We start from the raw sequence: 62,017 nt of genomic DNA on the forward strand, positions 1-62,017 counted from the left end.
CTTTGTATGCTTCAGATGCCACTCTCAAGGGCTGCCAGTTACGAAGCAGAGACTGAATATCTCATTGGATAGTTGATGCTATTCAGCAGGCCTATCGGAATGAGGTCCCACTCCACCAGAGGAACGGCCTCCTCCTGGGCTTGGTCCAGCGGAGTTTCAACTGATGATATCTGTGCGGCTTCAATCTGCAGTTGCTTATAGCACAGCACTATTGGATGCATTCCTCATAAGTGGACGCAACGGGAGAAACCGTTCGAAAGGGAACGCTCCGGTTACTTTTGTAACTTCAGTTCCCTGAGATAAGGGAATGAGCGAAGTATAAGCTGGCGTGCTATAAAGTTGCACGCGAGTCATTGACTGTCACTATCAGTCAAAAGATTCTGATGAATGACGCTCTGAGATGACTTATATAGCAGTCAGCTCCACTCCTTTTGGCAGGTTGAAGCGCCATTTTTTCATGCAGCTACATGAACGTGAACACATCAGGCTTCAGTATCAGAGTAAACAGGAGTTTACCCCATAAGCGTACAATGCAATGCTTGTTCCCTTATCTCAGGAGACTGAGATTACGAAAGTAACCAAAGCATTTTTCTCAATGATAAACAGAGCAAAAAAAACTGTTTTAAACTGTATGATAAATACACCCCATCAATAACGGATTAACAGTGTAATATGTCTTAGTGTATGTTTTTTTTTCAGAAAACAGAAAAGATGCCATGAATATTACAAAACTGCTTTATTGCATAAACTCTATGCATTTGTCCTGTACATATTTGAATATGTATAATAAAATCTTCTATTGGCAGCTTGCAACAAGCTAGTCTCAACTACATAGCTAAATATTCTGCATGCAAAGTGTACAGATCTATCATTAAGTGAATAACTGTAAATATGGTTATTTACATTTTTTTACAGCTCATTTTAATGTACTGTACCACCATATCACCCTTGTTTTCTAAACCCTAAAATCTTAATTTGAAATACAATCCTCTTTAAATGCAGAACCATTTTATACACTGTTCAGTTTGATTTCATGGGATATTTTGTTCACAACATTATTGTCCTAATTATTAAATAGGCCATTTTACAATATTGTATTTAAATAAACTGAAATAATTGGCTGTGTATGTATTATTAACATTGTTTGGTACAACATTCCTTAATTTCTAAAATCCCACTCAACCTACCAACCCCAAAATATATTGTTTAATTTTTCACATTCACCACATAATTGTGCAGATCAAAATAATCTAAACACACAGTATATATCATTTTATCAAGCCATCCAGACCCTTAGCTGAATGCTACAACTTAATGTTACATTCTGGATCAGAAAGGACAGTACGAGGACAAACACAGTGAATGAATTAATCACTTCAACCACCAGGTGTCGCCATTGTACCAGAATAAACTATCCACTCACTCCAACCGCACATGGATCAACATTTGAGTGAGAAAAAGGGGTTGGACTAGTAACATTATACCTTTATAATTTCAATGTATACACCTTTATTCTCTTCAGTACACCTGTGCAGTCAAATATGGCTTTAGTCAGGGGTCTCGGGGGAGAACGGAGAGCTCGCAGACATGTATTAATTTCAGCAGCCCCCTCATTAGCCCCGACACAATCTGTGCAGAATGTACCATTTTAAACTATCATGCACGAACAGAAACACACATGTAAAGCTCTATGTACAGAGTTCTGCTCATTCACATGCATAATAAAGTAGAAGCAGACCTCAGGAAACATGGTGGAGAACATATACCAGTGTGTTTTCTACAGGTGTCCAGAGGAGACATTCATGAAACACAGAGAACAACTGCATCAGGCACAGAGTTTTAGCCGTCGCACCTATGAGAGAGATACAATCATCTTCCAGTATCATTCTTTTTCTTCTTACAATCCCAGTATTGAAGATGTGAAGCATCTTCATTACAAACATCTATTGAAACATCAACAATGCAGTGCTACGGTGGCTTTAATGCAGACAGAGAAGTGAGATGCAATATGAACATGCACCATACAATAACCATAAACATGATTGTGGCTCATGGTAAAGTGAAGGACATCCTCAATGCAACTCAAAAAAGAAGACTGGCATAATAGAAAGTACATGATTTTTCTATTTTTCTAGATTTTTTTCTAGTGGGTTTGTGGGTTTGTGGTTATGGAGTTAAGAAGTGAAAAAAGATCATAGATTATCATATATCTTAGATTTGTGATTAATCTTTAAGATTTGTTGAATGTTTGTGTTGTGTGTGGTATAAGGTATCAATAACTGGCCATAAAGTACCATTAAGTCACATTAAGTGACTTAAGTACTGCAAAACCCAAGCAAAAACATCTTGTTCTCCACTCATTAGGCCTAGAGGGATCCTGCAGACATTTTCAGCTCTAACTTTGTCTCAGAAGATTTGGAATGGATTTAAATATGGTAAAATGTGTTAAACAGACCTCAGAGTATAACAGTATTAATGGTAGCTGAAAGCATAATCAAATTAGTTAAAATCTTATCAGTTTTTCATCTTATTTATCTTGGAGTTTATTAATATTATAAAATTATATAATTATATATTATTTATATAATGATATTATAAATTAATTAATTAATTCAGCTGCGATGTAACATCAAAACCCAGAAAACAAAAAACATTTCCTTTACCTTTACACACACACACACACACACACACACACACACACACACACACACACACACACACATATAGTTTTTATATTATTTATTATTATTATAATTTTCTAATTTTCAATTATTGAGTAAAATAAGGCATGTGGTAACAATAACTAGGACGATACTTGAATGTTTTGTTGTACAATATAAACTGCACACACCCAAAACTTTTTACAAACATGTATTTTTAAAAATAAGCATGCTTCAAAATTCACTTTTCAGAATGATTGTGTGTAATTTATGTTGTAGAGTAAAACGTCCCAAGTATCCTCAATTTAAAAAATGTAAAAACCCCATTATAAAGACCAGTGAATGATAATGTGTGTGTGTGTGTGTGTGTGTGTGTGTGTGTGTCGCCAGTTTGAACAAAACAACTGTTGGAACAAACATTGAAATAGAACTTATGAATGATGGTAGTTCCAATTCTGTGGAAATCTGCACAACTTTCTGCTGTGTTTTAATATTTTGCGTGGGCATGCTCATTACAAACCAATTCAGAAAAAGCAGACACAGGAAGAGGAAGATCACACAATTGAATCGCGGAACACATTTGAAATGATTAAAACTATGAATCAGGCTCATGGATTTTTGGAGCTGACGACTATGGATTTAAATATGGACTACAACGAGCGCTTCTTCCCTGGCCTCCCACCATCCCCCGAGCCAGAAAAGCACTCTGGCTAGAGCAGACATAAATAGTCTCCGGAGTAGATGCTGTAACTCTCCCTCCACCAAGGTGTAATGAGTTGCCAATTACTTGTGCCTTCCTACATCGACAGCAGGCCCGAACCCAGCAGAAGCTCATCAGCGAATCCCTGCTGAAATAGATGAAGCCACAGAGGAGACAGTGACAGCTTATGAGCTCCTGCGTGTTATTGCATTAGGGAACAGAGGTGGCACGAAAAGCAGAAAGTCAGCCCTTTAAAGTCCCTGCCTGAGAGATGAGGCCCCGTGTAACATGCTGGCTTGGCTCGCCGGTCCGCGTGGAAAAGTAACGGGAGAATACAAATAAAAAAGAATAAAAAGCTCCTCTTTTCAGTAGTGAGGTGTTTGGTTTTGGTTCTCGAGTTTGTTGGGTAATTTTTGACAACTTCATCGACAGACATGCACATGCAGGCTCCGCCGCGCTCACAGTGATGTCACTACTCCATTCCGTTGCGCAGCATCTGATTGGCCGCGATGAGCATGACGCTGATGATGAAGGCCATGGCGAACGCGCATATCAGGCTCTTGCGCACACACGTCTGCCGATTCTTCTTTTTGGGATGAACTGCAATGACACAAAAACAGTGATTTAGACTGAGGAAAATAAGTAAGCGAGTAGCATATATGCTAATCAGAACACATTTTCTACTTGTGTCTGATTGTGTAGGTGTCGATTTGCATTCTAGCCGACCGCCTTTCATCTGCCAATCTGACCTGTCTAAATAAAGCAGCGTTTCTTGTGCAGCTGTGAGGTGGAGGTGTTTCGCTAGGACTTGAGGTTCACCTGAGCACATGTGGCTGCTCGGCTCACGAGCGTCTGGGGTGACAGTGGGGTCTGAGCCGAGAATAGAGGCAGTTATTAGGAGCTTCTGGAACACACAGCGAGACAGATTGTGTGCCAGCCTCACCCCGTGATATCATTTTCCGCTCCAGTCCTCCTTCCGGCGCAGAGCGCTAGTCAGCAAGTCCCGCCCCCTGCAGCCAATCCCTGGCCTGGTTACAGCAGAGAGGAAGCGCGATAATGAGCAAACATAGCTTCTTCTGCCTGAGCGTTTGTTGCTGAGGAGAACTTTTAGTTTTGCCCCTCTCTCGCCTTTTCAAATTGCAGCAGATAAAAGTCAAGATAAAATGTCTTGCAGTGTTCTCAGCATGTTTTGAACTTCAAAAAGTCTCGACAGCACTGCTGAGCAAAAAATGTAGGCACTTTATGCTATTGAGATGTCTGGGAAAGAAACCTTATGTCAATTCTCTTTTGGTAGCATCACTAAATGAAATGCTAAATCTGTTAGCATTCCTATTCATCTCAATGGCAGTTGCTAGGCTAGTTTTAGTTAGCTTTTGTGTTAAAGAGACTCTATTCAGCTTGTGTCTCTAGATTCATTAACATAGTCTCAGTGTGTGGTCTGTTGACAACCTAAGCTCGGCCCAGGTGCCACCATTAATGATTCATATAGACACAGAGGACTCAACAGAAGGTGCTGATGAGTGTTGCTTTAAGCGCTGTGGACATCTGTTACTGCTGGTTGGACAGAGACTTACGCCGTTGGCATAAGGGATGTGCTTGACCCCTGCAATGCTAACACTGTGCTAGCGTGGTCCATACTGAACATTCATACTCTGAAATCATTCACTAAGTAGCTTCAAAGCTGTGGTACACAGTTCTTTCTAATGCTTATTGTTGCATAATATGTAGTATTTCAAAATTGTAATCGTGGCTGATATTAAAGATACTAAAGATAGAGATTATTAAATATATGGGAGAGACAATAGAATGCTAGTATTCTATTCTGAATTCAGCCATTGGCTTTTACTTATCATCTGGATACACAACTACTTGATAAGAACAGTGATTTTGCATATATTTGTTTGCTGTTTTGCTCATAAACAGTGCTTGATCTGTGCATATTTCTCTCCTGATTCAGACAAGACAACTTTATTACTGAAAAAAGCATGTTTTAGCCAGAGGCAATGGTTTGAATATAAAAACACCTTAATGACGGATTTGTTTTTCACTTCACAAGATGTTAATTGATGGACAGGCGTCGTGTAGATTACTTGTGTATGTTTTTATCAGCTGTTTGGACTCTCACTCTGACGGCACCCATTCACTGCAGAGGACACATTGGTGAGCAAGTGATGTAATGCTGAATTTCACCTGTTCAGTTCAAGAAACAAACATCTTGGATGGCCTAAGAGTTAGTAAATCTTCAGCATATTTTCAATTTGAAGGAACAAACATCTTGGATGGCCTAAGAGTTACTTTACTAACGGACAGTTCTAAGCGGCTGGGCATTATCAATGGCGGGAATTTTTTTTTCTTTTTGTTTTGGCCTCGTTATAACCAATAATTTTTTTTTCTCGTTAATGACTAGTCTCGACATAACGAAGGTCGTTTTCCCCCCTCGTTATAACGACTTTTTTTAGTCCTCGGCAATCAGATCTCGACATAACGAAAGTTCGTTTGCCTCGTAATAACGACTTAATTTTCTCGTTATGAGTTTGTTTCAGGAGATCGAACGAATGTAGTTCGTTATGCGACGTTATAACGACTTAATGACCCTCTAAGTAATTTACACTCAAACTGCGCCAGCAGGTGGCACTATAGAACAAACTAAATATAACTGATGGGGTGTTGTATACTATCCACTTTACTGTACGCGGACCTTCCTTCGTGATCGCTATAATTTGTGAAGTCTTGTTTATTACTGAGCATTAATTAATTCATAAATGAGGAATAATGCTTGAATCAATATTAATATTTTGTGTATTAAGTTCCTGAGGAGATGCATGAGTTTCACCACCCAATTCTGTTTCATCAAGAAACTGCTTATCAAAACCAAGGTTGACATCACTGTACCTTCTCATTACAAACCTGTTATATTTATTATATCTTTGTGCTTTCTTTTAGGTACTTGTTTGGTTTCATGATTCATTTAAATTTAATTTTAATTTAATGATTAGGTAGTTAATAAGCGGAGATGTTCTGTTTATCTACAGTACGGGATTTAACGATGTAGGCTGATGTGCTTCTTTTCCTTATTACTAATCTTTGTTGTTAACCATATTGATGAGAAATGTAGATTGTATATGTAAAATCCATAGGCTAATTTAATTCAGTTTTGTTTCTGTAATGTTGTAATGGTTTTTTTCTACACACACACACATACATTACACGTACACATGAACGCTCTTTTCAAACAGAAGCTTATAACACACATGATATCTGCCACATAATGACATACTACAAAATTACAAAATTCTATATATTTTTATTTCATATAAAGGGAAACTTAAAGTGAGTTTAATCCAAGCAGCTCTAATGGCGCGCGGTGTTGCCATTTAAACATGTTAATTACAACAAAAAAAAAACGTTCGTTGTACTGTCTCTGGAAAAAATCAACAGTGATTGATCAGCCTTTATTTATACAGTATTGTAGACGTTATTATTACCTAGGCGAAGCAAAATTTGCTGAAATATAGGCTACAGTAAAGAGCCCCTGCATGGCTGTCCATCAGATGCCTGTCAAAGTTGAGTTCGTTACTATAGCAACAGTAAAACTTTCATGTCGTTATAACGAGAAAACAAACTTTCGTTATGTCGAGATAACAAAAAATTAAGTCGTTATAACGAGAAAACGAACTTCGTTATGTCGAGATAACGAGAAAAATAAGTCGTTATAACGAGAAAACGAACTTCGTTATGTCGAGATAACGAGAAAATTAAGTCGTTATAACGAGAAAACAAAAAGGAAAAAAATTATAATGGATGGCCGCTTAGAACTTCCGTACTTTACTGTGCTCTTTCAGAAGATGTGTAACAGCGCCCCCTACTTTATAACATTGAAAATACAGAAAGCTGGGAAACTTCATCAGTGGCGGGACATATACTTTCATCAGTGGAGGGTAAGAGTTAACATGGTGGTCACCACTGAGCCAACCAATAGTTTTTAGTTTTTTTTTCTAGACAGTGTAATGACTAGTCTTTAAACACATCTGTTTAAAGTACTATTCAAATTTTTTTTAATGGTCTTAGGTTTTAAACTTTTTAATAGTCTGAGGCACTCAAAGAGTCAAATAGACTGAATATGGTATGTTTGCATCATAATTTCAAAACTCAGTCTTATGAGATGATTATGAGTTTGTTTCAGGAGATCTCATAATGTAGTGTAGCTTATGCTACAGTGAGCTCTGGTGACCCTGTAGATGGTGTGAGATGCCCACTCAAAAACCAAACTAGCATCTTTAATTCACTCCTCTGATTTTAATAACCAAATACCCACTAAAATAGCACCTGATTTCAATAGGCTGTGAATATCACATACTGTAAAAGAGCATTAATACTCCTGTGTATTACCATGAGGAATATTGTGTTATTCATCACAGGATGAGATGAGCCAATAGAGGTACAGTAACAGGAGTATTATTATGCATGAAACAACACCAGCCCAAATTAATTTGGCAGAAGAAACAGACTGAAGCAGAGAAAATGAACTAACACTACACCTACACGTCATTACAAACACTGTTACAATTATTTGCATGTTGTATCTTATGTGCCTTTCTATTTATTATACTTATTTTATTTTATTTTTAAATGCATTTTTTAAATGCATTTTTTATATTTTATTTTTTTTATTTTATTTTTAAATGCATTTTTTAAATGCATTTTTTATATTTTAAATGCAAAAATATAAAAATATAAAACTTGACTTAAAATCCCTTTTTTAAAAAATGTAACTATACAATTTATTTAATTTTTACTCTGTCATTTTGATTATTGTACCGACTAATGCAAAAATCGATTCTTAGAAAATATAAAAAAATAAAAATATTAAAAATCTAGTTGAATTTCAATTAGGGGGCGCAGCGGCGCCCGCGAGTTTCAAAAAACTCATGCAAAATTTCGAAGATTTTAGAAGCGCCGTTGTCCCTAAAGGCAGATGTTTGGAAACATTTTGGTTTTAAAGCAAAAGGAAGGAAACCAAGGGATCGATAAAACAAATGCAATCGGCAAAAGCATTGCCAGGCTTCTATACGCATACACCGGTAATACATCTAACCTGCGCGCCCACCTGCAAAAGACACCATGGCAGACAAGCTAGCTTCGCCGCGCAGCCCAAAAAAACACAGGGGACACCAAATAGGACAAACACAACAAAGCTTCCATTTAACTCCCGTAGATTACGGAGTCTTGTTCAAGAAACCTGCCCTTTTTGAGGAACCTTGTTTAGCCTTAAGATTTTAAAAATCCATCCTGTTATGAGGTAGATTAGATTTGTTTTGTTGTGCCAAATGGTTAAGCAAGATGTAGCATTTAAGTGATTATTTCATAGTGAAATATGTTATGGCAGTACATGGTGTAACAAAAAAGAATTATAAGAAGATTTTTAATAAGAAGAAGAATAATAATAAGAAGATTTTGTGCTTGTGTGAGCTCAGGACTGTACCCTTGGAAAGTTAAATGTTGACTTGTGGTAATTTCCAGATTAATACAATTTGTGTACAATTAATCAGAGCACTTAAAGTTGCAAATATTTTAAGCAAAATGCACTTTGTTATAATGCACTTTTGTCTTCAATAAATTGAAGAAAAATCAGAGTTCTGTTTGTTGAGTAAATGTGTTTTCAGCATTAACTAACCTGGCCCTATTTTTATGAATCGTATCCAACCAATTGTGTCAACTTGTAAAATCGTATCGAGACAGCTCTGTATCGAGGTACGTATGACCTGTGCATCGAGGTATGTATCATATCGCCAGGTTTTCTCCCAAGAAGATTTAATAAGAAGAAGAATAATAATAAGAAGGTATGCAGCCCTAGTACTGACGTGCATGACTGGAAAGTCAAGGAGATTATCTAGGGCTAATTAATATTCATGAGCCTAGCTGTTTACATGAAACCTTCTTTTCTTTTTATGCATTTTCTCCATTCATTTACATGACAACAGCATTAAGGGTTTGGGTTTCAAAGTGCAAGTTTCTGAAAATAAAACCGTTATTGTCTCAGCGTAAACTACAAAAATGCAAATCTGTGAAAATGGTGATTTTTGCATATGCATATTATGTGATCAGTCTATAGGTATGTGTGCAGCTGTGTACTGTTTCTTTATGCTGCATGAACTCAACCAATCAGCATGTTCAGTGCTCAAGTCTTACTCCCGAATGTTCTAGACCTTTTTAAAAGTGGCATATTTTTCCCTGAAACCTTATTTAGATCCTGGTTCCTGTGATGGAAATGTCCTAGAGTTCCTGGGGAAAGTTCCTGCGGTGGAAACAAGCTTAAAGTGACATCGCCAACTACTGGCCTGGTCTGCATAATGCACAATTTTAGTCCTTTTCCCAGATCTGTGTGAATGGGGATCGTTTTGACTGTTATCTTGTACGTAAAACTTTTCAAAAACACAAAGGAAAAACTAACCCTGAAATTTCACTGACACAGACACACACGAGGCAATGTTTACACTCACCTCCCTCAAACTCTGTTTGACAGTTCCCCGAGTTCTCGTTCAAGCTCTCCTCCTCATTGATGATGATGTTCTCTATGTCCTTCATCGTCAGGTGGTCCCGGAAGGCATGAAAAAGGATGTGTTTCAGTTCCTCCAGCGTAATCCGCTGCATATCAAACTACAAAGACAGATAACACAGGAGTTACTCAACCAAACTCCAACTCTTCAAAAACTCTTTGTGCTGTATGTTTCTATCAAGGGATAGTTCACCTTATTTTATTTCATTTTAATTATTTTAGCTTTATACTTTACATTTTTTCAAATGCCACATTAAAATGAATTTTGCAGTTGAGTGCTTAGATATGAAAACAGCACAGAAAAAAATCAATAGTCTTTGTAATTGAGGAGAAAAAAGTGCATTGATCAGTCTGAACACTTTTGCATGGCATTTGATAAATGGACATAACACAATTAACTGCAAGAAATTCAAAAGACATCTGAGGAAAACTGTCATGGGGACTGTAACTCATGTTCAGTAAGTTGATTTTTATAACTCGTATCCTGAGGGCGTTAATGAGCTCCATCCCTTTAATTTCCCGGGCAACATTAGCCCAGCAGATTGATTTTTCAGGAAGATGAAAAAAAAGAAACTGTGTTCAGCTTAATGCCTTATTTGCAAAGCTGTCGGGTTGGAGAACAAACAGTCATTAGGAACACTGGGAGAAACGCGATTCAGTCGGCTATATATTAATACACCGCTAAATCATTCAACCTTCCCTTATAAAACAGTATAGTCATGGTAATACTATAAATACTGACATAATCATATACAAGAATATATTAATCTAATTACCACTACAGAGGTCCAAAACACATTATTATGATATTGCTAGTACTTTTAGTAAATGTTTTAAGAAAGAAAAATGTATTGTTTAAATCTAACTTCACTTTTTTATTTAAAAATTGTGATAAAATACAGAATGGAAACCTCCGACTTTGTGACAGGAAGCTCACAGTGCACTTCTGTGGCTCTGGAGAAAGACGCTTGACAGGATGTGCTGCCATTGCAGCTCATGAGGAGAGACAGCAGGATATTACAATAGCTGGCAAGCTAATAAATTTGACAAGCCATTAAGTATTACAGCCTCAGTATGCTCACCTCCACAGTAACTTGTCATTTCACTCCACTTTACCAAGTCAGTAAGAATGAGAGCAAAATACTGCTTTGTAATACTGCATGCATGATGCAGTAAGCACTGCAGAACGGGCCAATAAATCATTTTATATTTCTGTTTAAACCTGAGAAAGCACAAACTGAGCATTTTATACAGTCATTTTATGCCCATTAATATTGACCTGTTGTGTCCACGGTTTATACGACATAATATATCCAACCATATTTTGCAACATGGAAATAAGCTATTTTCTTTTGTGTGAGAATTTTGATTCATTAAACGCTTAAATATCTAGTAGAATAACAAAGTACAGTAAACAGTAAAACTATTTGTGCTACAAACCAGTGTGTTTACGATTATGACAATAAATTAATAATAAATAATATGACAATAAATACCAGTTTGCAATTTTTAAAGAGATAGTTCACCCAAAAGTGAAAATTACCCCATGATTTACTCGCCCTATAGCCATCCCAGGTGTATATGACTTTCTTCTTTCAGATTAATGCAATCTGAGTTATATTAAAAAATGTCCTGGCTCTTCCAAGCTTTATAATGGGAGTGAATGGGGGTCAAGATTTAGAAGCAAATTAAAGTACATCCATCCATTATTAAAAGTGCTCCACACTACTCCGGGGGGTTAATAAAGGCCGTTTGTGTAAGAAAAATATTCATATTTAAAACTTTATAAACCGCAATCTCTAGCTTAAGCTAACTGTCTTACTCGCGTTCACGAGAGTTGCATTTCAGTGGATGACGTAGGTCACAGGCTTAGCTTTTTTTGGGTGAACTATCCCATTAAGCATGTAATTGGATGTAATGTAATGTAATATAATAAACTTCTACAATATGCCACATGATTACATACAGTATTCATGCCCATAAAACAAACTGCATGGTGAGTAATGGCTTAGCTCCTGCGTACCTAACTAGTCTTCTACCACGCTACAACCCATCATGCTCCCTAAGGTCACAAAACGCTGGACTTTTGATAGTACCTAGGATAGCAAAGTCCACTAAAGGAGGTAGAGCTTTTTTCGCATTTGGCTCCCAAACTCTGGAATAGCCTTCCTGATAATGTTCGGGGGTTCAGACACACTTCCTCTGTTTAAATCTAGATTAAAAACACACCTCTTTGGCCAAGCATTCAAATAATGCATCTCATAATTTTGAACTGCAGTTATATCTGATCAAATGCGCATTATTATTCTTTAGCTTGGGTTAAACTAATTAATTTTACTTGGCTGGAACAGCAGCTACGCTAATTATGTCTCTATTTTTTTCTCTGCTTTGCCACTAGGATTGGTAACAATCTACACAGTCTCCTGGATCCAGAACACCTGAGAAGAGATGATGCCAACCCCTCAGAGGACCTCAGATAATGCTAACCCAGAGACAACATACAGAACTACCACATTTTGCTATAAGTTTGATTGCATAATTGCTGTTAATAGTGTTAATCGTCTGTTGTTTATGTCTTTTATTGATTTTTCTGAACATTTCTGCCGAATACACATAAACTGACAGTCACCACTGATAAGCTACTACTAAATATTGTAGAAACTTAATTTTCTGTAAAGTTGCTTTGCAATGATCTGTATCGTAAAAAGCGCTATACAAATAAACTTGAATTGAATTGAATTGAGTAATAGATGTTTAATTTTTATTAATTTTTAAGATCAATAACAATGAACTTGCAAAGTGTGGAATCCTAATCAAAAATAGGGTTAATAATCTAATTGAAAGGGAAAGTCATCTAGGGACTTTCATGCAAACTAGCCCTTTAGCATCCAGACATTAAATCTGTGATGCTAAAGGGCTTACCAGAGAGAAAGAATGGGCACTAACTGCATTGATGTAACCTTTGGACAATCCACAGCCACAGAGATGGAGTCGCCCGAGGGCATCAGATCCATCTGTTTTCACTGGAGGCCATGAGTGGGCAGCAGAGCAGCTCATTAAGAGCCCTCATGCTAGATAACAAATCCCATTTTCTTTTTTCTTTTGAACACTCTCTCTTTGCTGTGAGTATTTATATATCAGTAATGGTGGCCGGAATGACCTTCAAGGTTGACTGGCTGTGCTGAAGACTGGACTAATCTTTGTCAGGATGGTGTGTGTGTGTGTGTGTGTGTGTGTGTGTGTGTGTGTGTGTGTGTGTGTGTGTGTGTGTGTGTGTGTGTGTGTGTGTTTGATGGCAATTTCCAGAAAGGTTGATACCTGCTGACTTATAGGTCACTTGAGATCTTTGTTTTAAAGTATGAAAAGACGCCTATAGGTTAAGAGAACCGTCCACAGCTTGGCAGTATTATGAAAACAAGAGTTAGATTTATAGAACAATAGATGGAATGGTAGGTAGAATGATACAATGACTGACTGACTGACTGATAGATGAGGTGATGTTGTGTCCTGTGGTGGGATGGGGTGATGGCCCATATATATATCAGTGCAGGTGTATCGACAGCCTCTGTTCTTCCAAACATCAGGTGTTTAACAGCAATTAGTAACACATTAATGGAATCTCCCTTCTGCTGCAGGGAACTGAGAGCTGTGGTCATTCATCTGGTGCACATACTGCAGCCTCTCTATAAAGATGGACAGGATGAAGACAACAAGAGTGTATGTGTGTGTGATAAGAGAAAGGATGTATGTTTAGAGATAAAAGAGATGTGGATGAAAGGCAATCAGATTGTTTTAATTTTTGATACTGACACTGATTAACATTAAAGTACGGAGTCATGCTCTTCAATTGATTATCCAGCATGAAAATATATACAGGGGTTGGACAAAATTATGTGATCACCCATTATTATAGGTGTTAATATAATTTTTGCAGGCTACAGTGAAAAACAAACGATGCAATCATCTTTTATGTTATCTATACTCTCTAGGTTGTATATCAGTGTAGAATAAGTTGTGTTCAGCAGTTTAGAACAAGCTGTGGGTGAAATATTGGACTTGTCAGACTCCCAAAATGGGAAAATCGTGGATGCCCATTCAGCAGGAGTGTCTGTAACTTTAACATCCTAATTATTCTGTTTCTCTACAATTCAGACTATGTACACAAAACATGGCAAGACTTCATTGGCAAGGAAGAAAATGGACATTTGGAGCACCAAGATGAACTTCTGCCCTGTCCAGATAAATCACCTTACTTGAATACTGTCAAATCATTGTGGACAGTTTTGAAGAGAAGAGTGAGAAGCTGATTTCCTCTTCCAACATCTTTAAAGCATTTCTGGCATTTATTTTATAGACAACATTAAACTGAAGATGAAAAGTTTAAAAGTTGAATGAATCGTTTCTAAGAAACTTGGAAGTTCTATTAAAGGCAAATGTTGGCAAAACACCAACAATTCTTCTGAAATACTGTATAAAACTGCAGTTGGACTCACTGGCCAGCACTGTGACCTTGTCTGACAGCCATTTAATTTCCACCCATCCTCAAGTCCCACTTCAGGGGAATGTCAGTAAAATATTATGACGCTTACATTCTTAACCCCAAGGGAGTTTTTGAGCACATAATGAAGAGAGGGACACTTTATGTCCAGCCTGTAACCTGGTTTTTATCCGTCCCGCTGAGACTGTCAACATTTCAGCTCTGGCACCGCACACATTTGTCTGTGAAAGTCACATGACAGATGTCCTCTTTGAGACACAGTGTCACAAGAAAATTTATGATTCATCATTCCTAGTATGGACAAGTATCAGTACATTAGTTGATAGCACCACATGATTATCTACAGACTTTTCTGCATTTTCAACATCTCTGTATTTGTAATAAAACTCATTGGGGTCCATAACGACATTTGGAAGCCACTGACTCTTATTGTGTGAACAAAAATGACACTTTTTTATTTTCCTTTCTTTTTCTTGTATTCTTTTTTTAAGTAGAAAGGAATTTATTTTAATTTGAACTGGCATAAGGGTGAGTAAATTATAACAGAATTTTCATTTTTGGATGAACTATCATTCACATGCATAATGTACCCAATTATATTTATAGCAGAGTAAATTTAATCTGAGAAAGCAAGCCTTGAAAGTAGCTATAGATACAAAAGAGTTATGATATGCCATGCAGTTATTACTAGCATTGGATAAAAGTGATTAGATTGTCCTTGTTGTTGAAACAACAGCTTGGCAAACAGTATCGATCTCTCAGCAGCCTGACCATGTTGGAGGGGCGATCGCTTTGGTTATTAAATTAATCAAATCCTATTGACATATCAAAGTTAACAGCCTTCATATGTTCAAAAGGATTCAGCATGTGTGAATAAATCCGGTGCGCCATGAATCTTTACTTTTGTTGACTGGTGTATGGGTTACTGGCCATGCCTCTGGCTGGTTGACAGCAAAATGATGTGGCTCCATTCGATGTGTACACTGTTCAGCCTACGGCAGCCATTAGTCAAGACCTCTCCCAGAATCCCTGCTTCAGCCGGAAGCTCCGGTTCTGCTGGAAATTGACTGGATGGATGGTTTGTGTCAGTGATGGAAAAGATGACAAAAACATCACATTTAAAGTCTTCTGATGTGTCAATCAAGGTTTTTAAGATATCATCTAGCTCTCTTCTTGACCACCAGCCCTTTTTACTGTCAGACATCCACCACAAGTCTTCTGCCGCAGCCCCATGAGTCTGTGCTGGCCAGAATGCAAATGATTTACATTTAATCATTTAGTAGACACTTTTATCCAAGTAAAAGGAGAACAATAGAAGCAATCAGACCAACAAGAGAGCAACAGTATACAAGTGATGTGACAAGTCTCAATTAGTCTAAATAATAAATTAGAAAAAAATGAATCAAAACGAAATTAAAGAATAGAATAGAATAGAATAGAATAGAATAGAATAGAATAGAATAGAATAGAATAGGTAAGTCCTATTATTTATTGATCAGGTGCTGATGTAAAAGACATTTTTTGAAAATGTAGGTATTCAGTGAAAAGATTTCTGCTGCCCGAATTGAGTACTTGCAAGTCGTTCCAGTTTAGGGTATAGCTGGGAACAGTCCAGGAAAGCAGCCAGTGCAGTGTGAAGTGATTTGTGTGCCTCTTTGAATGGCACCTCAAAGCTTAAATGATCATCAAGAACAAACTCTGATAAGGGTTCCTGGCTGTCCTGGACCGGGAGTTATGGTTGACTAACAACTAGTTCCTGGCTGTATAGAGAAAGTTGTGATGAAGTGCTGAGTTGGCTGAGACCACAAGCAGTTCTGTCTTAGCAAGGTTTAGTTGAAGGTGATGGTCCTTCATCCAGCAAGAAATGTCTGTCAGACAGGCTGCAATGCGAACAGCTACTATCAGGTCATCTGGTTGGAATGAGAAATAGAGTTGCGTGTCATCAGAATATCAATGATAGGAAAAGACATGTTTATGAATGACAGATCCCAATGATGAAATTTAGATGGAGAAGAGAAGTGGTCCAAGTGCTAAGCCCTGAGGAACCCCAGTAGTAAGATGTTGTGACTTAGAAACCTCACCCCTCTAAGACATCCTGAAGGACCTACCTGAGAGGTAAGACTTGTACCACTGGAGTGCGATTCCTGAGATGCCCGTATTCATGAGGGTGGACAGGAGGATCTGGTGGTTAACTGTGTCAAAAGCAGCAGACAGATCCTGCAATATGAGTACTGAGGATTTGGAAGCTGCTCTGGCCAGTCTCAGGGCTTCAGTAACTGAGAGCAGGGCAGTCTCAGTTGAGTGGCCACTTTTTGAAACCTTTTTTGTTGTCCATGAGGTTGTTCTGTGCAAGTAACATAGAAAGTTGGTTGAACAAAACTCGCTCAAGTGTGAAGAAGGAATACCAGTCTGTAGTTTTCTAAAAGTGCTGGATTTAGAGAGGGTTTCTTAAGCATTGGGGTTACCCGAGTCTGCTTAAATGCAGTGGAAAATGTACCAGTGTGAAGACAGGTGTTGATAACGTGAGTGGGTATAGGTATAACTGAAGAAGAAATGGCCTGAAGAAGGTGAGTGGGGATAGGATCATAGAGGATAGGCAAGAAGGAGAGAGTGTTGTCAGTGGAGCAGTAGCATGTGTAGATAAGGTCCAATTGGTTACCTGATATATGAGTAGCCATAGTAGACACTTGCTACTATGTCAAATGAGGCAAGTAGAGTGTTCAAGTCAGCAGCCTGGGGTTTTTCTAGGTGGATGTTGAAGCCAACGAGTAGTACCAGAGGAGTACCGTCCTCAGGGAAGTTTGAGAGTAACGATAATGATACCTCATTATTGAATTCAGCAGGCCACGCCTATCTACTCAGCAAACCGAAACTGAAAAGTTACGCGATACACACGAGAACAAACATGACTTCAGCAAGTTTTTTACCGCGGTAAGCACATTCCTATTGTGAAATATTTTATCTTGATATATAGAATTATGTCTATTCATAAGAGAAAATTATTCTACTACTGTATTATGTATTTGGCTGTGTGCGTGAGGATGCAGTGTGTTTAGAACAGAGTGAACTATTTATAGCTTGAAAAAAACTCGTTTGTGACCCTGGACCACAAAACCAGTTTTAAGTCGCTGGAGTATATTTTTAGCAATAGCCAAAAAAAAAACACATTGTATGGGTCAAAATGATCAATTTTTCTTTTATGCCAAAAATCATTAGGATATTAAGTAAAGATCATGTTCCATGAAGATATCTTGTAAATTTCCTACCATAAATATATCAAAACTTAATTTTTGATTAGTAATATGCATTGTAAAGAAATCATTTGGACAACTTCAAAGGCGATTTTCTTAGTATTTTGATTTTTTTTGCACCCTCAGATTCCAGATATTCAAATAGTTGTATCTCGGCCAAATATTGTCCTATCCTAATAAACCATACATCAATGGAAAGATTATTTATTCAGCTTTCAGATGATATATACATCTCAATGTCGAAAAACTGACACTTAAGACTGGTTTTGTGGTCCAGGGTCACATTTATGGAAAAAGGCCTTGTCCCTAAATACAGGAGCTAGAAATAAAGTGAATGACATGTTATTAATCGCTTTTCAGGAGCCCATATATGTTAAAGACCATTGTCTAAAACTGCAAAGGTGCATGCATGGAATCTTTTGAACAGCATCAAGGCATTTATGTGAGTGCTAAACTAAGTTCTGGAGCTGTCTTTGCAAACGTAACTCAGGCTTTGTTTCCTTGTTAATAAAGTCTATTTGGCTTCAAAACCTCCAAGACATCAGAGCAATTTATTCTAACCAGAAAGATTCCACTTTCTGTGGTATTATTGTCTGAAATGGGGAACAAAATGCAGGAGGTAGGAGATTTCTATAGCGTACATACTAGCGGCTTCATAAAGGACCATAGACTGGAGTAACTGAATCATCATCTTCTCATTGTATTTTTAATATGACTGCTGTCAGTGAGACCATAACGAAGAGGAAAAGCTTTATGTCACAAAAGCAATACAAGCCAGTGATAAGGCATATCAAGGCTCTAAACCACTGTTTCTTTGTGCTGCGCAACTATTCAGATGGTTATAAGCCATAGAAGGGCTTTCAAAATGGAAACCTGAATGAAAGCAAAGTGATAAATGAGATCTCTTTAATATCTCGATTGCTTCTCCTATAGTAATGAGATGAAGAGAAAGGAAATCGAGGAGCTTAAGTGTGAAATAGAAGGGGTTTATGATGTTAGGTATGAAATTTTGTAGTTTAATTTTTAGTATGTTTTATAGAATATATTTACTATATTTGGGTTTCTAAAGATTTGTTCTATTAATTACTTTGGTCCAAAATGTTTACAGAATGTGTGTATAATGTGCTTTAAATACTTGACAGTCTCTCCAACATCCTAAAGATAACTGATTATATTTAGATTACATTTCTGGTTTTGTGAAATATACAAGTTAACTTTCCAAGCATATTCTTTCCAAAATGGTGATTGAATGGTTTTAAGAATAGCTTTATTTTATTATCTAACTCAATCTCCCATTTTACTTTGATATTATGTACATTTTAAGCTTTAATTTTTTTGAATATTTAATTTATTTGTCCTATTAAATTAACTATTTTGCTAAGCTTTAATCATAAACCGCAACAGAGGGTGAATATAGTTTAAATATTTTATTTTACTGTATTGGTCAATCTATTTTTTAAAGGAAACATTGAGATAGTACATTTGATAATGAAATAAAACAAAACTGAGAACTTAATTTTATTTTACGAGCTATGAAACAGACCATATTTATCAATAAAATTATTTTTTAGGAACATTCAAAAGCAACATCAATTAAGAAATAGTTAATGATGTATTTGCAACTACATTCGAGTGAAGGTTTCTAATTAAAACTTAAACTTGCTGTGGAATGATATTATAATGAAGTTCTATATAAATACATTTTCAATGAATTGAAAATGTTTCTCTTATATTCTGACATTGGGTAGAAACAAGATACACCACTAATTAGATGCAAAGTAAATATATTCCAAATAATATTTCAATTATTTATTTTTAGTTTTAGTATAATGACAAATAAAAGCCAGTCATTTAATTTTGGGAGAATGTTTGTCCTTATAAGTGTTCTATTTATGGATTCATTTATGTATGCATTATTTTTGCACAGTATTGATTGATTTTTTTACATGAAATAAATAGTTGTGTTTATTAATTTTTGTATGTTTGTGTTTTTATGTATTATTTTTGGAGATTTTTGCAAAGTGTCACAAACAAATACAGTACGCAGATGAAAACAGTATGTAACTGTCACTTCTCTTGTTTTTCAACCAAATCTTTTGGTGGAGAATTACAAACGGATTCAGGACTCAGCACGTCTCTCCAGCAGCAGAGAAGCATTTGTCAGAGCACCAGCATCGTCCCATTTCCATATCTGAAATTAAAATGAGCTCCACAGAAATGCCAGTGTCCCTTTGACACACTGCTTTAATATGCACACCCTGCTGCACGCAATAAAGAGCGAATACATTGCACCAATACAATACACAGTTTATACACACTCGCCAACTGTCTTGCGTACTGAACAGCATTTCCAAAATAATAAACTATGTGATATACAAACAGAAGTACAAGAACAGGGTTAGATTATTTCTTGTATGTTCTGACATGACATGAAAATTCATCAGCTGCACAATATAAAGGAATATTTCATCCACCAATGAAAATTCTCATTTACTCATCCTCATGTCGTTCCAAGTCTCTTCTGCTCACTAAGGCTGCATTTATTATAACTATTTTCTATCTGAATATATATTCAAATGTAATTTAATCCTGTGATGGCACAGCTGAATTATCGGCATCATTACTCCAGTCATCAGTGTCATATGATCTTTCAGAAATCTTTTTTCCCACATTTTGTTTTTCCCCTAAGAGTGGGCGCAGCCCTTTCATAATTTTGGTAATTTTATGGGCCTGGCTTCCGGTCTCATCCGCTTCCAGCTATTTTTAGCTGCACAAAATGCTTGATATTGCATATCGTTGTATCCCTACAGCGGCTAATAAACCAGAAGTCACCACATTCACAGGACTAATTCATTGGACTAATGTGGTTCTTGGGTAAAACTTACTTAATCTCAATGATTCACAACCGACAGCTCTCTAGAACAGAAGATTTTCAGTGAATAATGAATTAAATTTCAGTCTGTACACAGTCATATGGACATTCTTACTGGTCACATTTTGCTGAACTTCTCCTTTGTGTTCCAAGGAAGAAAGAAATTCATAGCGGCGGCAACCACTGAGGGAGAGTAAATGATGACAGAATTTTCAGGTTTTAATGAATATCATGAAATCTGGACATGAATACAACAAAAGCACTGGAACATTAATCATACAATGGCAAGACAATCACCTAATCTGCTGAATGCCAGGCCGATTTCACAGAAAAACACCTCAATTCTCCTTACTCCAGCATTCAACATGCTAAAATGTCCAAATGGGAATGTTCTCCAACTTAAAGAGATAATTGTATCTAATAATAACCAATTAAAATTGTGGTTATTTCCGCCATGCACTCTGTCCTGCTGGGGAAGGCTATGTGTAGGTCTGTGCTTGTGCGCACCTGATTATGTGTGTGTGTAAGGAGTGCAGTGCTGTAATTTTCTCTGTGTGTGTGAGTGACAGCTGCCGCACTGGGGTTGTGAAAACAGGCAGAGGTAGGAGAGGTTTGCTGATTGCAGAAGGAAAAGCTCTCAGCCCATTCTCAACACTTGCCTCCATTTCAGAGAGCGAAAGAAATAAAAATGAAATACTGAAGAGGTGACATGGATGCATTTGAAATGAAAACAATGAGAAGAGCAAAAAGAGCATGGTATAAAAAGAAAGAGAAAGATTGTGAAGGAGGGAGATAATGAAGCATAGAATGTCTCTTTGATGTTGAGCTTTTTGGATGTTCAATATGGCATTTAGCATCAGACCGTAAGACGATTCAGACGTTTCTTTGCTAAATTAATGCATTATAGAAACAAAACTGCCAGGTACCATTAGCAGCCCTGAAAGATGAACCTACTTATCCAAGAGAGCAGCATCATCTGTCATCATTTACTCACCCTCATGTCATTCCAAACCCATGTGTCTTTTTTTCTTTTGTGGAACACAAAAGGATTTTGAAGGTTCCCATGCTGCTCTTTTCCATATACAAAATAAATGGGGCTATACAGATCCAAAAAAGCACCATAAAAGTGTCATAAAAGTAGTACTTATATTCTATAGCCAGAGCAACTTAAATATCCCCTTTGTGTTTCACAAGTCATACAGGGAACAACATTAAAGTTTACCCCAACATTATGTAGATTAGTTTGTTTCTTGAATTGCACAGATATGGAGAAATTTAGCATTACATGACTTGCTCATCAATGGTGTTTCTTGAATTGCACAGATATGGAGAAATTTATCTTTAAATGATTTTATAATCATTGCAATAGTCTGAAATGAATGGGTTCCGTAGTACATAATGATGCTTCTCCACTGAAAGTATATGGAGAAATTTAGCATTACATTATTTTGGTCTTTTTTTGATCGTCTGAAATGAATGGGTGCCGTCAGAATAATCAAAATCCACTGACTCGTTTAGAACTATTTTGGACTGTTTTTAGCAATATTATGGATAAATGACAGAAGCAACAGTTTGAAGTTAAAATTGTCTTGATGCATTTATTTATTTATTTTTAGGAGTTGTGTGGATTGTGATGTTTTTATCAGATGTTTGGACTCTCATTCTGACGGCACCCATTCACTGCAGAGGATCCATTGGTGAGCAAGTATTACAATATTACATTTCTCAAAATCTGTTCTGATGAAGAAAAAAACTCATCTACATTTTTATTTTTGGGTGAACTATTGCTTAAATGTAAAAAAAAAAAATTAATTTTAATTTAAATTAATTTTAAGGTGAAATATTTAGCATGGACTAATCCATATGTTAGACACATGTTATGACACTTCGTGGTTGTCAGTATACAAAATACACTTTATGACAAAGCCCATCACACAATTCTGAATAAGGCATCATAAGTTGAGCCAAACGAAACTGTTTCATAATCATTAATGATCTGCATTGACAGGCATCACATGGAATGCCAGTTTAGTTTTTAGGTTCAAAAAGAACCATGTGGGTTTTGATTCCAGGTCATTTCTCTCCATCTATCACCATTGTGAAACATCAAAAAGAAGAAAAGAACCATATTCACTCATTTTCTATGTACTTTTTCTATAATCAGCCCCATTCAGACATTATGCAGACAATGTCATTTGTCATACACTGCAGTCGGCGCATTACATCATCTCATGCAGAGCTGAAAGACTATAGAAGCTTGCCACTGACATTTTACATTCATATGTGGGGCACATTTGACACAAGATTATTACTAAGACCTTTCTTTTTGCAGGTAGGCAGCTCAGAAGCACAATAACCCCCTTGTGCCGGCCTGTCAGGACAGAAGAGAGTCACGTCATGGTGAGTCACTGCAGGCCATTGCCATGTTTCAAACTTATAACCTTTGCTTATAGAGCAAACCTGCATTATTTCTATATAAAGTCAACAAAAAATACAAATGGAGCCTGTTTACTTCCTAAAACACATTTTTAATCTGCGCTCCGGACTATGGCCCCACAGCACGTTGACACGTTTTTTTATTTATTTTAATAAAAACTCAAGTTGTTCACTGAGGTAGGCCTGCTATTTATTTTTATGTCAGACGAAAAAAAAAACATGCGGTTCTTCAAACGGCATAGAAGGATTCGGTGTGTTTTTCGTTTTGTCATCCTAATTTGTTAATTATTTAAGTGAAAAATATTTTGTGTAGACCTATTTATCTTTTTTCTTTATATTATTGTTTTTCTCTGTTCTCAGGAGCGCTGCAGGTATGTGATAATTTGAGGATGTGCAAATCCAGGTTCTGCTCTTGCCCTGTTGTTCTGTATCCTGCTGTTTGAATGTTAAAATAAACCTGTAAAAAATATATATATATTTTTTATATTTTTAATGTGTCACAGACACACTTCCAATACTATTTTTAATTAATGCTACTTTAATATTCTAATTTTATCAGTTAACGGTTAATGTTCGGATAACGAGCGGCGGTTGTCTGTTGGGAAAATTAACCGAAACGTTAATCCCTAGTCTCAGCTAATGTTGTTCTCAAAGACTGTCATAACAAGAATATGATGTTTAGCATCATGAAGTTAGAAAAGCTCCGTCTGTGCGATGCCTTTGATTCCGCTGTCTTTGTTCTTGGAGATACACTGGTGGAACAGACCTTTTAAGGGTTTGTTTAGTTAGCCAAAAGCAAATGGTACAAGAGGCAGTTATCGCTCAGTATTTTGTAGTGTATAATGCACCACTCAGGTTATGGCAACCATTTTTTTTACTAGATAGTGGGGTCAAACACAGGCTTGTAGGCAAAAAAGTCAGCACTTGACAGCCAAGTATGGGTCGGAATAAGTGCTGAATCCAGCGGGCAAATGGAAACACAAAGAACGAACCTTTCAACTCCATTTAAGTCATTGTACTGTTAAATTTCAATACAGATGATTTTGTACAGACAAAATCCAAATACAGGATTCATTACCTTCAACCAGTACACTTTTGCAATAACAATAGCAAGTCATATAATTATATGTCAATATATATCACAACTCAAAGAACTCAAAGATCAGTTAGCTTTGTAATCACAATTTCACGAAAATAGCAATTTAAAATAATGCAATCATTTTAAGTAATTTAAATAAATGTTTGTAAGGAAACTGCAGGGGGGTTATGTAAAGTTGAAATATATTGTTTTAATATAAAACTATTCAAATAAAATATTAATAAAAATATATTTGTTTACCTCTACCTCATGAACACTGTCTTAAAACACCCAGAAGAGTTCTCCAATCACTACAAAAACAAATCAATGTGTTTTGTGCAGTATTCATTTCCTTTGATTGGTTAAGGGAAATATTACTGGTGTTATAATGTAACAGCACAACAGCAAGTCTTTGGGTTATTTGAACATTTTCAGAGAAGTGCTGAGCTCGACTATAGCTGATGGCCCATGACCTTACTTGTATAACTTTACAAGAGGAGTCAGTGTACAAGCACAAAACAATTACACTTACACAAATTAACATGTTCACACACCGTCAACTCCAGCACAACAAGATCAGCATCTTTAGATAAAACAAAAGAGGCAAAATGCACTGAGTGGAGACAATTACAATAGCTGTCATACATATATTGTATGTAACATATATATATATATATATATATATGTTACACACACACACACATGAAAAACAAAAGTCTCTCATTATTTTTTTCTCAGGAGCCATCTGCAATGATATTTTAAATGTGGCTTAAAGGAATAGTTCACCCAAAAATGTAAATGTACTCACTCTAGGGCCATCCAAGATGCAGATGATTTTGTTTCTTCATAGTGACAGACTTGGAGAAATTAGCATTACATCATTGAATGGGTGCCGTCAGAATGAGAGTCCAAACATCTGATAAAAACATTGCAATAATCCACAAGTAATCCACACCACTCCAGTCCAGCAATTAACGTTTTTTGAAGTGAAAAGATGCGTGTTTGTAAGAAAGAAATCCATCATTAAAATGTTTTTAACTTAAAACCATCACTTCCAGCTAAAATACGAGTCTTCTATCCTTAATATTGCTTTCTCCAGTGAAAAAGTTGTCTGAATCATGAGAGAAATATGCACAGATCAAGCACCGTTAACAGAAGTCAGAAAGAGCTTTATTGCCAACTGTGCTTCCACACACAAGGAATTTATCTTGCTTCCAGTACACACATATAAATATAACAACACATATATTATTTATTTTTATATATATATATATATATATATATATATATATATATATATATATATATATATATATATATATATTACATATCACCTTTTAAAAATGCCTGAGTGAGAAATGGAACACTATGACGGTGAAGACTGCCCACATATTCTCCCAGATCACACTTATGAGGCTCTTAAGCACCACTTCAATACATCTTCTTCTGTCACTTCACACCAGTGAGGTGAAGAAACGTCCTTTAGAGCCAATCATCATCTCAGCCTTGGTCAAGCCTGGAACGCTATTTATCAACATCCTTCAAGGACAACCTTTCCTACTGAACCCAAACCATGGTAATATGACTGACAGTTCTATAAGATTCAGCTTTGTCTGAGAATAAACCAAGCAGACGTAAAATTGCACTCATGCTGCAGGACTCATTTGAGGTTACTGATATCTAACATTTCAGCCTTTCACCACAGAAAAATCATTTGTGATAACAGTTGTAATAAAAACATTAGTTACAGCAGCAAATGTGTGAAAAGGTAAGTGTGTCATCAGTGTTAAGGTAAAAATGGTGACAAGGACTGTAATCAGCTGCCACCCACTGCGTCTCCTCTCATATTTATTCCACAGATTCTCATAATTCATTCCACCTACAATCTCTATATGTATAAGATCTTGCACTGAAAAAGTCTTGCCAAAAATAATGTTACATATTAGTTTTTTCTGAATGTTTTTTTTTATATGTTAAGAACTTCAAAACTTTTTCAAGAACCCACAAATTATGTATGCTTACAAATAAATAATAAAAAAGTATTATTAAACAATAAATTATACAGATGATAAATGATTATGATATATATCATTTTTGTGGATTTCTTTGCATCATTCAACTTCTGGCCTTATTTCAAAAAGGCCAATGCAAAGATCAATCCATGTATAAAAATTGTGATATACATTTTTAAATATATGAAAATAGTTATAATTTATATAATATGTTGTATTTTTTTTTGTATATGGATGTGATTATTTTTATGAATTATGTTCTTTCATCTTTGTGTCATTCACATCAATGATTGAAAACTTGACTTTAAAAGAAATGCTAAATAAATAAATAAAAACTTTCTAAAGGCCAGCAACTACAGATCCTGTCTGGTCTGCTTTTCAAAGCTGTTGCCATTTTGATGGAAAATCTAATACACGCATATTGAGCTAAATAAATCTCTTTAATATGTAATTGGGATCAACAAATCTGAATCAAATGCATGCTCTACTTCTGACGAAAGCCTGGCGAACGAAAATGGCTTTATCATAAGCTATTTTTCTTGATGTGAAACCCTTTTTCCCTTTCCATTTACAAATCATGTCGGCTACTAAATCAAAGTGCCTGCAGTTACAGCTATAGATCATTTATTTTAATATTTCAGAAAAGATTAGGGTCCAGAAAGCTCCTCATGCATAAACAATAAGATTATTTAAATTTTTGGATTATTATAGCAATAAAGCAGGCACAAGTCAACGTGCACACTTGGCAGGGGTTTAGCACATCAAAAAAAATTGGTTGTGTTACTCAGAAACACCCAAAGACCTCTGAGGCAACATCAGTTTCATCCTCTCAGATCTCTGAGGAATAAAGCTTTTGATGTGTTTTATTTATTGTGCATTGTAAAATTTTCCTGGCAGTTCCGGAATCTATAGTTACTTACTGAAATTTAATTTAATTTAATTTAATTTTATTTTATTTTATGTTAAATTAAATTAAATTAAATTAAATATGTAATAATAATAATAATAATAATAATATAAAAATAAATAATTCTATAAATAGTCAATCAAATCTGTATTAAAATCAAATTATGCAATACGCAAATTCATTCATTAATTTTAATCAATTAATTAAAAGTCCCTAATTTAACATAATTCAGAAACGATTATGCAGTCAATCACTGAATAAAACAAAAAGTAGCTTTATATTCATATTTTCTTGTCTTATTTAGATTTTCAACATGACTCTATCCATGGTTTACAATCAACAGCATTTTTGACAGCCCTAATATAAGCTTTAGCCTGAGCAAAACTGGATGGGGAGTGACAGATCATTTGCCATAAACTCATTCGCTTGCACAATAATATCAACACATGATCACATTTGAAGATTGCAGCTGGTGTGCTGCCAACAGGAATCGAACGCCTCAGTCTTTCAGATGGGACATTAGTTGTGACACACTGAGCAATAGTGCAGTTATGATTTGAAGTGGGCTTTGGGAACAGATTTTTTCAAGCCTCTAATTTTCTCATCATTTCTCATTGAGTGCTCACAATGATCCATCATTATCCTTCGGCATCTCTTCGACAAAATCCTTGTCTCATTAGCAAGAAGCAGTGTGGTCTCCCGCTCCGGGGCAGATTAACAAACCTGACACATGCTGGTAATTAAAAGCCAGACATTAATTCACATTAATTCACTAATCTGAGCCTTTTTTTTTTTTTTTTGAACATTTTTGGAACATATTTTTTGGACTTTTAGACTGTTTGCCAGTTTAAGGGTAAGTCCTGTGCGAATATCCATTTCATCCTCTCAGATCTGTGAGGAATAAAGGTTTGGGTTCAGTCTCTCGTATCGATAGATGTCCTGAGCTTCTGAGGCTTCATGCTGTGTCACACAGCAGAGTCTGCATTCGTGCTTTCAAATCAAAGGTTTCTTATGCCATCGCAAAAAGAGGTACAGAGAATATGAAAACAGAGGGCTTTGGGCTTTAAAGGGATAGTTCACCCTTTAAAGTTAGTTTCTCATAACTTGATAATTGTCTCCTCCAGTAAGCTGTTTACAGCTGAAACTAGATCACTGAGTCAGTGAGCTGAACTTCACTCTTAAAAATATTCTCTTTATTCACTCTCAGAAAAAAAGTACAAAAGCTGTCACTGAGGCCACACCTTTTCAAAAGGCACACTTCTGTTCCTTTTAGGTACTGATATGGACACTTAGGTATTAATATGTATTTTTAAGATTCCAATATGCACCATTTAGTTACAAAAGAGTACCATTTGAAAAGGTACCGCCCAAGTGACAGCTTTTGTACCTTTTTTTCCTGAGAGTGTTGGTTTTGAAGGTTCCATGAAGAACCTTTAACATCCATGAAACCCTTGCATTCCACAGAAGGTTCTTTACAATGGAACAAGGTTCTAGATTAATAAAACATGAAGAAAAACATGGTTCTTTTAAGATCTGTTTGCTGAAAGGTTGTTTGGGGAACCAAAAATGGTTTTCTATGCCACTACTGCAAAAAAAAAAACTTTTTTTTTTTTGTTTACAATCAGATTTAGATCTGACTCAGAAGAATGATTCATTCATTCTAAACTTTTCTCAGAAATTTGCCAACATGAGGTAGGGAGGATTTAAAATCAGTTTGTTCCTCATGCAGAATTATCATATGATTTCAGAAGACTTTAATATGGCACACACATCATATGAACTATTATTATACCTTTATAGTCTTTTTTCTAAAAGAGCTTGCCAGTATAAGTCACCGTGCACTTTGCTTGTGTGGAAAACAGAAGCTTGGACATGAATGAGGGTGAGTAAATGATGACAAAATTGGCACTTTCGGATGAACTTTTCCTGTCAAATGCAAAGTGCAATATTTGGATGGAGATTTTGGACATTTGGGTGTAGTGCAGCATGTGGGCGCTGTACTACAAAGCTGTTTAAAATTTAGTTTGTACCCATTTGTTTATATAAATCTTTGCTGATTTGCCTTTTTAGATGCTGTAGCCTGAAAACAGCCATTAGGAAATGTAGTCACTGACACAATGCCACTGTTTTTCAATACAGTGTTTTACGATAGTAAACAGAAAGATTCTGCTTAGTGGAAAGTTGTCAATCGTCTTATGGAGATAATCATCAGAATATTCTCAAAAGTATATACCATATGTATATTTTACCATTAAGTGGCAACATATGAAATATATGCAAAACCATGCTTCTTGAAACTATGTATATAATATTTCCACATTTTCCAAATTTGCGATATTTAAATGATATATTTATAATAATATAAAATCAAAAAAATAGTATAATAATATGTAAAATCTATCTATCTTTATATTTAAATTTAATATATATATTTTTTACATTTATTTCACAATTCCAAATGTGTGTGTCTGTATGTAAGTGTGAAAATTTATTTTGGACCCTATTTATGGAAAGAACATCAGAAAGTGGATATTACAAACAAACACATCCACACGATAAAACTGATTACTGCAGGAACAGAAGCTGCTGTAACAGAGACACCAGTAAGTAAAGTATGACCCAGCTTTAACTGGAGAGCCACTCTGAGTGCATGAGAACGCTGAAGCGATGTAACACTGATGGAATAAGCCTGACGCAGCAGCACGGCAGAAAATAAATACTTTAGAGCAGAGTCCTCTATGAAGTCTAGGGAATGATTCATAAAATATAATTAAAGCTCTGCCAGCAGCAGAATGTTTCAAGATAACCTCTGTTGTCATGTTTCAGAGGAACACCACAGGAAGGGAGCAGCTCTGGATCTCAACCGGTGGGTCATGACCCAAAAATAAACCACAGATCTGTTTTGATAAGGTCAATAACAACAGGGGGAAAGAACCATTCTAAATGCAAATGACATGCAGCCAATCATATTATCATGCAAATCTAAGATGACAAGTTAGTATATATATATATATATGTGTGTATTTATATATATATATATACACACAAACTACCATTCTATATATATATATACACACAAACTATACATGTTTCTGAAAGAAGTCTCGTATGCTCACCAAAGCAGACTGATTTGATCGAAAATACAGTAAAAACATTAATATTGTGAAATATTATCACAATTTAAAATAGCTTTCTTTATTTGAATATATAGTAATGACTATATATATATATATATATATATATATATATATATATATATATATATATATATATGATATATATATATATATATAGTCATATACATTATATAGTCATTACTCTAGTCTTCAGTGTCACATGCTCCTAATTAAAAAATCATTCTAATATGCTGATTTGATGCTCAAGAAACATTTATTATTATTAACCATGTTGAAAACTGTTGTGCTGTTTAATGTTTTTGTTGAAATTATGATATATATTTTACCAAAAGAATATTTGTTCCATTAAAATGACTGACCATTTAAATCAGTTTAATGCATCCTCACTGAATAAGAATTTTTTAACAGTAGTTCATATAGAATTCATAGGTAGAAACAAACTATTCCCATGTATTCTAGTCACTGCTTGTCCAACGTCAAGTGTTTGTTCCTAAAACAAAATCATGTGAGGATCACTGCTGCGGGGAACTGTCCCGTCCTCCGCTGACATACACCAGAAATAGTGAAAGCACATAGGAAGCGACTCTATACCAGCACTGGCTGGAACTGGATATATAACAGGAAAAACGTCCTTCATAAGGGGAAGGTTGATTTATCCTAAACTTCACAGGCAGATGATAGATGGGGCCGTCTCAATGATTCTTTCCCTTCACAGGAGGAATGAGCCACTCTTGGGACTAGATTAATTTAGACAGATAACAACGCAAGATCAAACGCTCCATGTCTAAAAACAGCAAAAGGACACATATCACTTAAATTAGCAGTGAAAGGAGTCATCACACTGAGTGTACGCTAACAGTTTTTCAGGTTTACGTGATTAAAAACCATGTATATCACAAAATCTCAAAAATTATTAAAACTTAAACTGAATAGCTAATTCAAAATATTAATAGAGGGCTATAGTGATATAGTAATGTATATCAAAGTTTGTCTCTGTACGCAAACATTTTTGATATTTTAAGTAATATTTAAGCACATACTCAAACTAATCAGCATTTCTGTGTACTTCATGAACTCAAAGTATTTTATATATTTCAAAGGTATAATAAAAATATATAAAGTCATATTTCACAATTTTATCTCTATAATAACAGCAGGCAGAGTGGAAACCTGAAAAACAAGTTTATTGCCAGGCATTCAGCATGCGCTCATATAACATATAATATTAAATAATATTAAAATGATTTCTGAAGGATCATGTGACACTGAAGACTGGAGTAATGACTGCAGAAAATTCAGCTTTGCATCACAGGAATAAATTACATTAAATTAAAATATATTAAAATAGAAAAGTGTTATTTTAAATCGTAAACACATTTCATGATATATCTGTTTTGAATAAATACAGCATTAGAGAGCATAAAAGAGACATTCAAAAAAACATTCAAATGTTAACATTCTTAAAAACCTAAAAAAAAAAAAACTTTTCAATCATAGGATATTTCAATGATTCTAATTAGCTACATAAATCAGCAGCATTTTTAAAATGTTATATAAAATCATTTCACATTGCAGATGCAGTTGCTGCTATGGCTATTTAATGTTTTGGTAAAATATATCCAAAATGTGCTTGTCAAGTTACTTTACGCAGACATTTATTACAGTTTATAAAAAAGTCAGGGTTAGAATAATGTCTATTACACATCTCCCTAATCATTCAAAGAGTGAGCGATCTTGCCTCTGTAAACATTGAGTTGTCAAACTCCTCCGGGACGGTCCCTTTGACGGGGCCAGCCAAGGTCATAAGCAAGTCTCAGCCAAGTGGGGCTGGCATGGGCTCTGCTTCATCTTCTCCAATATCATCACACAGCACTCCATCACAATCCTGAGACTACACTAAACCCACAGGGATCCTCTCCGCTCAGCCAGAGCACAGCAAAGCCAAACACTGCTATCACCCAGATCAAATCAGCTGAATACCATTCCAGAAAACCTCAATCAACACACAAATGTCACTAATGTAACATTATCCAGACAATGCACCACCGTTCAGACCCTCAACGATGCCTCTCATTCCTGTTATTCAGAAAAACAAGCATCATACCAATAAAAAGGTTTATATAACATTGCAAATTTAAAACCCTTTGAAGCTGAGTCCTGCACAGCCATTGGTAAATTGTCCTCCACGGCGTCTTACCTGCCAGAATATGCTGTCAATTGTGTTTCCAAGGAAACCTTCCCGTGTTTCAGAGGACAGGAGCTTCGGTCCGAGTATCGTCATGAACTCATCAAAGTCCACCTGTCCATCACCTGAAAAACAAATTAAAGTCAGAATCCCACTTTCAAATCCAAAAAGCTATATTTAAAATTGAGGGCATCATTTTATGACTGGAGGCATTAAAGGTGAGGTGTATTATATCTGAGCCACTAGAGGCAGCAAGCTAAATTGTAGATCCCACCTTCTTGCACGCCATGATCGGTCGATTATGTACAACACCTGCACACTATTGGCCAAGCTACTATACAGTTATTACCCTCAGCAAGCATGAAAACAATAGAAAAACAAAGCCAAAACAGATATTTTAGAAATCCCAGCCAGGACATGTACGTGAAAAAGAGGACACAAGGTCATCTTATCATTGATATCATTGATTTAACAAGCATCAGTATTAATTATTTACAAAAATGAATGCCAAACACCTCTACTACCGATATTAACGCGATCTTAGGTCGTATGACTTAGCCACCTCATAGATTACGTACGAATAAGTCATGAGATAGCATTGGCCAAACAGGAAGACTACATCATTGGTCTGAAATTAACATGTCAGACTGTTGAAAACACCACGAAGCCACACTGGGATATGATCAAGTATTTTAACACTGAAACACACTCACTTCACCTTAAAGGGAGTAATGATAACACACATCACAGCTAAACACACTAACACATTAGCTGTTCTGAGCAATCAGTATAAAAATGAACTAACATAATGTGTTTTGCTTTCAAAAAGTGCTTGAATGAGTGCGACCTGTGCTTGCAAAACTACGTATTGGCTTCCTTAGACAGTGTAGCGCCCCTGAAGATGTGACCAACTTCAGCTGAACTCTGAACACTGATGTGAATCATCAAGCGCTGCTGCACATCGGATTACATCTGCTGGCCAAACTCATCTGTTGTTTGGCAGTTCGGCTCACTGCAGGTGACTGTGGCCAGGGATCATGGCTCTTGAATGTACAGATGTGCTGACAGTGATGAAGGTCTATTGGAGTCATTCTAATTTTTATACCGCAGGTTTTATTATTTAATTTTAAATGACAGAATTGCTGTTTTTCATGCTGTTTCATGTTATAGATTTATGGCTTTAGGTTCAAAGTAAAAGAGTCTAGTTCTCTAATCCTGATAAAATGTCCTCAGACGACTAGGCAAAAGCCCTTTCTCAAAAAAATAAAAAATAAAATAAAAAATAAAAAAAGGAAAGAAAATCTTTAAATGTGATGAAAATTTTATTAAAACAGAATTTAGCTGTCATAGAAAATTAATGTGGTGCCCCTAATCTCAAGTGAACAGCCTGAAATCAAAGGTAATGTCCTGTTACTGTTTTATGACCATATGCTAATGAAGCAGGAAAATATTACTGCTTTATTAATTCATTTCCACTTAAACTCCTCTGTAGAGTCTTCTCTACAGATTCACTGCAAAATATGTCAGGCCTAAAAGCTTGTAGATTAGTTCTGCTGGCTTAGAGGAGATGAAACTGAAGCAAACTGCTTTGAGAATAAAAGCTCAGTAAAATAGTGACAACCAGCAGTGTCTGCAATCGACAGACTTTCATATAGTAGCTGAATCTTTATGAATATGAGTTACAATCAGAGCATCACAAATAAATACTCCTGTCCAACTCAATGAAATTGTCAGATCAAACTACAAGAAAAAAGCTAAATAAATGAAATGTGTTTTTAAAGTATTTCTAAATATAATTACTATTAAAACATAAATAATACTATTGAAAGATTATTGGTTTTTAATCAACTTTAGTCAAATGTATTTGCAATCAACTGTAGCCAACTGTCCTTGTTTACAAAAGTGTGAACCAAATGGCCCATATAATTAGCCTCTTAGGTCAACATCAGATGAATGGATGGGCTCTCCATGGGAGAGATCCTATCAAGACATCATAAAGGTTACACTATCATTGGCTCTCCATTGGTGTGTTATTGTATTGTTTGTAGCACATTTGTTACCAGGTATAAAGGTCTGGTCTCACAGACAGTACCTTGGGTTAAGATTGTTTGAAGGATAACATGCTAACAACACTGCTGAGGAACTGCTACACTGCTACCTTCAATAAATTCTTCTCCCCACAAGAACTTTGGTCAAGCTTACTTATTTTATGTATTAGAGAAATTTAGTCTAGAAATTTAGCGAGCCACCCAAACTACTGCTCAGCCAAATACAGCAAAATCTAACAATTTGGCGAGAGCCAGCCAGGAGAGACTGACAAGAAGAAAACTCACCAACTGCAACAAGAAGTGAACAGAGTTTTGGAGATTCTACAGTTTTTGTGTTGAAGATCAATAGACTGTGTCTGTGGACATAAGTTATTTGAATCAACTTGATCCTGTCTCAAAGATTCTAATTTGGTGAGTGAAACTATCAGCTCTCTAAAAGAACTTAAAGAACACTTTTTCTTAAGTAAGCAGATCATTTGATGTATGTAGTGTAACCATAATAACCAGTGTAGCACTGTTTAAGAAATGTTTGGCTTAGGCCTTTCTCTTGAGTCTGTAGGAACCTTTTACATGATTTAGTTAATTCTCCTGAGACTGTAGGAGCTATAGAAAAAGTGTTTATAGCTTGGTCCTGTTCTCTTGAGTCTGTAAGAATCATTTAAGAAAGAGGTTTAGTCCGTTATCATGAGACTGTAGGAGCTATAGATGTGTAATTATAGGCCTAGTCCTGTTCTCTGGAGTCTGTAGGAATTGTTTAAGAAACAATTTAGTCCATTCATCAAGAGATTGTAGAAGCAGAGGCTTAGTCCTTTCTCTTTTTGTCTGTAGGAATTGTGTAAATAACAATTTAGTGCATTTGTCCAGAGACTGTAGGAGCCATAGATAGAATTGGGACTGATGTTGCTGCAAGAATTTGGAAAGAAACAATTTAGTCCAGTAATCAAGAGATTGTAGAAGCATAAGCTTGGTCTTTTCTCTTTATGTCTGTAGGAATTGTTTAGGAAGCAATTTAGTCCGTTCATAAAGAGATTGTAGAAGCAGAGGCTTGGTCCGTTCTCTTTTTTGTCTGTAAGAATTGTGTAAAAAAAACAATTTAGCCCATTCGTCCATTGACTGTAGGAGCCTTGGAAAGAATTGGGGACTGATGTTGTTGCAAGAATTCGAAATTCTTGACTGGGTGCTAATTCAGTAGCCACTACTGTACTTTTGAAATAAATGTTCTAACTGAGTTAGAAGATGATGGCATAAAGCCATGAAACTATAAGTTTGTTTGCCTTCCGTTAAACATACTGAAAGATATAATGTTAAATTGTCTAAGGGACAAATCTGAAAAAGTAATTCAGCCTTCTGAGCTAGAACTCAATTCAGACATTAAACAAGAAAAAATTAGCCTGAATGTAAATGTTTTGTTTTAAATGTAATTGAAAACTAAGCTGAGCATTTAAACTAATGATATGTCTGTGTAACTGAAAATGGTCAGTCTAACAGACTGCTGTGAATTTAAATCTGAACAAGTGCCTTTAACAGTTCTTACACCTTTTGTTCTGTTTTCACACCTCTGAGGGCACTTTTCCTGTATTTGCCATGGCTGACTCTGCACAAAACAATGGCAATAGTCATGCATTGAGGCCAACAACAGAAAGACATGGGACAGAACCTCCAAATGTTACCATTGATCAGATGTTGGATAATCTGAATGCATATCTGGACAAAAGGCTGGGACTGAGGAAGTGCCATGATGACATCTGCCAGAAGTACAGCATCAAGTACTCAGAGAGTGGACTATGGGCTTTGCCGGACATTAAAAGGGCTTATGGAAAAATGCAGCGCTTAAGGACAAACACCAACAGAGATGGCTTGTCTGTAATTTTGCTCAAACAAATCGACAGCATCTACAGAGATGTGTAACTGACAAATTACAACATGAGAACAAAGCAGAGAAAGCAAAGGTTCGAGCACTGGCTGAACAATTACAGACTGTAAAGAAGGACAAAGAAAGACTGTTACATGAGAATGACAAGTTGCTAACTTTGCTCTCCAAACGACTGGAATCAAAAATCTTCAAGCAGCTCTGATAACAGTGATGCAGATATTAACACACATACTGAAATTACAAAGGACAAACCTGAAGGTTAGACTTGCTCCTGTAATTATAAGAACAGACGGACTGAAGTTGAAACTGAAAATGAAGAGGAGTATGAGGAAGATGGTGAACGACGAACTCGAAGAGTAGAAAAAAGGTGGTAAAGAAATATGTTCCCTACAGAACATACCAGCCAGCTACTCCAGAGCAAGTTGACAAATGGTCAAAAGAATTGCCAGATGTGTACAAGCAACCATGGAAAGTTTGGCAATATCTTCAGCGCTTGCAGAAAATCTACAATTTACATCCACTGGACAGTGTGATGATTGTTAATGTGAACTTAAGAGACAATGACCAACAACGACTTACAGAAAGTGTTGAAAGAAGGATTGGTGAATCTCAAGAAAAACACTGAATCTGGAGGGGAAGCGGTTCAAACCTTCTTATTTGAACTGAAACCTGCAGAGGTTAATTGGGCCAAAATTACCTCTTGTGTGCAGAAGACAGGAGAAAGTGTTGCAGAGTTTGAAGAACGCTTCAGACAAACTTGGATGGAACATGCTGGTTTGAACAACAACATTGAAGAAAACTCTGTGAAGACACTAGCATGCCTCTTAAAACCACATTTGTGAATGGACTGAAACCTGAGGTTTCTAAAACTCTTAAAATCAGGTATGATGACTGGGACAGCATTGGAACAACATTTATGCAGATTGTTGAATGGTCAGCAAAGATTGAAAGAACACAGGAAGTCGATCTCAGAGTTTTACAAACCAAAGCTTGTCATACAACAACAGGACAATGGGGTATGAAAAAAGTGAATATCAGAGACACTCAAGAGAGAAAACTCAGGGAAGATGTAGACATTGCAACGAAGATGGACACTGGATTCGTGATTGTAAGCTGAGTTGAGACATCAAAGTGATGAGGACAACCTGGTTGAAGAGGTTTCAGCAGTTGACAGCCAAACAAAAAACAGACTCTGCTAAATGCTGTGGAGCCACAGGGAAACTGAAGAACCTCTCTCTGCAGCACCAGCTAATGACATCTCATCCAAAAGCTGATGGACTCCATGTGTATGCAAAACAAGAAAGGAAAAACATACACAGAAACCTCAACAACTGAAGCCAAAGATGATGTCTTAGTAGGCAGTGCTGCTAAACAAGCCGTAAAGGAGAGAGGTGAACATGCAGCGGCATTAAGACACTTCAGCAAGAATCACAAACAGTTTCTTCACAGTAAACAGATTCAAATTGAATTGTCCCAGGAAACAATCATCATTGTTAATGGAAGATGGAAAAAAACTACATGATGACAACCAATGCATTAAGGAAAACCACAAGGAAAATGGACTATGCCTTTTTGAACATGTCACAGGCCAGCCCCATGTCCAATGAAAATCTAACATCTGACAGCCTTGTCCAAACTGATGAAAGACTCAGCGGGGCAGTACACAATGCCAAGAATCAGTTTTGGCACCTCCAAAGGGGGGCCATGGTATAGTGCCCAACAAATGGGTAAAGATTCAAAAAACTGATGTGTCACAAGAATACAGATGGGAAAGACCAACTGAGGATCTTTTAGTATCTGATGCAGCAGTTAAGGCACTGGGAAACAATGAGTGTATTGATGTAAATTTGCCTAGAGATGAGGGATAGATGGCAGTAGTGTTTTTTCAGAGTCCAGATATGGCGGGACTAGGGTTTTTAGGCTCTAGCTTGTCGCCTGAGGACGAAGACATGAACATTTTACCACTGATAAACACTGTAGTGTCCTGCCAACATTAGATAGGGACAGTTTTATTGGTAATTAGGCATAATTTTGTTTCAAACTATTTCTTTGGAAAGATTTGTTTCCCTTTTCTCTTGTGTGTGATTGTAGGTGTCCCAGCGTTTCAGAGGATGAGCAAAGACATCGAACACTTGGACCAAACTGCACTGGCCACCTAGATGAACATGCCTGAACATCCACAGAACACAACACATCCGCCACTTCCACAAGATCGCAACATTAAAATAAAAAAAGAAATTAGGAATTCAAGATAATGCAAACCTCACCATGAACTCTTATTCTGTTATCTTATGTAATGGAGCCTGAATGCAGCATTCTGTATTCAAGATTACTGAAAAGTATTGCAAGCAGGAACCTGTATACAGCATGTGTACATGACTACTAAAATGATAACTGTTTTGTATGTTCTTTTTATTTGTGTGATCAAATATGATCAAAGGGGGGATTGAAAGATTATTGGTTTTTAATCAACTTTAGTCAAATGTATTTGTAATCAACTGTAGCCAACTGTCCTTGTTTTACAAAGTGTGAACCAAATGGCCCATATAATTAGCCTCTTAGGTCAACATCAGATGAATGGATGGGCTCTCCATGGGAGAGGATCCTATCAAGACATCATAAGGTTACACTATCATTGGCTCTCCATGGGGTGTTATTGTATTGTTTGTAGCACATTTGTTACCAGGTATAAAGGTCTGGTCTCACAGACAGTACCTTGGGTTAAGATTGTGTTTGAAGGATAACATGCTAACAACACTGCTGAGGAACTGCTACACTGCTACCTTCAATAAATTCTTCTCCCCACAAGAACTTTGGTCAAGCTTACTTATTTTATGTATTAGAGAAATCTAGTACATTGGCGAGCCACCCAAACTACTGCTCAGCCAAATACAGCAAAATCTAACACTATAATTGAAAACATTTGGGGATTTGTAAGGTTCTTCTGAAACAAATTAATACATTTATTCAGTAAGGACGCTTAAATTGATCAAAAGTGACAGTAAAGACATTTACAATGTTACAAATGTTCCTATTTAAAAACAAATGCTGTTTTTTTTAACTTTCTATTCATCAAGGAAATGCTTAAATGATATCAAAAATATAAAGCAGCGCAACTGTTGTAATAACAATAAGAAATGTTTCTTTAGCATTACAGCAAATTAGAAAAGTATATTGGAAAGATTTCTGAAGGATCATGTGACACTGAAGACTGGAGTAATGATGCTGAAAATTCAGCTTTGCGTCACAGGAATAAATTACATTTTAAAACATATTCAAATAGAACTTATTTTAAATTCTAATATTTCACATTATTACTGTTTTACTCTACTTTGAATGAACTGAGGGTAAAAGTTCTCAAACAGCTAAATAAACATGCATGCTAAATATTATCCTTGAGATATAAGGTTAGAGGATAGAAAATATCATTATTGCTGTATAAAACCAATAGAGATCATTGACAATTTCCACCAATGATAGGAAAGTAAAAGTGTTTGTAGGTGAGTAAAGGAACTCACCATCCATGTCCAATCTCTGCATGATGATTGCCAGCTCCACTTCACTGGGCATGTACCCTAGTGAGCGCATGGCCATGCCAAGCTCCTGCTTGGAGATGAACCCATTGCCATCCCGATCCAGGACCCTGAACGCCTCCCGGATCTCTGCCAAGACAAACAAGTGTGCGACTCACTCAGGTGGCTTCCCATCAGAAGACATCTCACTGGACGTCCTCCACTGAGCAATGATTGCAGTGATTTGCCACCTTCTCTGCACCTGCTATTACACCAGCAGCGACACACACTGCTGCGTTGTTTTTTTTCTCAAAACTCTTGTCAGATTCTTAATTTACTGTTCATTTTACTACTGAAAACAGTACTAAGTATCTGAATTTTAACCAGCCACAAAAACACAACTTAAGGCCAGGCTTTTTCTTTTGATATCTGCTCTACAGAGGAGGACTCTGGCTCTGAAATGCATATAACTGAAATGCTGAAATCTCAAACAGTGGAGATGAGGACTTGGCTCCATCAAATGCATATTTTATAAACGGTTCTTCTGTGAGTGGAAAACTTGTGGAAGCAAAGGATTGGTGTTTTAAAATAGAGCTTGAGTGTCACATCTCTGAAGAGCACAACGGTTGTGTTGCATGCTCGAGCACACAGCAGTACATTGGGTAATTTTGCCTAGGTATAAAGCCAGTTGAAGTCAAGCAACCTGGGAATTAACACACAGGAAACATAAGCTTTGACAACATGCTGTACTATTCTTATCCATCCAAATCAAGACTTAAAGGGATAGTTCACCTTCAGTTGCTGGTCCCCATTGACTTGCATAGTGTTTTTTTTTGGGGTCACTGGGGACCAGTCAAGTCAAGTCAAGTCAAGTCTGCTTTATTGTCAATTTCCACATGTACAGTACATACATACAGAAAATCGAAATTGCGTTACTCTCAGTCTCCGGTGCATACAGATAACATTAACATTAAAGCCTAAAAAATAACTAGATCAAATATAAAATGTAGATACAATTATACAATAAGGGATTTATAAAAAAAAAAAAAAAAAAAAAAAAAGACATATAAAAGACATAATAAAAATAAAAGTTAAAAATAAAGTTAAATAAAGCAGCGCAAGGTAAATGACAGATATAGTGCAAATCAATGAAGTGAACAACAGTGCAGTTAAAAGATTTTTAGTGCAAAAAAATCACTTATTAAAAATATCTTAAGTCTGATTAAAGTGACAAGTGACAAGTGACCAAGAGCAGTTATTTAACTGACTGATGAGGTAGTTCCATGCCGAATGAGGTAGTGAGCGGTGAGTGAGCAGACCAATGCTGCACAAGTGACTCGTGCATGTCATCATATAATTAGTGTGTGTGTGTGTGTGTGTGTGGGGGGGGGGGTTCATAGTTCAGTGGTGCCTGGGGAAGAAGAGGGGAGGGGGGGCAGGTTCGGGAGGGAGTTCAGCTTCCTGACAGCCTGGATGAAGCTGTCCTTCAGTCTGCTGGTCCTGGCCTGGAGACTCCGCAGTCTCCTCCCTGATGGTAGCAGGCTGAAGAAGCTGTGTGATGGGTGAGTGGGATCCCCTGTGATGCAGAGGGCTTTGCGGGTGAGACGTGTTCCATAAATGTCCTGGAGGGAGGGGAGAGAGACACCAATGATCTTCTCAGCTGCTCTCACTATGCGTTGTAGAGTCTTTCGGCAGGACGCGTTTCAGGCGCCATACCACACAGTGATGCAGCTCGTCAGGATGCTCTCGATGGTGCCTTCTGTAGAATGTGGTACATGATGGGGGGGTGGGGGCTCTGGCTCTCCTCAGTTTGCGGAGGAAGTAGAGACGCTGCTGTGATTTCTTGGCCAGTGCTGCAGTGTTGTCGGTCCAGGAGAGGTCCTCTGTGATGTGCACACCCAGGAACTTGGTGCTGCTCACTCTCTCCACAGTCGCACCGTTGATGGTCAGAGGAACGTGCTGAGTGTGTGCTCTCCTGAAGTCTACAACAATCTCCTTCGTCTTCTCCACGTTCAGAGAGAGATTGTTGTCACTGCACCACCCGGGCCAGGCGGCTCACCTCGCTCCTGTAGTTTTGTCTCATCTCTGTTGCTAATGAGACCCACCACAGTCGTGTCATCCGCAAACTTAATAAAGAGGTTGGAGCTGCTGTGTGACGGTGTGCAGTCATGGGTCAGCAGAGTGAAGAGGAGGGGGCTCAGCACACATCCTTGGGGGCCCCAGTGATTTCAGTGTGATGGTGCTGGATGTGTTGCTGCCGACCCGTACTGCCTGAGGTCTTCCAGTCAGAAAGTCCAACAGCCAGTTGCACAGCGAAGTGTTGAGCCCCAGCTGACTCAGCTTGTAGATGAGCTGTTGAGGGATGATTGTGTTGAATGCTGAACTGAAGTCTATGAACAGCATTCTGACATAAGAGTCCTTTTTTTCCAGCAACTGAAGGTGAACTATCACAGCAACAAGTTATGCTGTTGTCAGGGTCATATATTCAATGACACATTTGATAAGAGAAAAAGCATTTTTACAATTTTTACTACTAAATGAATAACAATTCGTTTTCCTTTTCTTTTTTGACATATCCTGGACAGAGTGACTGACAGGATACTGTTATTTTTTCTTTTATTATAATAATAATATTTTTGTAAGCCATTGAACTGCTGATTTAAACACTAAATTAGGGTTCCTAAAATTTAATTCCCTTAATTGTTCCGTGATATTTCCAGCTGTTTTTAGACTATTTACTTTTTAAAATAATTTTATAGAGAATTCCGGGGCAGATTTACATTTTAATATCAGGTACCAATTCTTTGCCAGGGTCATTTATTCAAGTATACATTTGATGAGATAAAAAGAAATTATAAAAATAAAATGAATACAATTCTGTTAAGAATTTTAAAAACGAACTAAAAAATAAATATATAACAACTAAATGATAGCAATCATTAAACCTTAGATTTAGATCACTATCTAGAGTGTAAAAGTCTCCAAGAAGATGAAAAACAGCCGAAAATGTAAATTTCGGAAAATCTTCTCACGAAAGAAAATTTTGATTTTTTTGGAAAATACTATAAAAATTAATACTGACAACAAAAACACACTACTTTCCACGATTTTTAATTCTGTACTCATTTCCAAGACCTTTCCAGTTGGTTCTAAATTCCATTTAAATTCAATTTAACATTTAAATTCCCTTAAATTTACAGGTTTTCCATGACTGGGCAAACCTGCTACTAGGACTGAAATTCAACCCTATCTATTTACTAAGCATCTCACTGACCATGTTGTCTGTCAGTGTTAAATAATCTGCAACTCACCCCAAATCAGGATCAAACAGGCAAAAAACTAGGTACCTACTGTAAGTAACAATAAGCTTTGTCAGGAGGAAATAAAAACACATCTCTAAAGATATTTATCAACCATTACATGTTTTATATATACTGTCACAATTATAGCTACACAAATGGCTTTTATATCAACAGTTATGCACATTTACACTGACAGTTATGTTTCATAGCCAAATCAGAGCCGAAGAACATCTGTCTTAGGAAAAGGATGCTCATAATTGTTATTCCACAAGACACACACATGCAAGAAGATTTTCGGAGAGCTGCAAAGTGTTTGCACAGTCAAGGCATTAGATTTGTTTTTGTACGTAGAGGCAAACTCATGAATATATGCATAAGGAGTCTGTCGCAGATGTAAAGTCTGTTTGAAAACAACCTTCAGAAACATTTTGTCCTCTCAATTCTGACTATTCATCTGACAAATGCTGTTCATTTTAGAGACAAAAATGTCAGATGATGTAATGATAAATTTTCAGATCTAATACCTGAAGATTCAACAGAAATGTCTTTCTTTCTACAAATGTGCTCTTCACATGGCCAGTGACTTTTACAACTGTACATATTTCTTCTGAATGTAGATTTGCCTATTTTGAACATTTACATGTGAGACAAATTATTATTCAGCAGTTTGTAATTATATTGTTCCTCTTAAAGGGATAGTTCACCCAAAAATGAAAATTTCCTATTAATTTACTCACCCTCAGGGCCCTGTAATCCATAGCATTAAGTAGGGCTGCACGATTATGACAAAAATCATAATTGCCGATTATTCCCTTGAAATTGTAATTGCGATTATTAATTACGATTAAAACAATTTACATCGGATGATGTTTATAGCATTGTTTGATGCAACTGCATACCGTATCTTTATATGAAAATAAACAAGCTGAAAACACTCTAACTGAAAAAACTGAAACTGAAAAAGTGCTTTTCTAAAGTATTAAGCCTCAAATGTTAACTATACATCGGATTGGTTTCTTCTTTAAATGATAAAAAATACAAATATGAATGGTATTATAACGTTATACGAAAGCTAAAATTAAAATAATGGGAAAAACCCTTAAGTTAACATGTTGAAAGAAAAAAATGCTTAAACAAACAGAATAACTTAAGTAGACTTTGAACGATTAATTTGCCTCTTTGAACGATTACGTAATTGTGGCATCCACACCAATTCGATTAATTGTGGAGCCCTAGCGTCAAGCAAACGGTCTGGAATTATGTCCGGTTCACAAACGAATCATTCTTTTGAATAAGGTCACCAAATCGGACTGAACCATCTGAAACAGTTCGTGGCTCAAGCAGCGCAAATCTATAAGACACTCAATCAAAAGCCGGTTTTGGCCAACTCATTCATCACTCCAGTTACTCCAGCAATTCACTGAACTGAGGAAATGACTCTGACTCGGACTGAAGATGGATGAAATGCTGATTTGCGCAGGCATGAACTAAGCACTTGAATGAAGGGGCAAAAACTGTTTTTTATATATAGTTTATCATTGCTTATGTAAAAAGGTGAGCTGTTGAAAACATTAGACATGTAAAACATCCATGTTTCACATTATTATTGGGTATTTTAATAATATAATTGCTTATTCATTACGTCATCACATGATTATGTAAACAAACTGGTGAATCGGTTTTTAAAACAAACTGGTGATTCGTTTATTTGAATCAGTTGATTGAAACGAACTGTCCCAAATAACAAGTTCACGGAAAAGAATCAGGCTTCCTGGTTTGCCTGAGGCTATGGATTACAGGTAATAATGTTTTAAATAACATTAGTTTCTTGCACAGACCAATTATTTTGTTTTGTAAGACCTCAATATATCGTCAGGAGTTAGGTATTAATTTGTGTTGCCTGTTTTTTTTTATTTGAAAGTGACAGTAGCCGTTAACTTGAATTTTATAAATCGCCAAGGAGTACGGTTTCAGAACTCCAGAACCCCCCTGTTTCTCTTACACAAGAGTATCTCTGTGATTAAGGAGTATTTGCTGACCCCTCCTGATACGATCAATACAACATCAGCAGGACTCCAGCAGCTGCATTTCACAGTTTGGACTGTTTCAGAGCAAAACCAACAAAGTCAATGACTTGTAGCAGCTCTGTATATTTGCAGATGCCCTGTGGTGTTAATATGCCACTTAAGCATTCATTTTCAGGCCTCAAGGGTTCGATGTATATCCCTTCATGAGCTCCTTTCTGTTGACAAAGGCAGTGTTCATTGATTAGTGCTTTGCCTCACTCGCCCTGATTCATGATGAAGAGTGTTGGGGGGACGTGCGCAGCTTTTATCATCATTTTTATACATTTTTTGATTTATGATTTAATGCCTGATTTACATATAAAACCAAAAACACTTCAGGGTAATGGTTAGTAATAGCCTTCATTAAAAAGTTATTAATACAAAAATATAGAATCCTTAAGGGATCAGTAATTCATTCTCACTCATAAATGAATATACATGAGTACATAAATCAAAACTAGCTGACACAATGTATTATCCCTTAAACATATTTATAAAAATAAATATATAATAATGTCATTTATTTATTTTTTTGCATTTGCATTTCCTTTTGGTGAATGTTCTTCAAAAATATTAGTCTCTCACCCTCACGCTGACTTCTACTAAATTGTTTAGTAAAATGATTGTCGTTTTGGGTATGCAGAAATATTTGGTTTATATCAGTAATAGGATCGATATTTTTGCCATTATTTAGCCATTTGACCTACAGTATAACTGTATCTGTTTGTTTAGTTGATTTATTTTTTTTTTGGTTTTATTAACTCAGCATCATGTTGTCCCAAAATTTGAATTCTTTTCAAAATCAGACATTTAAATTTTTTTTTTTTTTGAAATTCAACAATAGTACCACATCTTTATAAAATAATACATAAATAACACCAAACATAATTTAAAATTAAATGAAATTCATTCATTTCTGAACGAACTATTCCTTTAATGGAAATAATTATAAAGTGAATAACCTTTATAACCTTCACACTGAATAACTATTAAGTCACCCTCATAACAAAAAAGTGGTTCAAAGTTTGACTTTCAGTAAATATAGTGCCAGGCATTTGTGTTTTTGTCTGTAAGGTCATGGCTCACCATCTAGTTCCTCCACCGAGATGTTGGCGAGCTGTTCACTGTTGCTGTGTTCAGAGAGTGAGCGACTCAAAAAGTTCCCCTTGTACAGCAATCCTGCCGTCACATGGTGGAAAGGCATCTTCTCCCTGAGAGAGAGAGAGCAGAAGAACAAGCTCAACCAACCAGACCGAAAGACACGGCAATGGTTTATGCAAATCATACATTGCTGCAAATCTACATTAGACTATGATAGAGCATGCTTAAGTTGATTATATGAAAATGACCATTATTGTCTCCACGGCGGGCTCATCCATCATCACTTTGCTCAGCTAATATCACTGTACTTCCCATGTTCTGTTGCATTATTAAGTGAAAATCTTGTTGTAAAAGAATACAAAGGCTGTTTCAGTGCATATGAGGATTAAAACTAATGAAATAAGTAGCCATAAAATAACAAACTATTAAAGCTGAAAGCTGCCCTCTGAACTACCCTTGTGTTAGTGAACATATGGGTGGAGTCTCCAGTGTCTATGAGAGCACAGTTATTGTTTACAGGTGTTTATTATAGTGCCATTAAAATCCTGCTGACAACTGCAGTTTTCACCTTTAACAACTGCATTTTCTCATATAAGAATTAGTAGTCTACTAATATGCATTTTATAATGGCTGATACCAATAACGAGAAACTAGGGTGAATGATGGAGAATATATAGACGATTATATATGTATAAAGACAATTTCTGCTCATCAGTCAATCGGATACAGTTATAGGTCAATATGATATTCTCAAAATGGGTACATAATAGATAGTATATTGATCCCACCTGTAATACAAACGAAATAATTCTGCATACCCAAAGTAACAGTAATTTTACCAAACAAATATATGCGGAGTTCAAGAAGTCAACGTAACAATAACTACAATTCAAGCTGGAATTGTTCTTTATATAAAAATCTCTCATTTCTCAGATGTCATGGTTAGCATGAGCAGAAATTCTCTATTCATTTTTCAGCTATGGGAATCATTTTAATACAATGGTGTCAGATAGAGATGTGAGACGGGGTTTCTCTCAGTAATTGGGCTCTGTGTTGATTAGTATGAGGTGAGTGCCTTTCGAAAACATGAGCTTTAAAAAAACAGGCTTGAGGGTCAAAAGTCCACTCAAAATGCAGAGCACTCCACATCCTGCAGGCCGTTTCACAGATCAAGATGGATTCTGTGCATACAAAGTACTCCCACAACCAAACCCACTGTAGGCTTTACTGTAGTTTCTGGCTCATGGCCCATATGACAGCCGCCAACCATGCTCTAGCTGTTATTAAAATATATACAAAAATAAATATAAATCAAGCTTTCAACAATGTCACATTATTTAGATTAGCCTTAGATTTAAAGTGATAGAGAAAGCGCAACTATATAACGTATAACGGCTGATCGGACAGGAAAACTGTTTTTTTTGGCATGACAGCATCTCATCTGACCACAGTTCACTGTTGTTCTACTGAAGCTCCTTATCACATGTAGCTTTTATTTTGCGCTCGTTTGACTAGCGACTGGTGCTTAGGGGTGAAGTTGGATTGTTGGACGACTGTTATAACATGGGTCTTCATCTCATGTGAGTGTACAAGATTTTCTCAAAGATGCAATTAATTTATCTATCTGTAAAATACTTTTTCAATGAGTCAGAATTACTAAGTGGACCTTACAAATCTCTCTCTTGTCTCAAGAGTCCTTTCCTTCAGAGTGAGATGCTGCACTGCTGGAGTCCTGTACAGGAACCTAAAGCTCTCATGGGGAGTGTGTGGTCACCCAGCAGGTTAAATACCACCACACCATCAGCAGAGAGCAAGAGAGTGAGAGAAAAGCCACTTGAAGCAGCAGTCAGCATGAAGGGGCATGAGGTTCCAGATCACAGACTACGCTTTGGGACGTGAGCCCACAATCAGTATGTGCTGGGCTACAGCCAGGTACCAAATCAGAGTAAAATACATACAGCTTGAGTTTGTAGTAGCAGTCTGCTGAAGGACAAATCCCATGATGGATGGCACACCCTTGTAAAATATGGATGCTGCCTTGGGGGTTTGCTTTAATGGGGCAGTTGATTGGGATGTGCAAAGCCTTTAATGGCCTGAGAGTAGCTTAAAATATCTCTGGTTCAAGTCCAGAATCTCTCTATCAAATGTAGAGCTGTAATTGTCTTAGATTAGAAGCATCTAACACTTGGGCTAAAGCATAGAGTCCGTAATTAATAAAAAAAAATTCTTTAAATGAAAAGTTCAAAAGAGCAAAATTTATTTTAAATAAAAATATTTTTGTAAAGTTGTAAAACTCTTTCCTGTCCTTGCTGAATAAAACTATTAATTTCTTATAAAAAATAAAAAAAATTAAATCTTATTGACACTTTAAATGGTAATATATACTAAAGATGGGCATGTTTTCTATCAAAATATTTTCTTCAGTTGAGTTCTCATTAATCTACCATAAAGTTTAATGTCTGAAAAGATTAATAAAAATAAAAGATTATAATTAGCCTTTGGTGGAATGTTTCATGACGATGAATTAATGTCTGCAATTATTTTCCGATGTGAAAGCTCATTAATACCAAATAATTTGCTTTTTTTTTCTTCATCTTTACAGGGTTCTGTCTGAAGGATTATAAAGTCTATAATATGTCAAAACATTGCACAAGTAGAACTGAACTAGCCAAGTAAATCATTGTCCCTGAAAGAAAAAGGCACAGATGAACTGTTTATGTTGGCAATTTTAATTAAGGTAATTATCACAGTGCCTCAAGGTTCATTAGCATTCAAATCAACTTCTTGTTTTCTAATGGTCCCACTTTGTTGATGATTGATGCATACTTTGCTGTTTTAAAATAGCTCATGAAATAACTCATAAATCATGCTACACATGCAATTAATTTTGTTAACTGGCTAACTACACATATCACAATTATGAATACACATTAAATAGTGTAGAATCTTAGTGCGCAAAATTAACTTTGCTGTCCAAAATGGTTTACTCTTGACTACATATGACATTCTACATTGGTGTGTTAAAACAAAAACAGCACAAGTTTGTCTGCAAAAAACATGACTCTATGCATTTTTTTTATTATATAATAAAACTCAGAATCCCTGAGGCAAATCCTGACAGTCTGAGTGTGTCCAGGGGGAAAGTGTGACTAATTTATCTGCCATCTCACTATTATGCTTTTCACATGATAAACTACTAAGTGTCATGAACACTGCATAAAACCAAAGGGACTGCAATTGCACATTTATATACATTACATTTATATATATTTAGACACCTAGATTTTAATTTATGTATCTATTTCAAATTACGTATATTACAATTTACTGTTCAAAAGGTTGGGGGTCAGTAAAATAAAAAAGGAAAAATTCTCACTTTTATTCAGCTACACTGTAAAAGTGTTTGTAGTTGTAAATAATCCAAAGATTACTTCAGTATGTTTGAAAAGAAAATACTATTTCAGTCTTTCTTTAAAAAGTAATGTGCAATTTAATGTATTAATTGTCATTACTTTCTAAATGTGAAATTTACAAGGTATTTCTGAGAGAAATTAGTTTCTATACCATTTTTTTTCCAGTGAAGGACACATTAAATTGATTAAAAGTGACAGTCAATAAACATCTATTTATATTTCTTTCAAATAAATGCTATCTTGAACTTTCTAATCATCAAAAAATTAAATAATGTACACAAAAAATGTATCACAGCTCCACAAAAATATTAAGTTACTTTTTTTATAATTGATATTATTAAGTTTTGTTTATTGATATTAAGATAATGTTTTTAGCATTGTTTATGATTTGAATTTAAGGTTTATTATATATTTTAAGATTTATTTAAATAGAAAAGTGATTTTAAATTGTAATTATATTTGATAATTTTACTGTATTTTTTATCAAATAAATGCAGCCTTGGTGAGCATAAGAGACTTCTTTAAAAAAAACATACAGACCCCAAATTTTTGACCGGCAGTGTAAATATATATAAGAAATCAATGTAAAAGTAATGTTGGCAAGTCACACACATTTCTCACCATTTTAATGCAGTTAATTTAAATAGTCCTGTGCTGGCATGAAGAATGACTGAATAAAAGTAGAAATATTCAATGTAGTCGCTAATTTAACACAAGGTCATAAAACTTGCATTTATAATGATTATACAGAATTAGATAGCAGTTTCATAGTTAAAGTAACAGTTAAATAGATTTAGGTGAAGTACAGCATGTCACATTATAGGACACTGCTTGACATGTAATGATAATTATCCATTGCAAACAGAGTGTTCTGTTCTGGAGGGATAATGGAGTGTCTGGATATAAAAAATGTAACTAAGAGACGGAGGGAGAATTGATTAATGTATTCAACTGAGGGCAAAACTTTCCAATCCAACAGTGCCACATCACATTCTAAGATTCCCAGAAAACAGCAGATGAATTGCAATTAAAATTGTCAAAAGTACAAGCATAAAGTGCATTTCTTAAATACCATAAATGACAAAAAAGTATAGATTAATTAATTTCAAAAACTGCACCAAGCCATATCTTCATGTTCACAAGAGTCACAAACATTAAATGAACAAGAAAAAGTCTGCATCCTTTAATCAAATCACAGGGTGCAGTGCTTCACAAAGTCACTGGAAACAAGTCAAAATGTCATTTCACATCACGTCAAAATAATCTAAACCTCTTACAAAGGCAACCTACAGTTCGAAGGACAGACCCAAGCGTAAATACCTTTTAAGTTATTAAAATACAATACAAATACAAATAAAAATCAAGCGAGTGGTAACACACACATACTGTACCAAAACAGAAGTATCAAAGCAGGACATCTATCCACTCTCATTAAACCAAAGACATGTTTAACATTAAAATCAGAGCACATACCAACAGAAAAGCAGTTTATGACACATTTCCTACATGCCAGAGTGTTAAAGCAGCAAGCTCCCGGGACGACAGCAGTGATCCCTGTTGCTTACCCGTACGGATCATACCCTACAGGATACTCAAGCACAACAGGCTCTGTCCCAGGACTGCTCAGGACGCACGGACACTCTCCTTCAGACCCCTCTACCCGGGGGTCCAGATCCAGATCCAGATCGGTGACCTCCATCTGACAGCGCACTCCAGACTTGGAGCACAATGGCAGGCTGTCCCACAGAGCCACAGCCTGACTACGTCCCAGTGCTGGTCCTCTCCCCGAGCAGCATAGAGTGCCCAGAACCCCGTAGTTAAAATTTCAGCAGCCTGGAGCAGGTCGTCTCTCATTCATGCGTTCATTCATCCCTTCAGCCTGTCAGCATCTCCCTCATGTCACACTCATTGGTGGGTTCATAATAACAGTGGCTTGGTGACATAAGTAGTCCTGCCTCTGCAGCTCCGTTGAGAGCACACACACACACACACACACACACTGCTGACCAGCCCCCCGGACCCCACCGCCACTCCTGCTCTCTCACACTGCACTCGCTCCTCCAGGTTCTCTAGTCATTCGCATGTCCATCACTTTTTTCCCTGAAGGGGGTGTCGGCTGGGCACCACCTGACTTGTCAAATGAGACTACGGTGAATAATTTGCCCGGAAACTGCCATCTGCGTGCCAGCAATGAATTATACATAATGTTGTTTGTGTTTTGCACAGCTTTTGGGAATAGGGGGTTTGGGGATTTTTTTACCAGCAATAATAATAATAATAAAATAATAATAATAATAATAATAATAATTTTAAAAACATTTTAAAATAAATAAAAAGATAAGATATCCTTAAAAGTAAACAGCCATAGCAAGTTATTATTATTATTATCCACATCATCAATAATTGCAGCAGTAATAATAATAATAATAATCATAATAATGTTTTTAATATAAAATTACATCCTTAAACGTAAACAGCAAATTATTATTATTATTATTATTACTATTAAAGAATAATGATAATAATAAATGAAAAAATAAATAAAAATAAGACACAAAATAAGAGCCATAGCCTAATAATTATTACTATTTTATTTATAATAATAATAATAACTAATACAAATAAAAAAGTCATCTTAAAATTATGTAGTTTATTATTAATAATAATATTATTATCATCATGTTTTATAATGTTTTAATAATTTAAACAATGGATGTTTAAAACCAATAAAAAGAAAAATTCACAATTTATAGGCTACGCTACACCTTCCGATCAGTCAGGATAAAGACATTAAAACAACAGGTGCAAAAGTGAAGAAATGTAGGCTGCAGTTTATGAAATCATGCTGCCCATCAAAACCCTCATGTCACACACTCAAACACAAGCTCTTACCTTTAGTGATGAGGGTGGGCGATCTCTGAAAGTGATCCCTCAGATCCCGGTGGGCTGATGATCCGAGCCGATGCCGCTACAGGATCCAGATTATCCCGCTGCTGAAATCTGGATCACAGATGGTCGCTGAATTGTGAGGAAATGCTCCAGATCTCATTCGCGATTATACACGATATAATGTTTAGCCATCGGGTGCGAATAGCAGTGGACAGTGGTCCTTATCCCGATTGTTATCCGAGAAAAAAAAAAAAAAAACGTCCGACTTCCAGCCGAAAGCAATAAAACAGTTAGACTTTTCCACCAACTCCAATCAGCTCTAATGAGCCCCTGGATTCTTCAGTACTTCCATGATCTTAAGCGAATTCCAGCTCATAATTCCCGACCTTATTGATTCACATCGCAAAAAGCTGCTCATAGATCTTCGACTGCCATACACACACACGAGCCTCATAAAACAATCAATAAACATCGCTGTCAAATCAGCAGTACAGCTGGATATTGTTCTCCACGAGCTGTTGGTGGTCACAAAACAAGAAATAGCAGGTTCCTATGAGAAAGAAGCAGATAGATTCCTCACAGAGCATGAATTAACCCATGAACACACCGACTGAGCGCTCGAGTCATTAGTCTGCGGGTCCACACCAGCTCTGCTGTCATTCATCCGCAGGTCAGCGGGATCAGGTGAAATCATTAGGGAATATCACATCATTTCAGCGATGCCACCTGACTGCTGTTTTACGTACCATCAAAATACTTCTACAATGACTTTCAATCAGACATCAGAGCCATAAATCTATCTAGCCTATCTATTTTACCATTCATTTTCCCATCGATCCGCCCATCCATCCATCAGCCCACCTATCTATCCATCCATTAAATCCATCCCCCAAACCCATCCATCCAGGGCCGTCGGAAGGGGGTGCGAGGCCCTGTGCGAAGTTGACGTGCGTTAATTTCTCAGGGTCAAGCTTATTTTACTTTTTAATGGGAAAGAAAAGAAACTGTTCATTGCCATTAAAGTGAAATACTGAACCTACACATAGGAGGCTGATAAAAATGCTCATTTTAGAAAAAAATTCAACTTTTGCATCTGGACTCTTCATATGGAGTAGTAATCAATTTACAATAGGCCTATTTGAAAATAATATTTTATTTTAAAATCTATCCATTCATCCTTCCATCCATCCATACACCCACCCACCCATCAATCAATCAGCCCCGTCCATCTGTCATCCATCCAAATATCTGAATATACAGGTGCATCTCAATAAATTAGAAGTTTGTCAAATTGTGAAACTCGTATATTAAATAAATTCATTGAACACAGACTGAAGTAGTTTAAGCCTTTGGTTCTTTTAATTGTGATGATTTTTGCTCACATTTAACAAAAACAAACAAATTAGAATACTTCATAAGACCAATGGAAAAAAAAAAATACTTGGTAGGGGCTCCTTTTGCTTTAATTACTGCCTCAATTCGGCGTGGCATGGAGGTGATCAGTTTGTGGCACTGCTGAGGTGATATGGAAGCCCAGGTTTCTTTGACAGTGGTCTTCAGCTCATCTGCATTGTTTGGTCTCTTGATTCTCATTTTCCTCTTGACAATACATAGATTCTCTATGGGGTTCAGATCTGGTGAGTTTGCTGGCCAGTCAAGCACACCAACACCATGGTCATTGTAAGAATAAATCGTATATTCTTGCCTTCGAGATCGCAACTATAATTTCTGGTTCAGGTTAGGCTACTGAGCAGAGGAGACCAGGTTCCCGGGACCAAAGAATGAGACACACAAAGTGCAGTTCATTCTAAGCTCAATTTTATTGTGCCCAATGGGTCACATATATATAACATTTTGCAGAAGTGAAACAATCAACAGTCTGGAGAAAACTTGCCAGACCAGCATAACTAATTCCATTACATAATGCTTAGATAAACATGTCACATCAGCAAGAATCAAGTTTAGCACTTCACTTTGGGGCACAATGTCCCTAGACACAAGATACAAGATACAAGATACAAGATGTTCACGCAGAATCTCACAGTCATTTAACCAACTTTTAGTGCTTTTGGCAGTGTGGGCAGGTGCCAAATCCTGCTGGAAAATGAAATCAGCATCTTCAAAAAGCTGGTCAGCAGAAGGAAGCATGAAGTGCTCCAAAATTTCTTTGTACACAGTGACTTTGGTTTTCAAAAAACACAATGGACCAACACCAGCAGATGACATTGCAACCCAAATCAGCACAGACTGTGGAAACCTAACACTGGACTTCAAGCAGGTTGGGATATGAGCTTCTCCACCCTTCCTCCAGACTCTAGGACCTTGGTTTCCAAATGAAATACAAAACTTGCTCTCATCTGAAAAGATGACTTTGGACCACTGGGCAACAGTCCAGTTCTTCTTCTCCTTAGCCCAGGTAAGACATCTCTGACGTTGTCTGTGTTTCAGGAGTGGCTTAACAAGAGGAATACGACAACTGTAGCCAAATTCCTTGACACATCTGTGTGTGATGGCTCTTGATGCCGTGACCCCAGCCTCAGTCCATTCCTTGTGAAGTTCACTCAAATTCTTGAATAGATTTTGCTTGACAATCCTCATAAGGCTTAAGTTCTCTCGGTTGGTTGTGCATCTTTTTCTTCCACACTTTTTCTGTTAACATGCTTGGATACAGCACTCTGTGAACAGCCAGCTTCTTTGGCAATGAATGTTTGTGGCTTACCCTCCTTGTGAAGGGTGTCAATGATTGTCTTCTGGACTATCTGTCAGATCAGCAGTCTTCCCCATGATTGTGTAGCCTAGTGAACCAAACTGAGAGACCATTTTGAAGGCCCAGGAAGCCTTTGCAGGTGTTTTGAGTTGATTAGCTGATTGGCATGTCACCATATTCTAATTTGTTGAGATTAAGATGGTTTTTGTTAAATGTGAGCCAAAATCATCACAATTAAAAGAACCAAAGACTTAAACTACTTCAGTCTGTGTGCACTGAATTTATTTAAAGGTGCAGTGTGTAATTTTTAGTGGCATCTAGTGGTGAGGTTGTGAATTGCAACCAACGGCTCAGTCCCCGCTCACCCCAGGTAAAGATGTCATCAGTAAAGACAGCAGAGAGCAATGAGATTTCTTTACAAAGGTAAATCAAGCAGTTATATTTACTTAATTATAGAACAAAAGTCGATGGTATTGTGAATGTTAATGTACTTGTTCATCATTGTGTCAGTGTTTTATTCGCAAGAACAACAAAGTGACGAAACGCTCTGTAGAGCAGTTTGTCCGGTTAGGGCTACTGTAGAAACATGGTGGTGACTTCCATGTTAGGGGACCCGCGGTGTATGTAGAAAGAAATAGCTCAATCTAAGGTAATAAAAACATAACGGTTTATTAAGAAAGGTCTTTATACACCTCTGAAAAAATAGTTATGTATATTATATTGCATTTCTGTAAATAGATCGTTGTAAATATTACACACTGCACCTTTAATACACGAGTTTCACAATTTGAGTTTAATTACTGAAATAAATGAAACTTTTCCATAACATTCTAATTTATTGAGATGCACCTGTATATGCAAGTAATAATCTTTGATAGTTAGACATTGACAAGTGTAAGACACTTTTATTGTATCAAAATGAAGAGAAATGATGTCATGACAATACTGATTGGTGAACAACAACAAGAACACAACAGTCTTAAGCCCTTCACTGGTGATATTCTGAGCTGTGACGTCAAAGGGAGCAGGGGAAAATATAAGTCCATTTCATGCTATTAACGGCCCTGCAAAAATATTGCACTGGTAAAAAAAGAAAAAATGTTTTTTTTCAAGATAAACCATGCTGTATGAATAAAATGTGTTTTTTTTTTAATTATTTAATATGAAATTATATCAGTTTCTGTTGCTAAAGCAATCTCTCTTTTTCAAAGAGTAGTCAACTGTGCCTGGACAGAACTGTGGAGTGTGTGTGTGTGTGTGTGTGTGTGTGTGTGTGTGTGTGTGTGTGTGTGTGTGTGTGTGTGTGTGTGTGTGTGTGTGTGTGTGTGTGCAAGAGAAAAGCCAGCACACACCTCAACCCTGGAATCTTAATAAGTGCTGATAAGAAAAAAAGAAGAGGAAATGGGAAGAAAATAACACCACCACCACAAACACACAAGAAAACATTTCACTAAGCAGCAAAGCAATCAGCACAGTATGAACCCCCCTTCACAGCCCTGTGAAAACTGACAAAGGAGCGAGCCTACTCATTCATCAAAGCACACAGAGATCATGTTTACCATTGAGAATCAAAGAGCGGGCTTCATGATTCTGAGTCAGCTTGTGATGCTTTATAATGGTCATGCTTGAAAAACACTCTTATACTAATTCAGATTTGCACAAACCATAAAATTTGACTACATTAACTGTATTAAGCAAAGCATCTACAAGTAAAGATGAAATCACATTTTTCTTAAAATATATATAATTAACATTTAGTTACAATATGACTGACAGACATTTTATTTAATTAAAATTATATTTTAATTTAATTAGTCTAAGAGTTTGCTTCTTCTGTTGAGCTCAAACAACTGACTTGACTTCCATAGTATGTTTTTGCATGTTTTTGCATACTGCATAAGGCAACTGTTTGGTTACCAATATTCTTCAAAATGTCCTTTTTTTGTGCTCAGCAGAAGAAAAAACTCATACAGGTTTGGAACAACATTTATGATTTTCGAGTGAACTATGCCTTTAATACTGCACAAGCAAGCAAAGTGGTTCTTCAGAAAATGTTTTTTAAAAAATTAGCAGACACCTTTATTTTGAAGCTCAGGAAATACCATATATGGTCATCAACACAAATGGACATGCAACAAACAATTCGCATAGAGAAATGATCCTATCCATTGATTGTTCAAAAGATTTCTAAGCCCTGCATGCTCCTTCTTCACAGTGAACATCTTGAGCATGTTATGCCCCATCACATTGGACCACATAACTAACACAATGCAACAGAAACCAATTCACTCGCTCTCATGCACACGGCACACACAGTGATATAATGATGTGATAATTAAAATCCTCCTCATTTCTCGGCCTGAGTGTGCTCTAAAATCTTCCACCAGCTGATTCACACACACAGGGGCTGAAACAGTGACTCACACACACTTTGTGGAGCATGCTGGGATTTTTCTCTAGACATCAGTCACTAGAGGAGCACAGGATAAGCTGACCTCAAAGTTAAGCCCGAAATGAACCTGACACCCGGCTGATATTGATGACACTTTAAAACTCACTTTCTCCAAAGCAAAGCTTAAACTTTAAAGATATTGTAATCATAAACTGAGAGAACATTTTTAATACTGGATTACCTGTCATATTACGCTGCTGATTCGGGAAACTGCAACTAAAGGTAGAGTTTATTGGAGCTGAAAAATGACTCCGGTTATGAAATAAGGAAATCACAATGTTATTCCTGTCAGTCCGGCGATGAAGGTTTACTGAAGTATTAGTCGCTCCAACATACTTGCTTTTTACCTGTCTCTGGAAATGTAGTAACTGCAGAGTGATGAGAAGCTAACCGGTTAACCGGTTTAACGCTCTTCTCAATTTTGCTTCACAGAGTGAGTCTGTGTCAGAGCGTGTGAATATGCTTTGAAAGAAATGAAAAAGCGATTCATTTATTCTCATTAGCCTAAGTACAGCAACCTGCAACGCTCCAGCTAGCGCCCAAACCTAGCCAAAAAAGCAGTGTGCTTGTAACTTGTTTTACATAATAGTAACCAAACTTTTTTTTTTTTTTCAAAATCTGCATATCAAAGGAACAGTTCTAAGAATGTGAAATTTTACTATTTACTCACCTGACTTGCTTCCTTCTATAAAAAAAAAAATATATATATATATATATAATATATATATATATATATATATATATATATATATACATATACAAGAGCAATATAGTTGCTACAATCAAGCAGTTGATTTTTGCTAAATTGTAAATATTGCTTTACGTGAGTATACTGTATGCAAATAAAGTTGAATATACTATATATTTAACTTTATATATAGAACTGTGCCATAATATACTTAGGAATACAAAAGGAGATATTTTGAAATTTTGAATAGTGTTCATGCTGCTCTTTTCCATACAATGAAAATGAATGGGGACCAAAAATCATACAGGTCTGGAAAGACAATAGGATGACTAAATGGCACAATTTTTTTGTTTGTTTGTTTTTTTTGGATGAACTATCCCTTTTAATGTACCAGTACTGACCCAGTTCCTCATACTGTTCAGGCACAACCACCCAAAACTCATGACAGCACAGCTGAATCCAACAGTGCAAAGCTAATACCTTGCAAAGTTAAAGGCATCCAGGTGGAACATGTTGCGTTTTCACAGGGAAATTGTATTAAGAAGGATTTGAGGGCTAAACATATTTGCTAGGGAAGGAAGTCTGAAGTATGGATGGAAGACGGTGTGTGTTGGGCTGAAGAGAAGATAAATGACACACAGGTGTGTCTCTGAGCTCTCCATTACACATTGGTTAATAGCTGGCGCTCTGCTCACTGAGGCTTTACTCTCGCTGTGTGTGTCAACACGTGTTAAAGACACACTGTATCTTTGTTAATACAAGGCCATTTTAACAGAATAACCCCAAAACTGAGTTAGGGATTCTTTTCCATTCTATATGAAGCATCAAGGCCAATAATCACTGATATCGACAGCAATACAGATACCTTTTTATTAAAAACAAAGGTTGTGATTTATGTAGGTAAATGGGTAATTATTTGGATTTAACATAAATTCAGTTGCAAGATCATTAACATAAAATCCACGCTGAGAATGGTGCAAGAAGTGAAGGATTTTATTCAGGCCCATGAGGACACATTTAGGTGTGACACTGTGTCAACTGGCATCAAGCTGTCCCTCTCTGCCCTAAGAGCAGCTGTACATAGCAGCTGTAGCATATTCAGACGCTCCTAAAGAAACAGGTCATCCAAATATGAAAATGATGTCAATATTTATGTTGACTTTTTTCTTCTGTGGAGCACAAAAGGAGAAATCCTGAAGTCTGGTCAATCCATGCAATTAGAGTGAACAGAGAGAGAGGGGGGCTTTTAAAGGTGCTGTATGTAAGATTTTGACTCTACTAAAACATAAAAATACCATAATATGTTTGCAGATATTTAAGAAACATGCTAAGTTAACATACTTGTTTATCTGAAAACCAATTCTACAGTCAGTTATTCTCCTTTGAAAATGTGCGTTCAGGGCCGGAATATCGGTATTTGTTTTGGTTTGTGAAACCCACCCACTGACAGTTAACCCAATTGTATTTCGGCACCCCGGGTTGCCAGTTAGTGGAAAACACAGCATATTTCATTTCATTCATCGTCAAGTGTGCTTGTTCCTGCCTGTGCATCAAGTCTGAGGAGGAGGGGCCGGGTGAAAAAACACCCTCTCCAATATTTTGAATTTGGACTGCAATACCTAGTTCAACCACTCGGTGTCAATCCTACATACAGCACCTTTAAGCTTCCAACAGGACACAAAAGTACCATAAAAACTAAAAAATTACTCCATATGACCCTATAACTCTATATTCCAAGTGTTCTCAACTCATACAATAGATCTGTGTGATTAACAGACCAAGTTACCAGTTAATTCAAGAATCGCTGTGACCGTGAACTGTTACTTTAAGGATTTCCAGGCGTTGTGAAAAGACGCTCCACACAAGGTCTGTAATCAACATCAAACTTCACAATCTCTGTCTCAGCAACTTCTTGAGAAATGGAACAAAACCATAAGCAAAGAGTGTGAGAAAGCGTCAAACATTAAGCACTGCTTAAGCTATCCAAAGGTTAGCAGGTTAATTCTGGGTATTATCATATTCATGTATTTACTCTGAAGTACTTCAAAGAATGTAATTTAAAAATAAATAAATGAATAAAATAATAACACTGCACTGCCATAGTACCATGTCCAAATGTCAAGTGAAAACAAAAAACTAAACTAAACAAAAAAGAACAGAACAAAAAACAGAACAGAACACTGCTGAACAAAACAAACTGTAGTATCATAATTTTTATTTAGTTTTAAGACTGTGTTGCAGTTTAAGCGCTGTGAGCTGGCCTTGTGCCTGCAGGCCATTTTTTCAGTGTGCACAGGCAGTGGTGTTGTGTATATCGTTAGTCATTCACATATATTATTAGCCCTCTTTCACCAGTCAGGACCCCTGTGATGGCAAGAAGACCAGAGGTTGCCATATAATTAACCTACGGCCAGCAATGGATCCCAGACATGTACACACTTGGCATTTTGTTTATGGGCATTAAGATGTATAATATGCAATATGTGGGATACATTGCGATTTACTTATAAATTGCGATTTACTGATAAATATATTAAAGTGTTACTCCACCCCAAAATGAAAATTTTGTCATTAATCACTTACCCCCATGTTGTTCCAAACCTGTAAAATCTTCGTTCATCTTCGGAACACAATTTAAGATATTTTGGATGAAAACCGGGAGGCTTGAGACTGTCCCATAGACTGCCAATAACAGTGTCAAGGTCCATAAAAGTATGAAAAGCATCGTCAGAATAGTCCATCTGTCATCAGTGGTTCAACCGTAACCGTTATGAAGCGAAAAGAATACTTTTTGTACAAGAAGAAAACACAAATAATGACTTTATTCAACAATTCCTCTTCTCGGTGTCTCTCCAAATCAGTGTAGCGCCATTTTGGCAAATCTGAGCAGTACGCAGGCAGCATACGCTCTTCTGTGTCAGCCCTGCTCAGATTTATCAAAATGGCACTACAGAATAGATGGACTATTCTGATGATGCTTTTCATACCTTGACAGTGTTACCGCCCCGATATACTTCAAATGAAATTGAAGAACGAACTGATGTGACGTCATTTTGAACAAAATCGGGCCGAAATGAAGTTTGTTTTGAGTTTGTTTCAGCAGTTCGAAACAGCTAACCAAAGCAAACTTTCTGGGGGAGTTTGTTTGGCTCCTAAACACCTTTGAGTTTCCATTGGTCCGTGGTGGTTACGCAGTCGGTAGGTGTGTTCTGAAACTCCACCTTCTTTCTCTTCTATCTCATTCAACGGAGGTCAGGCAAGAGAACAACATCTCCTATCTCTAGCAACATAAATCAAATGTGTCGAATAGCTGAGCTAGCACAGATATGTTCGCACCTGTACGATCGCTCACGGACATACTTAATAGATTCAGAGAAAGCATTTAACTCCGACGACCCGGAGTTATGCAAAAAGCGACGCAGAGAAACATCAGAGACAAGTTTTCCAAAGCCATGAAAGGAAAGAGTAAAGATATAAGGTAGCAAGTACCAAATACATGTTTCAAATAAATGTTACACCATACTGCTGCTGTTGTTGTTCTTTCAATAAGTGAATTTAAAGGGTATACGATAAATGAAATGCCAAACGAATACAATTATAAACCTTTGTTTTTATCAAAAGTAAATCATTACACCACATAAAATATAAAAAGGTATAACAATTTATAATTTAAT

General features: G+C 36.5%; 1 protein-coding gene across 2 annotated transcripts; it reads right to left on the minus strand.

Moving 5' to 3' along the window:
* Positions 1–2,267: 2,267 nt before the first annotated feature.
* LOC109094374 (calcium-binding protein 8-like) lies at positions 2,268–53,349 on the minus strand. Of its 2 annotated transcripts, none has more exons than XM_042771054.1 (6): positions 52,500–53,349; positions 46,180–46,304; positions 39,732–39,875; positions 32,305–32,417; positions 9,861–10,017; positions 2,268–3,960 (listed from the first exon to the last, which is right to left on the minus strand). In XM_042771054.1, exons 2-6 carry the CDS (start codon positions 46,295–46,297, stop codon positions 3,833–3,835), a joined length of 660 nt encoding a protein of 219 aa, XP_042626988.1. In that variant the 5' UTR covers positions 46,298–46,304; positions 52,500–53,349; the 3' UTR covers positions 2,268–3,832. The 2 variants fall into 2 exon arrangements, with proteins under 2 accessions (XP_042626988.1, XP_042626987.1); XM_042771053.1 differs by lacking the exon at positions 52,500–53,349 and adding an exon at positions 51,173–51,696.
* Between the last annotated feature and the right edge of the window lie 8,668 nt (positions 53,350–62,017).

Source organism: Cyprinus carpio, chromosome A15 (genome assembly GCF_018340385.1).
Source record: "Cyprinus carpio isolate SPL01 chromosome A15, ASM1834038v1, whole genome shotgun sequence".
Lineage (NCBI taxonomy): Eukaryota > Metazoa > Chordata > Actinopteri > Cypriniformes > Cyprinidae > Cyprinus > Cyprinus carpio.

Excerpts from the sequence above, each read along its gene's own strand:
- LOC109094374 (XM_042771053.1), bottom strand. The coding sequence starts at position 51,306 with ATGGAGGTCACCGATCTGGATCTGGATCTGGACCCCCGGGTAGAGGGG. Across the intron at positions 39,876-46,179 it reads CTCGGTGGAGGAACTAGATG|AGATCCGGGAGGCGTTCAGG; the intron begins GTGAGCCATGAC and ends TTGTCTTGGCAG. Across the intron at positions 10,018-32,304 it reads TTGACAGCATATTCTGGCAG|TTTGATATGCAGCGGATTAC; the intron begins GTAAGACGCCGT and ends CTGTCTTTGTAG.